General features: G+C 54.4%; 3 protein-coding genes and 1 long non-coding RNA gene across 21 annotated transcripts; 1 reads left to right on the top strand and 3 right to left on the bottom strand.

Annotated features, from left to right (window-relative positions):
• Nucleotides 1–12508: 12508 nt before the first annotated feature.
• Nucleotides 12509–21048, bottom strand: C9H3orf18 (chromosome 9 C3orf18 homolog). Of its 2 annotated transcripts, none has more exons than XM_025987257.2 (5): nt 20744–21048; nt 18839–19227; nt 15954–15979; nt 15266–15413; nt 12509–14044 (listed from the first exon to the last, which is right to left on the bottom strand). In XM_025987257.2, the coding sequence occupies exons 2-5, from the start codon at nt 19070–19072 to the stop codon at nt 13964–13966; spliced, it is 489 nt and encodes a 162-aa protein (XP_025843042.1). In that variant the 5' UTR covers nt 19073–19227; nt 20744–21048; the 3' UTR covers nt 12509–13963. The 2 variants fall into 2 exon arrangements, with proteins under 2 accessions (XP_025843042.1, XP_025843046.1); XM_025987261.2 differs by having other exon boundaries at nt 20851–21030.
• A 1132-nt stretch (nt 21049–22180) lies between these two features.
• Nucleotides 22181–32876, top strand: HEMK1 (HemK methyltransferase 1, mitochondrial release factors N(5)-glutamine). 17 transcript variants are annotated; one of them, XM_072720934.1, is made up of 12 exons: nt 22537–22578; nt 23527–23675; nt 23800–24151; nt 24447–24538; nt 24847–24940; nt 29039–29173; nt 29442–29506; nt 29780–29829; nt 30782–30890; nt 31756–31851; nt 32004–32117; nt 32465–32876. In XM_072720934.1, the coding sequence occupies exons 3-12, from the start codon at nt 23924–23926 to the stop codon at nt 32556–32558; spliced, it is 1077 nt and encodes a 358-aa protein (XP_072577035.1). In that variant the 5' UTR covers nt 22537–22578; nt 23527–23675; nt 23800–23923; the 3' UTR covers nt 32559–32876. The 17 variants fall into 17 exon arrangements, with proteins under 17 accessions (XP_025843031.1, XP_072577041.1, XP_025842995.1 ...); XM_025987246.2 differs by lacking the exon at nt 23527–23675 and having other exon boundaries at nt 22181–22578; nt 23805–24113; XM_072720940.1 differs by lacking the exon at nt 23527–23675 and having other exon boundaries at nt 22184–22578; nt 23800–24113.
• Nucleotides 32877–45423: 12547 nt separating this feature from the next.
• Nucleotides 45424–49992, bottom strand: LOC140593937 (uncharacterized). The gene is made up of 2 exons (XR_011994393.1): nt 49824–49992; nt 45424–45658 (listed from the first exon to the last, which is right to left on the bottom strand). It is a non-coding gene; the product is annotated as an uncharacterized lncRNA (long non-coding RNA).
• Nucleotides 49993–55127: 5135 nt separating this feature from the next.
• On the bottom strand, nt 55128–60686 carry CISH (cytokine inducible SH2 containing protein). The gene is made up of 3 exons (XM_025987193.2): nt 60358–60686; nt 56988–57208; nt 55128–56735 (listed from the first exon to the last, which is right to left on the bottom strand). The coding sequence occupies exons 1-3, from the start codon at nt 60375–60377 to the stop codon at nt 56203–56205; spliced, it is 774 nt and encodes a 257-aa protein (XP_025842978.1). The 5' UTR covers nt 60378–60686; the 3' UTR covers nt 55128–56202.
• Nucleotides 60687–60948: the final 262 nt, after the last annotated feature.

Raw genomic sequence — 60948 nt, 5'->3', positions numbered from 1 at the left:
ACATGTGGAGATTGGCACCAAGTCTGGGCACCTCCTCATCCAACATGATGGAGATAAACGAGAGGCGTCTGGAGCTGGAGCGGATGACAAGGAGGCTGGTGCAGCCTGAGTGATGCAGGGCTTGGTGAGGGAGACAAGGCAGTGGGGGATGAGATGCTGGGAGAATTCATAAACCCTCTAGGACACCGTCCCTCATCTCTCTGTGGAGAGAAGGAAGATATGCTGCGGTTGGGAGGGGTGGGCCAAGTTCAGTCTCAGCCCACGGATAGGTAATGTTAGAGCCTTCAGTGCCACCCTAGTGCTGAATTTGGGATGGGGGACCAAGCAGGGGGCAGTGGGATCTTGTCCAACAGTTCTGGCTTCCCTCTCACCCTCTTCCTCCTCCTTCATCTTTCCAGGGTCCTCAGATGCCAGGAAGGATCCTCAGACGCCAGGAAGGATCCTCTCTGGTTACCGACTGGGAGGCAGTGGGCATGGTCAGGGTAGCCAGGCTCCTGAGACCCAACTCAGGAGCAGCCCCCAGTCTCTGTTCCTCCTACCCAGCTACTGCCCCAGGAGCCTCTACAGAAGTGGTGCTGAGAGAGGAGTGAGGGCCACGGCCCCTCATCCCTCTGAGATGGAAGGAGATCCTGTGCCTTAGAGGAGATGTGGCCCCTTCTTGCCTAAGCTTCTTGGAGGTCCAGGACCAGCAGATAACCTCAGGGTCTCCTTGGAGGTCAAGTCTACAGCTCCACTGAGAAAGGACAGAACAAGGCACACTAAGGCTTCCACTGCTGCCACCAAGTGGCTGAAAGAGGTAACAAATCTGCTATTCCAATTTCCAGAAGGAGGTGGAGGGAGGGACATCCTTAGGGTTGGGGGCAGAGGCCCAGAGGAGGTGGGGGTGTGTGTGTACTATATTCACTCCTCCACCACCACCCCCGCTAGCTTCCTCGCACAGAACCCGGGCCCTCACTTGCCTTGGCCCAGAGCAACTCCAGGTGCCATCAGACACACATCAGAACTTCCCACAATGCCTTCAAAGCAGGTCTGGCATTAGAGATTGCCCATCTGACCTCCACTGTATTAAGGGAGGACCAGGGGCCAGAATGACATCCGAGATCACAGCTAATGGGTCTTGGTGGCAGAGAAAAGGGGAAGGAATAGGAGCCTGGAGGGAGCAGAGAAAAAGAGGAGCAGAGAGAAGGGGGACTGGGGAGGCGGGTGCAGCCCAGCTGAGCCCTGCCTCACACATCATAATAGTTCTCCCTACACCAGAACTGGGGAGGCTAGGCCTTGGCCAACTGACCCCTCAAATGGTTCTCAGGAACAGATTTCCCTTCCTGCTATCTTTTAATTCCCCACCACTCTGCCTGCATCAAGGTTATACCAAGGTCACAAAATTGACTGAAGGAACTTTGGTGTGACAGGCAAAGTTAAAATTGAGTACCTAAAATGACCATTTCTGGAGTCCAAGCAAAAAATCAAATGCAGCCCTTAATGTGGGCTTCTCTTTCCCTTTTCTTAACCTCCAAGGGCTATATCCACTTTGCCACCCTGTCCTACTGGTGCTGATCTCCTGACGCTGTTTGCCCCTGACCACCCACTAGTAGGACACCAAGCCACAGGACATGCTATTCCTCCTGTGGCATATTTCCCAAGTCTCAGTGACTCATCAAGAATGCCTTCCAAGAGGGACACCTGGGTGGCTCAGTGGTTGAGCATTTGCCTTCAGCTCAGGGCCTGATCCCAGGGTCCTGGGATTGAGTCCTACATTGAGCAGGACTCTCTCTCTCTGCCTCTCTCTGTGTGTCTCTCATGAGTAAATAAATAAAATCTTTAATAATAGAAAGAGAATAACCTCTAAGAAAAGATGATGCTAAAATCACTAGGCAATAATTTGAGGGGAAAATTAACTTGGATCCCTACCTCACACCTTAAAACAAACACCAATTCTAGTTGGATCAAAGCTAGAGGAACCAAAAATGAAGAACACATTTCCACAAGAAAAGAAAGAAATTTTTGCAGAGTTTTAATTTGATAGGACTTTTTCTAAGTATAACAACAGCAGCAATAAAACCCAGAAAAGTCACAAGAAGAAACAGAAACAAACCAGATACATTTGACTACATAAACATCAAACATTTCCACATGAAAAAAAAGTTTAGGGACGCCTGGATGGCTCAGCGGGTTGAGCGGCTGCCTTCAGCTTAGGGCATGGTCCTGGGTCCGGAGATCGGTCCCACGTCGGGCTTCCTGTGAGGAGCCTGCTTATTTCTCTATCTATGTCTCTGTCTCTGTGTCTCTCATGAATAAATAAATAAAATCTTAAAAAAAAAAAAGAAAAAAAGTTTAAAGACAAACAATAAACTAAGGAAAAAGTCGCAAACTTCTATAACATAAGAAAGGCTCCTATAATCTGAAAGGAAAAGACCAGCAATCCCACTGAAAAATGGGTAAAGGAGATGAACATAGAGTTCACACAAAAGGGAATCCAAAGGACTCAACCACTGAAACCAGGCTCAACCTCATTCCTCTGAGAGAAATGCAAATTAAATAGGCAAAGCTGTGAAAGGTCACTGAGCATTTCGAGCATTTCGCATTCAGCATTGCACATTCCACATTTCGCATTTCATTTCTGGAGAACATGGGGGAGGCATGCTCTCCCCCATGAAAGCAACTCCTAGCTGCTTCCTAGAGTGGAAATTGTAGGACCTCCATGAAAGCAACTTGGCAATATCTATCAAAATTAAAAATGCACAGGTCCTTTGACCTAGCACTGCCCACTTCTAGGAATTTATCCTACAGATACATTCATATGCATGTGAAATTATACCCCAGGATGTTCACTGTGTGGTGTTTCTAAGAGTAATCGGTTGGAAACACCCCGCCCAGGAGCCTGGCTGAATGACTATGGAGCATCCTCCTTGTACAGACTACACAACTATTAGAACAGATGAGGGTGGGGCGGCGCTCCATGTAGGGAGGTAAGAACAAGGTGCAGTGTATGCACAGGATGTTAATCTCAAGGTTTTTATAAAGAAGGGTAAGTGTTCTGGAACACTGAGGTGCCCTCCAGACCTCTCAGCCCCTGTCTTCCTTACCCTGTCCCAGGAAATTGAGCCTTGGGTGTCCTCTATCTGACTCCGCCTTCTCTCTGGTGCTTATTCCTTTGGTCCCTCCCAGTCCATCCTCCTTTTGAGTTTTCTAAATGGAAATCAGGTCACATTCCTCCCTGTTCACACTCCGTGGCTTCCCATCCCTCTCTGAGTAGAAGTCAATCCCCACCTCTGATCATGAGGCCCCACCATGGCTTTTGAGGGTCTGTTCCGGCCGTCTCCCTGTCTTCTGTACCTCCAAATCTCTCCCAGGCTCCTGGTCTTTTTTTTTTTTAATTTTTTTATATTTATTTATGATAGTCACAGAGAGAGAGAGAGAGAGAGAGAGGCAGAGACACAGGCAGAGGGAGAAGAAGACTCCATGCACCGGGAGCCCAATGTGGGATTCGATCCCGGGTCTCCAGGATCGCGCCCTGGGCCAAAGGCAGGCGCTAAACCACTGCGCCACCCAGGGATCCCCCAGGCTCCTGGTCTTAACCATAGCTCCCTCTGCCTGCGATGTGCTCCTATCTGAGGGGACAGCCTCCCAGGCCAAACTTGTCCTCTCCTGGCTGCTGTGCTCCTGCCCTCATAGTGTCAGCCCTCACTGTAGTGCCTGCTGCTAGGCTGGGCTCTGCCAGGAGGCTGAAAGCAGGGGTGCTCTTTCCTGAGCCCCACCAGTGCTCCTGGAATGCAGAGTTTGGCCAAATGGACAGTAGTTCTGCAAGGTTCTTGGCCTCTGAAAAACCTTCCGAGTCGGAGTTCTGTTGTGGGGCCCAGCTCTGGTTCTCCCAGACTTTGGAAAGAAGGTGCCCTACTGGACTCACCTACGGGAGGCTGGATCAAAAGAGTCCAGGGAGGACCCAGGGGACTGGAGACCAAGACTCAGGGGAGAGCCCTAGTAGGACAGGCTGTCTGTCAAGACAGGGTAGGAAGAGGGCTGTGTGCAACCAGAAGTCACGTTTTTAAAAATAACTCTGCTGTCAGCAGTGGTGAAACAATATAATAAATATGAGAAATAAATCTCGTTAACATGTAATGAGTTGCCTTATTAATGTGTTAAACTTGTAAGAAATGCTTAAGTGTTTAATTGGCACCTAATGAGGGTGCCAATTAGGAATCATTATACATTTCTTTAAAAAATCCTAATTGGCAGGAGGCCATTTCAATCAATGCCACAGGGCTGGCTCCATAGGGACCCTATCCTGGTGGTGCATCTGGTAGCGCTACCTGCAGGGCCACACATCTGGTGACTAGCCCCACTGGAGCCCATGGCAAGGTCAGGGCCACCTTGGTTGGACTTGGCCCAAACCCCACCAAGCACAGAACTCAGTTTCTCCTGGGCCACCAAATACTACTGCTGATTAAAGCCCACCTGAAACAGTGTCTCTGTCAGGAGGCCATCTTATTCCTCCAGCCAGATGGGGGAGTTGGTCTGTCTGGAGGCTTCAAGAAACTGGGAGCTCACGACCGGGAGAACCAGGACTATGGCTCTCCACCAGTGCTCAGCTCACAGAATCTCTGTATCACTTGCTCAGCTCCCCTAGAAGCCAAAAGGGGGGGCTGCCACTGGGGTAGTGTGCTCCCGTGACAGGAAAGAATCAGGCTGAGAAGCAGTGCTAAAGAGCATCCTAGGGCACCCCCAGGGCCTCCCCAGAGGCAGAGAATTTCTCTCTCTCAGCTAATTCTCATCATGGCCACCTTTACAAGCAGCCCCTGTGTGCCTGGCAGGCAATGGACACAGAGTGGATGCCAACCCTCCTGTCTTCAGGGCTCAGCCCCCCTTCCCAGGAAAGTAAAGCCCAGCAGATCTATATTCTAGGCCAGGCCAGCAGAAGAGAAGCATCTTGAGCAGCCAGAGCATGATTAATTACCAAATTAATTACCAAATTAATCACTCGGGTAATTGCCAGAGAGCTGGGAGGAGGGCAGGGAGGGTGGATACGGCCCACTAGGGGCAAGAGCCAGCCAGGGGCAGCGCAGGGCATGACCCCAGCCCAGACATGGGGCTAGAGGGCAGGGGGCTGGCAATGATCTGAGCACATGGCTTGGGCAGAGAAGGCAGCAGGTTGATGGCCTTGGGAACCAGACTAGAGAGCTCCAGAGTTCAGTGGAAGCCTTGCTGGCCCGTGAGTGGATGGAAGGGCCATGGGGGTGATGTGGCAATAGGGATGGCTGGGAGCCCAGTTGGGGTGGCTGGGAGGCCCAGGGAAGATGACCCGGTGCTCTGTGTGGGTATACTCGTAAGACTTGGTTGGGGGCAACTGGGTGGCTCAGTGGATGAGCGTCTGCCTTTGGCTCAGGTCATGATCCTGGGGTTCCAGGATCAAGTCCTGCATCGGGCTCCCCACAGGGAGCCTGCTTCTCCCTCTGCCTATGTCACTACCTCTGTCTCTGTGTCTCTCATGAATAAATAAATAAAATCTTAAAAAAAAAACTTGGTAGGGGGAGGGAGGTACTTGGTCTTGAGGGCTGCACAATGGGAGAAGGCCCCAGTTTCTGGCCTGGGGACTGGGAAAGCAATTGGCATTCCCCAGTTAGACAGAGGAAGTGATGGGACAAGGGGCCAGCCCCTCCCCTGCAGCTTGTGGACCCCAGGCCTCCTGGCTCTGAGCACATCTGTGGCTCTTGCATTAGGAGTGACTGGGGAGTGGCCAAGCAGCCTCTGTCATCCTCTGGTTTTCAGAAACTGTCAGGAACCGGAGGGAATCCTATCTGTCCCAGAGGAAAAATACTCAAGGAGGTGGCTCCGAGCCAAGTCAGAGGGCTATCTGGCTCTGCCCTGTCCTTCTTGCCTTCCCTAGCTGCTACCACTTGTCCCTCCCAGGCCACATCCCAGAGTCTGAGCTGCGTTCCCAGAAGGCCCCAAGTCAGGTCAGGTTTGGACAAGGAGGGCTGAGTGGGGCCATATGCACCGTGGGCAGAGGCAGCTGTAGAACTTGGGCGACTCAGGGTTTAGAGGGCAAGACCTCAGGAGGTGTGACTTGGACCAGGTGGACCTGCAGCCCCTGTGGACGCCAGGGCTGCTGGAAGCCTGAGCCTATATGTGCCTCCTCCCTCTCTTGCGAAGGTCCTCTACTCTCCAGGCCACCATTTAGATCTTCAGTGTGCTGTTTATTTACCTAGTGTTTCCTATGTGTCAGGCACTGTTCAGGGCCCTCCACAAATATGAATTCTTCATTTTATGAAGAAGGGAGGACCAGCCCCACTTTACAGATGAGGAAACTGAGGCAAGAGCTTCAGAGACTTGTCTGGAGCTGCATAGTGGTTGAGCTGGGATCCAGACCAGCTCGTTCATGCAGTAGGGGGCATTGCATTCAAGTGAGTCCAGTTGTCCCGGAGTCCCTGGGCAGGGGTCTCTGGGACCCCTGGCACCAGTGCCCATGGTGGAAGGCAGAGCTGACTTGCCATGAGCCATACCTCCTCTTGGCAGCTGGAAGAGGATCCAGGGCCAGTTGTACCACCACTTCGTCCTTGGAGTCATTCTGCCTGCTGCACTTGACCGCCGGTAATCACATTGCAGGAGCCGCTTGTTTCCTGCTATCTCTGCCTTGTTGGAGATGATGTATGGGAAGGAGATGGTGCAGCTCCTGCCCTCCCCAGACACACAGCTTGGCTGCTGCAGGCAGCAAACGCCCCATCTCGCGTGTTCACTCATGAGGATACCACAGCTGAATGGAAAGGGCCTCTCGGTGTGTACCCAGGAACTGGCCTCAGCCCAGGACCAGACCAGAAACTGCCACAAGGAATGTAGGAATAAACCAGATCCGTTCAGAGGATGGCCACAGAGCTGCGTTCAAACCCTGTGCGACCTAAGACAAGTCACTCAACCTTGCTGAAACTCGGGTTCAGGTGGAATAGCTGACCGATCTCATGAGAGTTCAGGGGGGAGAAAAGCCTCCATGGTTGGGGGAAGGGAGAGACAGTTATCATCTTTCTGCCTGATGCCCTGGTGGGCACAGTAAGGAGCTGGGATTTGAGGTGCAGGACTGGCATTTACAGTGGAGGTCAGGAGAGGCACAGGTGGTAGTGAGAAAGTTCCAGGAGGGGGTGATTTGCTGATCTGTATGCCTGGGTCATGGCCACCAAAGGTCAAGTTCCCCAGCTTCACCCCTGCCCGAGCTCCAGCCACCTGACCCTGCCAGCGGGCCAGCGCGCCAGGACAGAGAATCTGGCTCTCTATCCTTCTATGGAACACTTCTGGTGGAAGTGAGGGAGCCCAAACCCCCTGCCAACCTCAGTGCTGGGCACAGATCCCTGCTGTCCCCAAATATCCACAGGACTGCTGCATTGAATGGTGAGGCCTTTGGCGTTCAGTTCTTATCCCCTCCTGGGCAAAGCTGACCAGATCCTGGGGTGGGGCCCATAGTCCAGACCCCTAAGCCCAAGATGGGTAGGGCCTCTAGGGCCTGTGCTCTGGGAAGAACCATCTTTCATAATAAAAGTACAAATAACTACATACATTTATTGAAGACTCTCCATGTGCTTTTTATATATTAACTCATTTAATTCCTCATGAGGCAAGAACCACCTATCAATCCTCCATTCATTAAATAACCCTGAGCACCTACCATGCACAGGGCTCCTTTCTGGAGGCTCAGGCCACAGTCAAGAACAGTTTCCTTGACTGTCCCCAGTCCAGACCTGTTCCTGGCAGGAAGCAAGCAGTTTCAGTGCACCAGCCATTCAGAGTCCTGAAAAAAAGTCTCAAGGCCAAATTTCACTCAGAGCACATCACCCTCCACCTCCCAGCGCCCACCTCCCCGTGCCAACACCCCCCGCCCCCAAATCTGGGCCTGTACTGCCACCTGGTGGTCATATTGGGAAAGGGCTCCGAATTGAGTGCCCTTGTCTCCAGCAGGAAAATCAGGCCTGGGAAGGTCACGGCTTGGAGGTGGGGCCAGGCCCCCTGAGGCCTTCTGGAGGGAGTGGAGATGGGTATGGTCTGTCTGGGGGAGCCATTAATCAGCAATACCACTGTCCTGGTTTTTGCAGAGCAGGTTCTGATGGATCCACTCTCCTACCAGCACCAGTGTCCCAGCCGGCACAGCGCGAGCCCTCCATGAGTGTGGGGTCACCTGGGGAGATCCCCATCCCTCACGCCCTGGATGTGAGGAAGCCCATGGTTCCTTACACCTTGCCTAGCCTGAAACATCCCCCACCACCTGTGTCCAAACCCGGTGCAAGATCCAGGTCGGTGAAAGCCTTGCCTTGGCTCCAGCCAGAAGTGATGGCCTCTTTCGAATTCTCCTGTCACCTGACTGCATCTTTGTCACTTCCTGAGGAGGGTTTGTTGTTGCTCTCCCTGTCACTGCTCTGGCTTGCATACCAGGTGGGAGTTTCCCATGGCCAGCCCCTCCTGGATGCCTCTCAGCTCCAGAGCCCAGCAGAGGCCCTAGTATGGGAGTTGGGAGGCTTTTGAATAGAATGAATGAGGGGCAAGAGGAGGTGGCTTCTCTGTCTTCAGAGAACCTCCTTTCCTTCTTCGGGAGTGTTGGGTGTAAGTTCTGGGGCTGGCCATCTGGGGTCAAAGTTCCCTTTGGAACCTGCCTCATGCTGAGCAAACTCAGTTTCCCTATCTGTGATATGAGGGCACAAATGATGCCCCTGCTCTGGGGCTGCTAGGGGGTTATATGGGTTCTGATTCTGCCCATGAGTGTCCCAGGAGGTTCACACACATAGACTCTGGGTCTGATCTGCCCACAGGGACTTATAGCAGGAGTCCTGGCCTCCTCCCTCGCCCAAGGCTTCACCTTATTGACCTGTTATTGAATTGCTGCTAAGCCCCTTAAATCTCCCATAATCTGGTGTTCTCAGCCTCCTCCCGGTGAAGAGCATGTCTGTGAGCTCCAGCAGGGCAGGGGCCCTCACTTTCCCTGCCCAGATTCCTGGGGCCTCCAGCCTGCTGGCATGGGAGGGGGGTGGGGTGGGTAGGGATGAGCATCTGCCTGCTGGACCCTGACCAGGCAGTGGCACCAGGACTAGGACGAGCCGAGTGAGGCATCTGGGGCACAAATTTAAGGAGGTGCTCACATTCAGGCTGGTCCATGTGCCTTTTCAGCCCCTGAGTGAGTGGCTCTTAGATTTGGAATCCGGGGCCCCCATTCACCTCACCATCATCCTGGCCCTGCCAGGTGAACCCCTGACGTGGGGCTTGCAGCGTGAGGGCTGCTCTCCACACCAAGTGGGGGAGAGGCTGAGTGCAGGCTTGAGATTCAAGGATGGGGCCTGAGGAGAAGTGGGGTAGGGGTGCTGGTGGTGGTGGCTGGGATCCAGACTGCTACAAAGTCTCAGAAGGGATCCAGTCCTAGCCTTTGCCTAAGAAAGCTGGGCTGAATCTATGACCGTCTCCTCTGAGATGCCTGTGTGTAAGAGGTCTGGGACATGCCCAGCCTCCCGCCAGGCTACGGACCAGGAGGGCAGGGGCTCTGGGCACCTTGGGCCACCCTAGTGGCTGTAGGCAGTGTTGTTAGTACTGAAAGGCTCCACGTTGAGACCTGCCTGGGCTACATGAGTTGCTGTGCCCAGGCTGTACCAAGCCCCGATGTGCCCTTCACCGGCTGTACCCAGAGCCCTGGGCTGCTTTCCCCTCGCTGCTCAGTTGCAAAGTCCTCACTCATGAAGCGGGAGTGAGACAGGCCACCTTCCCAAGCCATTGTGGGCATCAGACATGATGCATGTTGGTCCCTAGCGAGATACTTGGGGACTTCCTCCCTCCCCGGCCCACACAGGAATCCCAGGAGGCCTATACATTCACGGATTCATCCAGGCACCCAGAGAGTTACCTTTCAAGCTGAACCCTGAGAAAGAAAGGGACCCTCCAAAGCTGAGGGGAAATCCTGTCCCAGATGGCTGGTCTCCAAGCCAGATGGCATTCCTCCGACCGGGGACTGGAAAAAGGAACCCCCCTTCCCAGATGGATCTCAGTCCCACCAACCCCTCGGCTCCTCACACAGACACCCTCCTGGGCTGAGCAATTCTCTAGACCTCAGGGATTCTTAAGACCTTCATGTTCCTCCCCAGGCATGCTTACTGACCTTCCTCAGCAGACTCCCGCAGGCATGTGCAGATGATCCTCCCTGGGGAGAACAGACACCTGCCCTGAGCTTCCACTTGCAGAATCCAAGCAACCAGGATGACGAATGGGGGTGAGGATCACTGCCGAGGGGCTTTGAGGTGGGAGTTAGAGAAGTGCTGAGGGCAGACCCAGGTGCAGGTGGGATGGCATCCCAGCCTCATCCCTCTCAGCCTCACCTGAGGGTCTTTACACCCTCCCCTTTCCCTCCTCCTTTCTCTGCACCTTCTGCTCACATCCTTCTTGTTCATTTCTCAGCATGGCTGGCCTTTCAAGAGTGGCCTCTGTGCAGCCATAGATAATCCTGTCTGCAGTTGGCCCCTGTCCTCAGCCCACAGACGTCAGGCAGGATGGGGATGCCAGACCAGCAGCTCCTGGGGGTCCCTCGGGTATCCTCAGTCAACACCCTCCATACTGAGGACTGGTGAGGGGTGCTACTGGACAGGATAGGGTGGGATGATCTGCCCTTGACCTCTGGCTGCCCCCCCCCCCCAGGTACTCCTGTCTTCTTTTACATATAGATGTAAACATGTAGACAAGTAGTTGTGTACATATACACATCACACATGCACACATTCATCCTTTCTTCCTATTTGACATCTGCTTCCTCCCATCTCAAATGGAGATGCAGGCACCAACCAATGGAGCTGGTTCACTGACAGGACCACAGCACTGGGCTCAGCAACATTTCTGGAAGGAATCCATAGTAGTTGGTCAGATGGCTCTACTGGAGTTTTGGGGCTCGCGTCCACAAAAACTTTCCTTTACATTCTGTAGGTGTCCCGGCATCTGCCTGCAGCGAGGCAACGGGATTATTGTATTCACTGTATTGTGTTGACACTTCACTCCGTTAAACAAGACGGCTTCCTCGGAAGGCGCCCACTCGCGTCCGCCCTGATGGCACCCACTGCAAGCTGCTCTAGCTTCTGCCCTGAAGCCCTGGTTGCTACTCATGAATAGGGGTTTCGCCGGTCAATGTATGTGTGTCCTGCAGGGGCGTTTCCCAAGGGGTTCCTTTAGCAGACAATTTCGGGAGCAATGAAGGCAGGCAGCTGATTGTCCTACTCTGCCTGGCGAGGGCAGTGAGGGGAGTTCTAGTCAGCCTGCCAGGCCCATGGTCACCAAGACATGCCAACTGGATCCTTTCACCCCAATATTTATTGACCCCATGCCCTGTGGAAGACCTGGGAACTTGTGGGGAGTTCGGTTCTCCTCCAGGACTCGGAGAGAGAGCCAGCAAACAGAAGGTGGGGAGAAGAAAGAGGAGGTGTTTGAGGGGACAGGGATGAGGCAGTGGCCCCATCACCCATGAAAAGCTGCCCTGTCCACCACTTAGTTAGGCCCATCTGTGGGAAAGGGGGCTGAGGCAGGCCAGGGGTCCACCTGGAGTCCCCACCTCGGCCCTAGATCCTACGTGCTAGCCTTACTCTGTAGGCCCGGTTTTTTCAGGGTCCCTCAGACATTGGGTCTTTTATAGCTCCCACATTCTTGGATTGAGGGGTTACCCAGCAGGATGGGGGCACAGAGCCCACCCCCACTTCTCTCACCCTATGGCCCTTAGGAATCCTTCTGTTAACTGCTGGGGGAAGGAGATCCCCTCTGTAAGACCACAGTCATCATTGTCAAGGCCAGCTGTCTGACTCCAATGTGGATGGCCCATGGGGTCCTGGGGCCTCCCCGTTACCCAAGACCCTGCCCCTCAACCCTTCCACCCAGTCCTCCACCACAGAACTGGGGTGCTCACCCCATCTTTGTTTCCTATTCTGGCCCAAAGGTTCAGCTCTTTAGGGGAGGATCTGGGTGTCACATAGAGTCTTGGTTTGTGGGATTTTCAATGCTGTAAATTGGGCCATCCTGAGAGAACCAGGACAGTTGGTCACCCTAGTGTCATTCTCCCCAAACCCTTCTGAACCCTGTAGGTGGTTTCCATGCAGATAACCTTAATGATTCCCAGCCCTACCCATTCCCTGAACCCTTGTGCTCTGGAAAGACCACATTCTTTTGTTTCCTTTTGTTTCAGACCCAGCTCCTATGGATCCTGAGACATCACACCTACCCCTGCACCTTGGAGCCCAAGCCCCCTCCTTCCTCAGGGCCCCACAAGGTTCTGCCCACTTGGCCTTGCCACCCAAGGGGATGGCAGGCATTGTGACTCCTTTCCACAGCTGAGGCACAAGGTCCCAGAGCAGCCTGAACTCAGGGCCAGAGGCATTTCATCAGACAGATCAAGGAAAACCAGCTGGGCTGCCAGCTCATAGCTGGGATCCAAGTGACTATTCCCAGGCCCCCCACGGCCCCTAACTCATCCTGTCCCTCCTGGGGTTTCACACCCCAAGTGTCACAGGCTCACACTCTCTTTGTGTAAACATCTTAATTACATCTTTAATGCTCTCACATGGAGGTGCTGAGTTCCATTACAGCGTCTGTGCATATCCTAAATTACCCACAGCCCTCCAGTTGGTTCAAGTGCTAATGTATTTATAACCTCCAGAGGAGGGAATACATCCCAAATCTTCCACACACTGGTCTCCCTGGCCCTCCCCTCCTGACGCGTGCTATATGCCCGACAGAAGAGCTGTGCTGCCGCCCCCGCGTCCCCTTCCAAGCAGCGGAGGGCAGCAATGGTGGAGAGGCTGGGCACAAAGCATGCTTCTGGGCATCCTCGCCCAGAGTAGAAAGTCACTCAGCTCTTGGGGTCCGGCTTGGTCCCATGCCTTGCCCAGATGCCCCAGACTGGTAGAATTCCTGAGGGATGTGGGTTGGGTGGATGACAGGTAGGTGGGCTGTGCTATCCAAAAATAGGTCTGTTTCTCATAGGGCTACCCCCACCCCGTTTCAGGCTTTCAGAATGTCCCCAGATAGCCCACAGCCTGGGACCACTGCCCTCTAACCGGTAGTCTCTCCCACAACCCTAGATTCCCAGTATACACCAGGATGGGGAACTGTTTTCAGAAGCAGGTTACCTGGCTTGTAGAGCCCAGTGAAGTGATGTGGTGGGCAGCAGGGCCTTCACCTTGGCTTCCCTCTCCTTTCAGTCCCTGACCACTGAGGCAGAGTAAGCGGCCTATCCTGGTGCTCCCCCACACATCATGGGGTAGGGTGGACTTGGAGGGTGGAGCCCATGTAGAGCATGTCCCTCCTACCCTGTGCTGGGACAGGCACATGCCTGCACACAAGCACATGCCTGGGGCCCTCTACACCTATTCCCCTGCCTTCTTTCCCCTTACGAAGCCAATGGCTGGCTGCCAGGGGGGAGGCGGCAAGCACTGGAAGGCCTTGGGGACCCTCCAAGATACAATTGGGCCTTGGGTAGGAGCAGCCCTCTTCCTGGCATCCTTGCCCACCAGGCAGTTCTAGTTCCATCCCTGGGCTTCTGCCGGGGTGCTACCAAACCCTGTCCCCAAGACCCGGTTGATTGCCCCTCCTTGCTCCAGAGGAGGCCCCAGATTCCAAAGACAGGTCTCTCCCTGACAAAGGAGAACCCCTCCCCACTCACCTACCATTCCCCCTCCCATCCCATCTCTCCCTCCACTTCCTCCACATTAGAGGAGCAGACCCCGATGTGAGGGGTGTGGGCAGGACACAAGGAAGCCAGTAGTGGCTCTTCCTAATCAGGAGACCTTAGTAGCCAGATGTGCAGCCTGGCCAGGCCCTCTCTTAGAGCCTAGAGAGTCAGCAGGTGGGTCCTTGGAACAGCTGGGCCTCAGCAGTGTGGGTCCTGAGAGTGGGTCTGAACAATCACGGAGTGGGCAGCTCAAGGGGCACCATGACAGATGTCTTCACCAGAGGTCCAGGTCTGTGCTCGGGCCAATCATGCACGGATGGCGTTGGCTACGTCAGTGAACACCAGCCGGCTGGGCCTCTGCAGTGGGCCCTGAGAGGGGAGACTGGTCTGTGGAGAGATGTCAAGGGCATTAGGGACCTTGGCCAAAGCCATGTACTCTCTGGCCCAGTCACTTCCATCCTTGCTTCCTGGTTTGCCTGTTTGTGCTTGGCACCAGCTATGCCTTCTGCTTGGAATGCCCTCCTTGCAAGTCAGCCTGGAAATACCATCTGGCTCTGAGGACTCCTCCCCCCACAGCCATCACCAGCTTGCCTGCGAGCCCTTCCCGGTGGGCCTAGAGGCTGTATTAATTACCTATGCACTACTCTCTCCCAGCAGAAGGGGGCTCGCCTCCGCATCCCCTAGCTATGGCACAAGGACTGGACAGAGGAAGGCACACAGGAAACAATGGTCAAATTGTCAGTAGTCCCACGGGTGGGGTGGACCAAGGTTTTCAGCCTGATTTCCTGAATATCCCAAGTGGGGAATATGTCCTGATCAGTTGCCACAGTACAGGTGGCAAAACCAGGGGTTCTCCGGACTCCCAATCTGGACTCTTCCTGAGTCCAGTCTCCTAATTCTACCTCTGGCAAGGCCAGATGCCCCCAGCAACCTGTGAGGTCAAGGCAAGGAGAAATGCAAAGGGGTTTCATGGGTCAGGGAAAGACCAGGCCTCCTCATGGTGCTCTGGCCCTTGGGGGCTTGGGGGACTGGTGGGTGGGTGGGCTGGCCACGTGACCACATGGGTATCCAACCCTTTGGACTTAGGAGGCAAGTTTGGCTGGGGTCACCACCTGCCCAAGGTCTGTCAGTTACTAGCACCCACTAGTCTACTCAGAGGGGCCATTGCTCCAGAATCTGACCCCATCCATTCAGGAAACATGGGCCCTCAGGGCGCCAAAGGCTCTTAGCTCTCCACAATCTCTCCCATCAGTCCTCTCCTGCTTTCCTTGCCAAGACATGGGGACACAGGGCAAGAATTAGGATTTTCAGTCACAGATGAGAAAGCAGAGGCTCGGAGAGACCAAGGGAGCTGCCAAGATCATTAGGCTAGCCAGGGAAGAGCCGGGCTGGATCCCAGGGCTCCCTGGCCTTGTGCAGTCAGTTTGTAGGTGGCCTTGGAGAAATTCTACCAGTTGCTAAACAAACCTGACAAACCTTATATAACTAATAGGCACCACCTGACCACATGGCAGGTGCTGGAAAGCTGCAGGAGAAAGGAGGGAGGGTGGCAGTGGAAGGGTCATGAGCAGGCTGCAGGCTGGGTAGGGGAGCCCGGTCGGTGCCCACCTTGCCCTGCATGGCCTGCACAGAGGCAGCAGCCTGCATGGAAGCAGCATCCCGCCCGTGCTCCAGCAGCTCCTGTTCCAGTTCATCTTGTTCCTCCGTAGGGTCGAAGTTGTACATGGGCATGAGCTGGTGGCGGAGCTTCTCCAGCCTGGGGGTGGGGGCAGAGGCTGCTGGGGGCATGGCAGGCCCTTCCTCCTCTTACCAGGCCTGCCCACTGTCCCCCTGAGCCATAGCACACAACTATGTTTTGGCAGAGAGGATGGGAAGGAAGCTCAGATTTCCCTTGGGATTAAAGGAAAGATGTTCTTGTATTTGCAGTACCCCCTCCCCCCTCAGATGGATAGCTACCCCCTCTTGAGACCAGATGGGACCAAAGCCCAGAGAGGCATCATCTGTGGGTCTACAGGGACCGCCTAGGCCAGGGCCTTGTGTGATCTGCAGCCTGCGGGGTCCAGGCAGGGGAAGGGAGTCAGTGACCTGTAGCTCGGGGCAGTGGGGCAAGGGTGGCTCAGCACTCCCTGAGGGAAAGTAGTCATCCCAGCCATCAGCGGGCAGAAGAGGACCTGGCTCCCTAACAAGGGAGCAGGGCCCCGATGCTGGTGGGCTTCTCTTTTCCCACCCCCGTCCCCTGGAGTCCAGCTCCACATTGCCAACAGGATGGAGTTTTGGATGGCAACTGGGGAGTTACCTCTTCTTCTTTCTGATGTACAAAACCTGCAAAAGAAGGAACAGCGTCAAATGGCTAAGACGTCCCTGATTAACCAGCAGATCCTTGGGAGAAGGGACAGCCTGAGGCTGATGAATAGGAGAGCAGTGGGTCCCCATGTCCTCAGGGATTCCCTCCCAGGGACACACACGTCCTGCATTCGTGCCTCTTTTTGATGTTTATCAGATGCTGACAGTGTCTGGGCTTCCAAGGGGGAGCAGGCCTGTGCTAGGGGAGCCCAGCCTGGGAAGAACACACAGTCAGGCCTGGCCCGGAAGCAGGAGGGCCCTCTCTCTGCCAATACACACCCCAGCTCCAGCCACTCAGCACCTGCCTGGGACTTTTCCCAGCTGAAAAGGGAGGGGAAGATTTTAGTACATCCCCTCCTCTCAACTCCCTTAAGGGCCAGAGCCAATATGGGAAAAAAGAACAGGGGACCAGTAGTGGCCAGACTCTGCGGGGCAGTGCTTGAGGCAAGACTCAGGGCTGGGCTTCCGGGGTTTCCATGGGAGGCTGATGTCCAGCAGCCCAGACTAAATGCCAGAACCCAGATGCTGGAGGAAGGTAAGAAGGCCCCTGGACCCTAACCCCCATTGTAGACCTAAGCTAGGCAGCCTGAAAAAACATACAAGACCCAAGAGCTCCAGGCTGGAGCAGGACATCCCTGTATATAACAGAGAGGGGAGAAAGGGCTGACCACTGGGGCAGGGACTCCAGGGACCTCCCCCACCATCAGGCTGTTCCCTAAACTGGTAGTTTCTGACCACCAGGAGCACAACCACTTCTGCCTGGGGGACAGCCATGTCCCTAGACTCTGTCTCAAACCCTCTATGGCTCTCATACCCTTTGTGCCTCATTCACAGCTTTAATCTGGTTTGGTTTCTAGCCTGGCCCAGAGTTCCTCCTGTTGCTTGTTTCCTGGGAAACCCCAAAGTCCCGAAAAGAAACTGAAGTGTCCCTTGCTCCCCATTCCCTCCAGGGGATGCTCTCCTGTGGGTAGGACACTGTAGGAGCTCCAGGTCTCAGGCCTAGCCCCTGCCTGCTCTGAACCAGTGGCACTAGCCCAGCACCCAGACTCCCTGTTCTCCCTCCACTCTGGCCCAGCCCCAAATTCTCCTCCCTGCCCCAAGGCCCTGTTCTCCAGAGGGATCTTCACAAGAGGCCAGAGATTTATCCAATCTCCAGCCTTGCCCCTGCTGCTCCCTCTGCCCCAACTGCTGACATACTCCCACATACCTTCCTTTCCAAATTTTCCCCACCCCTCACCATCCAGCTACGGTCCTATCTTCTCTGAGAAGCTCACCAATATTGCTCTGTGTGCGTGAGGCACACAGCCTGGCAGTCATTTGCTCCTCCTTGTCTCCAGCATGGCCCTACTTGGGGACTGGCATGAGGTGAGAGGCAGAAGCACTCGGGAGCATCTTTGGACCTGTCCGCTAAAGCCCAGGAGCTGTTTCCTGCCCTCCACTGCTTTGGTCCCATAATCTTCCCACATCTGGTTTGGGCAAGAAGGCCCTCTACTCTGGTGCTCTGAAAATTCCTCCAGAACAAAGCATAAGGGAGTCCTCCCAAGTTCCCAGACACAATCTTTTGCCTACAGTTACAAGGGCAGATTCCAGACCCCACTTTTCCCCCCCGAAGTAAGGTTGTTTCGGTTTGCTTAATGGCCACACGGGGGCTGTGGGGAAACACTGGCGCTCTGCCTCACTCTCGCCCCAGGAGGCCACTCGCTCTGCGTGTGGCATCCTGGCCCTGCTCACTGGCCAGCAGTTGTCCCCTGGCAGCAATCCGGAGCTGACAGGGCCCATATGGCAACCCTGGTTTAACAGCAGCTCCAGCCAGGTTACGGATGGACCATCCGCAGCCCTATTTGCCAGAGCAACATGGTCCTGAGCCTGAGGCCAGCCATCAGAGCCCTGGAGGAGCAGTGGACAGGATGCAACCATTGTCAGCCCACTGGGGGACCTCAGGCGCACATCCTCCCCTTCCTGGTCTCAGCCAGCACAATCCCCAGCAGGCCCTCAGCGACATTCTGAGCATCCATGTGGCAGATTAGGGGGAGCACCCATATCTGCAAGGACAAGCACCAGATCTGGAAAGATTATATCCATCATCAAGTCCTCACCCCAGCTCCCCTCCATCCTGAGGTCTGCCCAGTTCTGCTCCTTCCTGTGGTCCTGGGGCCAGGCCTCCACTTTGGGTTGGTTCAGCTCTAACATTGCTTCTTTAGTTTGTCCCTTACGGCCCAGCCTGGAAAGCCCTCCTGCTCAATTCCCCAACCCAGTCCCTCTGGGCTTCCCTTGGCAGCCTTGGTTTTATCTGTCTCCTATTTTCCAGAAGAACCACTGGGCAGGACTTGGTCTCCCTAGTCCCTAGGGAGCTGAAGGCTCAGTCGAGGGCAGCCTAGGAAATCCCTGCCAAGTGAATGAACGCCGCCAGCAGCCTGCCATGCCCAGGCACACTCCAGGGCCCATGACCTATTCCCATCGCCTTCCGGCCTCTACTCCTATCACACCCCTTCCCCCCCTTGCCTCACTGTCCTGCTTGCTGCTCACAGAACCTCCTGCCTGCCTCCAAACTTTTGCCCATCAGGACCCTCACCCAGAACACCCTCCTCCTCAACTCCTACATGGCCCTCATGGCCCAGCTCAAGTTGCCATGTATCCTCAGAACCCTCTCTCGTTCTTCCAATTGGAGGTAGCCCCTCTGGTCTCTGGATCCCCAGTGGACAAATCCCTGGAGAAGGGGAAGCCTGTGCTATCATTCACCGACGATTGTCTTTTGATTAGAGTATCTAAAATCAAAACACCAGCCATGCTCCTCCAACTGGCAGCCACCTGGGTCAGCCCCAGCCTCCCAGCTCTTACCACGGCCACAGCCAGTCCAATGACGGTGATGATCCCAAAGGACAGAAGCATTGTGCCCACGCCAGCTGTGCCACCAGCCACATCAGGGATTCTGGTGTCATTAAAGCTGGTAGCTTCTGTGCTGAGGGTGGTGGTCTCGGGGGCTGGCCCCTCTGTGGCAGGCTCCAGGTCAGGCTCAGACGTGGGTGGGCGGCTGCTGAACCAGCCCCGGGCAGGGGGGATCCTGGAGTTCATGCTGATACTGACAGAGCCCTGGCTGAGCGACTGCCTGTGGTCAGTCAACCTGCCAACTCCCTTCTGACATCAGCGGTGTCCCAGCCCGTGGCCCCTTCCTATACTTGCAGGTTGCCACCTCCTGGGAGAAAAGGAGCTCCCTGGCCCCCTGGGTGCTGGAAAAGAATGAAAAACATGAGGCTTAGGACAGGACTCAAGTGGTGACATCAAGTACCCCCAAGTTCTGGAGATACTGGGGTAATAAAAGTTTGAGGGCAAAGGCAGGTTCAGGGGACATCAGGACATATGCTTTATTTAAGTATAGCTCCCTTGTGGATTTAGGAAGGTGAAAATGAAGCCCTGCCCCTTCTTTGAGGGTATGATAACCATAGTGATCATACTTAGAAGATATGAGAAGTAGTCGGGAGATTTGAAAGAAAGTCTCTCCCTTGCAAAATACCCACTTCTCCACCCCTCTACTCCCCACATTTCCCACCTCCTCACTCCCTGCCCGCCCATATCCTTTACCTCCTTCTTGGAGGAAAAAAAAATACTGCAGCTTTTTCCTTTCCAGGAGGGAAACATTTGCCCAAGAGTCAGATGACCCTAGGCTTGTCACTCCACCTCTTGGGTCTCAGATCTCCTGGGTCTTACGTAGACATTAACAACAAACAAACAAACAATACCCCACCTCCCTCACAGCCTCACAGGTCATAAGGTCATTGAAATGTCAGAATGAACTGGTCCCTAGCAAAGACTTAGCTCAGCGTAACCCCTGCCCACAGTAAGTACCCAGTATATAGACATCCCCGCCCCCCCCCCCAACTGCTTCTTGGAGCTTGGGAAGAGGAGCCACAGGAGCTCCCCACCTAGCCCACTGTGTAATCCAAGCTGTGTTTGTGGAACAGGGGTGAGGGGGGTGGATGGTAAGCATGGAGAGACCAGAAGGCAGGAAGGTGAGACAGCTAAAGTCAGGTCCTCTGGCAGGGCTTCCCTGCAGGCTCTTAGGGTCACTGGACCTCCATGGGGAGCTAGGGGCTGCCAGGGACAAGGGAGACAAGGGGAGCAGGGAGCATATATTCACATGCAGGGATGGGGCTCCCACTCTGAGGTGCTTCTCCTCCCTCTCCCTCCTCCATTGGGAACAGACGGTGAGAGGTGAGCGATGGGCCCAGACCAGGGTGTGGCTTACATCTTCCCAGGCCAGAAGGCCTCCCGGTAAGGCAAGGTGGGACAGGATCCCAGCCAAGGTGCAGAAGGGCGGGGCCTAGGGAGAGGGGGTATACACTGCTCCTGGCTGTACACATGCATCCCTGCACTAGCTCATGGGTGTTTGTGGGGTGCCTCCCTGTGCAGGTGCATGGGTGTGTGTGAGGCACGTACACACTAATGATTGCTCCTCAGGAAGGGGCAAGGTGGGCAGGGAGATGTGGGGGTTCATCCTTCTCTGCCCTCTCTCTCTGGCTAGGCTGAACGCGACAGCAGTCCCAGGTTCTTTCTTGGCTCTGCCTCTGACCCCAAACCGTGACCTTGGGCCTGACCCTTAACTCTTGCTCTGGGCTGTTTATTCCTGGGTCCACAGCAGAGAAAAGGCCCTGCTCTTCACTGTCTGGGACTGCCTGGGGGTCCAAAGGGCAAGAGAAGGAAACGGGTGAAATGGGTTGGCACCGCGACCTTCGAGAACCCGCATACCGTTGTCCGCCAGGTTCCTCAGTCCTCCCTGCTCCAATCCCCATCCCCGCCTCTGCGACTCGGTGATTCCTCCATTCCTGCACAGAAGCTGCGGCTTCAGCACTTACTTAATCCTCTCTGGGGCGCCGAGCTCAGCCGGAAAGGCTAGGGGTGCCGGCGATCGGCGGGAGGCCGGGGCTCCCGGTGAGCTCCGCGCCGCGGGTTGGGCCCGCTGCAGCGCACGGCCGGCAGCCGCGAGCGCCGGCTCAGCCGGCGGGGCGCGGGCAGGCAGGGCCTGGACCCACCGCGGGGGCGGGGCCGAGGCCGGGAGCCCCGCGGGTCCCCCGCGCTCCGGCGCCTCGCCTCCCCGCCGGCTCCGCGCCCCCGGCTCCCGATTGGCTGCCAGGCCCACAGCCTGCCGGGCACTGGCCCTCTCGCCCGTCGCTGGAGCTGGCTCCGCCCCCAGTAGGAGCCGGACACCAGGTCTCGGGTCTTGGAGACCACCCGTCACCACCCGTGGGCTACGCCGAGGTCGGGTGGGGGTCCGTGGGGGTGGCCAAGCCCTTCCTGCCCCAGAACTCGCGCGGAGCTCCACCTCCGCCGATGGCTTCGTGCTCCCAGGACGCGGGCGGATGCTGGAGGCTCGGGGAGAGCACTGTCCTGGGAGTCCTCGGATCTGTATTGACCTCTGGCTCCCCCCTCTGTTGCTTTGTTACCTTGACCGAGAAGCTTCCCCTCCCCTCCCGGGGGCTCTACTGAGAGGGCTCTTGGTAAACGACACCCACTTCGGGCTAAAAATAGGGCAGCTTAGTCCAGAAAAGTTGGGAGCCTTTGGTATTATTATTATTATTATTATTATTATTATTATTAGTCGGCCGGACACAAGCCAGACTACATAAACCCCTAACAACAGCCCCCATCTATGGCGCGATATCTCAGGGGAGGGACCCTCAGATACCTTCTAATCCTCGGGTTTTCAAAGGAGTTTATGGGGATCACCGGAGAAGCTTCTGTTACCAAGGAGATCCCGGAGCCCCCCTCCCCCCGTCCCCTCCGGTCTGGGACCCAGTCCAGGAAACTGCATGTTTAACATCGGTTAACAGTGATCTCCTTAACAATAGATTCTGGTGGGGTAGGGCGTCGGCAGGCCACACTCGGTGGGACACTGTCATGAAGTCTGTAAAAGGAACAACTGAGGCCCACAGAGTGAGCTGCCAACGGCCGGGATTCGAACTCAGGTCTCCGGCGTTCGGTTTTGAACCTTCCTGCCCCAAACCCTGGAACCCGGGAGCAAGAGGCTCAAGAGCGGTCCTGGGGTCTAGTGGCCACCCGGCCCCCAGCGCGGCTCCGGCAGCTTCCTCGGCCGAGTCGTGGACACGGGGTCCCGCCCCCAACCCTGGAATCCGTCCACGTGCTGCCGGGCCGGCCGGAGGCTACGCTAGACCACGCCCCTGGACCGACCCGGCGCCCCGGTTCTCGAACCCGAGCTGGCTGGTGACACGCCGCCGCGGCCGGGTGCGCAAACGCCAGCTCGGAGCAGTCCCCTCGGGCTGCGACCGCGTCCCTTCCGTGACCTTCAGGAAGAATCGCCGGTCGCGGCCCGCAGGGAGCCAGCTCCCGCACATCCACGCGCTCCCCCGGCCCGCGGGGCTGCGGGCGTGACTCGCGCGGCTGCTGCAGCGTCCCCAGGGCTCCCCCGGCGGAACCCAGGAGCGCTAGGAACCCTGGAGCTGAGCCGCCGGGTCCGCCCGACCCTTTTCTCCGACGCTCGGCGCAGCGCGGGTCCGGCATATCCGGGAGCTGAGCCCCGGCCTCTGCGCAGCCTGGCGGGCCGGCGGGGGGAAGCCTCCAGGCAGGTACGCGCTAGGAATGGGAACCGGGCCGGGCCCCCGGACTGCCACACCCTTGAGTCCCTCCCCCCGCGTTATACAGATGCTGAAACGGGCTTGGGGAGAGGCGACGTCGCCTGGGTCATTAATAATGCCTTGCAGAGCTGAGAGGGAAGCAGCTGCGTCCCTGACCTCGGACCTCGGGCGCCTCCTGGGGCAACGCTTAGTGGGCGGAGCCGCCTATGAAGTCCGGGGGACCTGGGTTTGTGTCCTGCGTGGGACACGTCTAGCGAGGTGATGGTAGGCCAGTGGCTTTCCTCTTGTAGCCTCCTTTCTGTTTCAGGTTCTCTTTGGAGATGTGACACCCAGCAGGGGCTCAATACATGCTAGTTTGGACCTTGGTCTGTGCCAAGGGAAAGGGAAACACTAATTTGATTTTTTTAAATTATTTTTTATAAATTTATTTTTTATTGGTGTGCAATTTGCCAACATATAGAATAACACCCAGTGCTCATCCCGTCAAGTGCCCACATCAGTGCCCGGCACCCAGTCACCCCTACCCCCCACCCACCTCCCCTTCCACCACCCCTAGTTCGTTTCCCAGGGGAACCACTAATTTTAACCCTTCTGTTAGACTTTGTGACAAGTTAGCAAAAGTGATCAGTTTTTTTTTTTTTTAAGGTGGCAGTTTATGCTGATGTTTAGGATTATGGGTGAGATGGGGTTGCGGGGGGGCTTAGCATACAGGTCAGTCACAGTACAAGAAAATGTCAAAAGCAAAGCTCCTAAGCAAAGGCAGTCTTCTCTTTCTTGTAAGTAGTTAAGGGCACGCAACAGAGTGCCTTCTGTGTGTTGAACTGGTTCCTGGCCCTTGACGTTCATTGTATAATATACTGCTTGCTATGGAGTTGGTGTTATTGTCCCCCCATTTCATAGAGGAGGACACTGGAACTTAGAAGTAATGACTTTCCCAAGGTCACACACATTAGGTGGAACAGATCTGTTCAACCCTCAAGCCTGGGCCACGATGCATTGCCAGGGACTGAGCTCCGGATTCAGCCCACTTCAGCTAAAAACATGAAGAAGACATAACTGGTCACAGAGGAGAAGAATGAAATAGATGGGTGAGGGTCTAAAATGGAATTGAGGTTAGCAAAGCAAGGGCATGCTCTGTCTCAGGCAGCAGGTCAGAGGGGAGTGGGTCACACAAGGCTCAGCTGCTCTCCTGGTTCTCCTTCCTTCTCCCAGAGCAGCAGTCACATCTGGAGCAGAACCACCTTGAGGAACCAGTGTCCATGACCATCTTTGGCGACTGACATCACAAGGAAGACTTACGGATTTGGGAGTGCTCAGGAGAATCATTCCCCAAGATATGGAGCTTGGGGGCCGAATGCTCTGGGCCCTCCTGTCTGGCCCTGGGAGGAGGGGAGGGACCAGGGGCTGGGCCTTCAGCTCATGGCAACCCCATCTGCCTCTGGCTGGGTTGTTGAATGCCAAAGAACTGGTCAGCCACTGGACTGCAGTCTTTGAGAAGAGGGGGATCCCTGAGGCCCAGGCATCCAGTGAGTACATCGTGGCTCATGTCCTTGGAGCCAAAACAGTTAAGTGCAGTATTGTCAAGAGGGCAGAAGAGGAGGGAGGGAGAGACCTAGGGAAGAAGATCCAGGCATTTCTGCCCCATTGAGAATGCTGAGTTGAGAGTGATGGGTTTTTCTGGAGGAATGTTTTTAGTAGATACTTATTTATTCATCCAATGAACTATTACAGTGTGTGTCAGGCAGTAGGGGTCTAGGGATGACAAAGGTGGTCAGTGTTGGGCCCACAGGCATTGTTCACATAAACCTGGGTCAGGCCCTCGACTGGGGAGTCAGCCACTCACATTCTCTGTGGGGCAGTTTCAGAGCCTGAGGCCAGAACTTTGGACACAGCCCCTGACCCCTTGGCAGTTGCAGTGCATCCAGGAGCTGAGTAGCCGCCGATTGCAAAGGTGAGCACCGATGGGCCAGACCTGAGGACTCTGTCAGGAACAGGTGTCTGGTTTCCACCAGGCCAACTCATGCACGGTCAGGAGGAAGAAAGTATCCAAGGAATAGGGAGGTGTTGGTATAAGGTATGGATGAGAGGGGGATCAAGCAAGTAGAAGGGAAGGAAGGAATGCCTTGCCTCAGAGTCCTGGGGTACAGGAGGCATGACCCTGACATTTTTGGTATCCCACAAGGGGTATCTCTCAACCCAGTCGTGGTCCTGTTGGTCCAGGCTCTGGCACTGATGATCACCCAGCTGCCCCCTCTGCAGGATGCCTGTGCAGTACATCCTGGGTGAATGGGACTTTCAAGGGCTCAGTCTGAAGATGGCCCCCCCAGTGTTCATTCCTCGCCCGGAAACTGAGGTAGGTGTGCTACCAGGGCAGGGCAGCATGGATAAGAACAGTGGGGTTTTGAGCACCTTTCTTGCCCCATATTTCCTCCAGGGGGCGCTAGGACCCCATGATTTTTGTCCTCAGAGGCCTTCTCTTGCTACTGGTGTCTCCTGGTTGGCTGAGTAGGAGGGGCCAAGAGTACAGAGGTCTCCTGCTGGCTTCCCTGACTGTCCTCATGTCCCAGGCCTGACCTACCCAATCCATGGTGGGGGGAAAAAATGCCCTCTTCCTTCTCAGGAAGCATGGGTGAAGTGGATAGGGTTCCAGCAGGACACCCAGAGGCCTGGTACAGCTGTGTGACCTAAGGGCCTCTAGCCTAGGGAGGGAATCTGTGACTTGGTCCTCTTAGATCTACTGTCTGGTCAGGTAATCACCTGTGTCCCTCATGTTACTATTAATAGGGATTGTATGGCCCCAGTGTGCTATTCCTTGGTGATACACCCTTATTCTGGGAGAGATGCTCTCTGTGGCCCTTCTTGGGTTTCCCCCTAACCTTGTAGGGAGCCAGAGAGAGCAGAGCAGATGGATAGGGCTGATGGGCAAGAGGGCACCAGGTTCCGAGCAGGGGTGTCTCTTGAAACGTACCCAGGCATACAACCATTCCTGGGAAAGATCAGGCTTCATTCACCAGCCCAAAAAGGGACCCAGAGCCCCTCCTCACTTTCCTAGCCTCTCCCCCCGAGCCAAGAAACTCTCTCACCCCATTCGCTTCCATATCATGTGGTTGAGAAGCCAGGTCCTCACTTTACGGCCCAGTGTTGGGAGGGACAGTAGGGAATATGAGAACTTCCTGAAGTCACAGGGCTGCCAAGGGGAGGAGCATAGGGGCAGCATTTAGACTTCCTGACTCAGTCGGGGCCCCATCCTTCCCATGGGGCTACTCTATCTGAGATTGGATGAGTTGGGATGGGGTGCAGAGATCCAGAGCAGGATGTGACCTGCCACCTGTAGCCTCTTGGGAGGGTACCCTGTGTCTTTCCCAGGCATGTGAACTTTGGCTGGGAGGTCACTCAGAGTCTTCTGAGGCTACTAAGGGTCAGGGCAGGGGAGGGAAACTACAGTGATGACTTTTGAGTCCTCCTCAGGGCTGATCTGGCACCAGCCATGTGCTCCAGGGTTCTGAATATCGGATGTGGACTTCCAGCTCTCATCGGTCCCCGTGCCCCCATTCCTCTGTGGGTCTGAGCCAAGAGAGCAGCTCTGCTGCAAGGGGGAGGGGAAAGGGAAGACAGAGAGGGAGGCTGTGGTTGGGAGGCCAGGTCCTCACCTCACTGTACAGACGTTTCTGAGAACTTGCCAGGTTTGCCCCATTGTGAAGCCACATTGGGGGTGCTTTACCAAGAACTTGAAAGGACGTGGCCTGTGGCAGGGAGTAGGGAGAATGAGTTGCAGGGGAGAGATCATGGTGCCTATGTTCTTTCCATCCACTGAAAGGCAGTTTTTGATGATGGGGGCAGAAGTCAGAAATGTGAAGGTGTAGGTGGCATGTGGCTCAACGAGTTGGGCTTTCCCTGGGGGTGGTAGGGTGGCTTAGTCTTCGGCCTGCCAGTGCGTGCAGTGGGAAACCCAAGGCTGGGAGTGTGAGCCATCCCTATCCAACCTGGAGAGGTGAGGCTCTGTGGGGTGTAGGAGGCTCAAAGCCTTGTCTGTGATTGGCTTGTGGGAGACAGTGCCACCCTCCTGGGGCTGCCCACCAAGAGGATCCTAATGGAGGGTACTCAGAGCACTCAGTTCCTGCTGAGGCCTTGGCCGACCTCTTGAGGGGTCCTGGGGTCCTGTTGAGATAGTGACTCCAACAGAGCCAAAAAGCTGCCTATTTCCCACATTTCCCCATCCCCCATCCCAGGTCCTGCTGAGGCCTTGGCTGATCTCTTGAGGGGGTCTGGGGTCTTGTTGAGACAGTGGCTCCAGTAGAGCCAAAAAGCTGCCTGTTCCCCCACATTCTCCCATCCCCCATCCCATCATGGTTTTGGATTCTTATTTACCTGGAGGAGGTGCCCTGGGTCTGTGACCATTTGGCTTTCAGCCTCCCCTAAAGAGCCACCAATTTCATGCTGATGGAGGCTGGAGGCTCTTCACTTGGTGAGGAGGAAAGTTTCTGGACTTTTTGCGGGTGGTCTCCACCCCTAGCGCCCAGGTGGTCCCATAGCTAAGATAATGCTCGAGTGGTCTGGAGTATAACAGAGGGATTAGAGGGCACTGGGGGCAGTGGGGGCCCAGTCTTACAGCTTCACATGCTGTCTGGGGTGGCTGTTCATATATGTGTTATGCGTCTCTGAGGTCAGGGGTGTCTCTGTGAGGAGGCTGGTCAAGAGGTCATTCTCCAACCAGAGTAGGTCTGTCAGTGGCCAGGAAACCAAAAGAAGTTCACACCACTGACAAGTCTCAGCTATTCTATCAGCCGCTCAGTACGTGGCCTCAGCGGTGACACCACAGTCTCCACTGTAGCCCTAGATTGCTTGCGCTATGTCAGTCCCAACACTGTGGGGCCAGATTGCTGCAAGCACCCTTCCAGTCTCCAGGAGTGCCTGCTACAGCGCTGGCGGGAGCAAGTGAGGGGAATAGAAAGGGTTGGACCCACTGACCAAGTTCTACTTGTCTTGGACTTGCTACCTAGGGACAGGTGAGCTCTCTGCTCCTGGTATTGGGGGGCCTGTAAGAGTGAAATGCCTTTTGGGACTCAGCACTTGAGGAGCTTATATGGAAAACGGATCTGAGCGACCTGGAGCCACTGAGCCTGACTGTTGACATTGGAGGTTTGGGGGGACCTGGTGAGGGAGTCTGAAACTCAGAGGGTAACTTCCCACAATCACTGAGAAAGAGCTTTCCAAAGCCCTTGTAAAGTAGTCAAGAGGCCTCCCTGAGGGTCAGGCCTTGCCTGTGGGACACGCTGTGATGGGTTAGATCCCTGGTCTTCCCATCATGGAGCCTTCAGTCTGGTGGGAGAGGCAAACCGCATCCTAGACTTGAGACTCATGGTGAGGAAAACCATGAGAGAGACCCTGCCAGGGGGTGAGGAAGCCTTTCTGGAGGAGATGGACTTCTTTATACATGATGGAACCACCCACTTGCTGACCCTTCTGCCCATTTCCTGAGCCAGCCCTGCCTGGGATCCCAGGAGTCCCAAGTAAGACAATCACTCCTCAGGGCTGCCTTTGAGAAGGAGGGACACTGCCCTTTTCCAGCCCCATGCCAGCTACTTGGGGCCTCACTCCACTACTCATTAGAAACGATTGGCTTCTGGGCAGTAGCAGCCCCCTCTAGCCCTCACCTCTTCCCTCTATTGGCTTCCATGCACAGTCCCCCGTAGGTGGCAGATGGTGGACAAGACCATTGTTTCCAAAGTGACAGTGTCTAGAAGTGTCCCCCAGCCTCCAAGACAGGTATGGTGCAGTCAGGCACCTCCCATCACTCCATGCCCACTTATCCCATGCCCTGTGTGGATGGGGCTCAGGCAGGACTCTGTTGTCTCTACTATGCCCCATCCCCATGAAGGGAATTCCCTGTCCTTTTGGCCCGGGAACCTCCCTGGGAGCGTCCTAAGTTCAGCTCTAGGAAGAAGCTGGGGAAACTTTGGCTCCTGATAATTGGCCACTATGAGCTGTAAGCTGGGCTCCAGGAGGGGCCTTGACCCCTGGGCCTTGGCTTCCTCATGAGCTGGTTGTGAGGATCCAACAGATTAAAGGAAGGAAAGCTCTGGAAGCAGGGCCAGTCACAGAAGAAGTGGCCAGGTGTGGTTCTTAGCATTGCCATGAGCACGAGACAGAAAACTGTCTATAAAGGACCTAGCTGGGGTTATTGGACACTTAACACGTACTGGGAATAGGATCTGTGTTTCATGAATGTGGTTCTGTTTAGTCCCTCAGACACTCCGATGAAGTTGGTTATCCTCAATGGCTCAGTTTTACAGATGGGGAATCTGAGGTGTAGAGAGGGAGATGAAGCTGTCTGGCTTTAGTCACCCCCTCTGCATTCACACAAGAGCTAACCATGCTTGGGCCTCTCTGCAAAGACCCCCAAGGAGGCCAGGTTGACGCTAACTCTGATTCAGATCCCTCTGCCTCACAGGAGTTGGTTGAGTGGGTGCTAGAGGAGGTAGCCCAGAGTCCCTGTGCAATGGGAACCCAAGATGGCCCCCTCATCCTGGAGGTGGGCTGTGGATCGGGAGCGATCTCCCTCAGTCTACTGAGTCAGCTTCCCCAGGTGAGCCCCCTCTGCATCCCTGTGCCCCACCCTGAGTAGACTGGGACTGCCACTCACTGGTCCTCTCCCCACCCATCTCTGCTAGAAGCACTTGAAGGGAGGTGGCCACACATGAGAGGAGAGGGCTGCCTCCAGCCCATCATGGTTACAGCCTCTAACTCCCATCTTCTTCTGTCTGGCCAGACCCTGGCTACAAAGAGGGGACAGCTGTTGAGTATTTCTCCAGGCACCCTGCCTCCTATGTACCCTTTGATTATTTTTGGTGCAGAGCCGAGTCATTGCTGTGGATAAAGGAGAAGCTGCCATCTGTCTTACCGAGGAGAATGCTCAGAGGTAGGTGGGCAGCGGGGACAGAAGGTCAGAATTGGGGAAATCCAACTTTGGGCCCTGATCTCAGTCCCTATTCAGATGTTAAACTTATTGACGTTTGCTTTCCACTCCTAAGAAAAGGGAGACGGGGAAGGATGGCCTAGCCTGGATCCCACAGGATTATGAGGGATGGTGGGCACCAGAGATCTGGCAGTCCAAGAAGAGTTTATTCTCACAGTCCTGGTAGCCATGAGTAGGAGTCTCCCCCGTGCTCACCCTCACTTCCCATTTCCCCAGGCTTCGGTTGCTGGACAGAATTCGGATTGTCCCCCTCGATGTGACCTTAGGTACTTTCTCTACTGACCTTCCCTGGGGTGGGGATCCTGGGTATGGGTACTGCTTTGTGGGTGGGGATTCTGCAGAGATGAAAGGAGAGCTTCCCCAACGTTCATTCATACGTGTGCTCGCACATGCACACGCAAACATAGGGGTATCTCAGACCGATCCCTGCTGAGGACACACAAGGCCCTGTTGCATCATAGGCTGATCTGACCCATGCAGGGATTGGCCACAGGACCTTTCTTACTTTCTGAACCCCTCATAACTAATGAGTATAACTAGGGCTTGCTTGTTGTTAAGAGATGAACAGAAGCTCAAGAGAAAGCCTTTAGGACCAAAATACTTTAATACTTTAGTGCCTGCCTGCCCTGTCCATATCTGGCCCAGACGTTGTACGGCTCAGCCACACCTTTGCAGAGTGTCCTTGCGTTCTGGCTCCAGTTCTGGCTTCATTACGCATCTGTAGGATCTTTGAGCCTTGTGTGCGCCGTCTAGAGTGTGATACACTGGGTATAGCACATGGCTCCTGGACAGACCCAGTAAACAGTTGCCAGGAATTGACTAACTGAGACCAGGCATGCCGTCCATACACTCAGCCCACGTTGGTTATGAGGCAGTGTATGGCAGGGCCAGTGGAGCTGCAGAGGACACAGGCTCTTGCTTTGACCAAGCAATCAGAGAGGGCTTCCTGAAGGTAGCACCTGAACTGAATTTTGCTTATTGGGGAAATTTTTGACGGGAAGAAAAGAGGGCAGGATATTCTAGGGAAGAGCTGTCATCTCAGAGTATACCCACTCCTGACCCATCTGTTGACGGGGACCCTGGGCACTAATCTGCAAGTCTGGGTTATCAGGGCCAGAGACAGGCCTAAGGTATGGCTTGGGGAGAGGGACACCCAAGGGACATGGTGGGAAGTAGAGTTGTCACCCTTTCTCTGCTGTATGTTCCCTTTGACCATAGAAGGGAGCTGGGCGCACCTCCTGCCCTGGGGCCCCGTGGACCTGGTTGTCAGCAACCCTCCCTACGTCTTCCACCAGGACATGGAGCAGCTGGCCCCTGAGATCCGCAGGTGCAGGGTGTAGTGGGAGGGAGGCTGGGCCTGAGAGGGTCTAGTGGGCTGTGTCTACCCTGGGGGACTGTACCACTGGGAGGCACAGGGAGGGAGAAGGGGCTGAAAGGCGCAGCGATGTTCCAAGGGAGGCTCACTCTGGAGCCCACAAATCTGCTTGGTTTGGCTTCTGCTTTCCCGTTTAAGACCACTGGATAATCACTGAACCTCTCTGAGCCTCATTTCTGGCTTTTGAAAGGCGAGTGTTAGAGCTTCGTAGGGCCATGGGGAAGACCTAGCAATGACTGACATAACAGATGTGGTATAGGATACATAGAAGGTGCTCAGATGGGTATGTCATTTTATGGAAGATTGAGGCCCAGAGAAGAAAGATGCCTGGTCCAGGGCCATGTGGGGGCGGAGCAGGAAAGCTGGGACTAAGACCCTACTCCAAGCTTTGCTCTGAGCCATCCTGTTCTCAAACAGGGACTGAGAACCAAGGGTAGCTCAGGAGTCCTTGGACAGGGCAGCGGTACTGTAGATCAGGGTGCTGGCTCCCCTTTTCTGGGTTCTCAGGAGTGGTCTGGGCCAGCTCCAGACCTCTCCAGACCAAGCATGGGAACAACCTTGTTGTGGGTAGATCTTCATGCCCTGCTCTCAGTGGGATTCACTGAGAACACCCAGCATTGCCTGGTGGGGTGCTGCCTGTGAGAGGTAGGAGAATCAGAGCTGCCATTTGGGGGCCCCCTCTTCTGGCTCCTCAGATTTTCTGAGGCAGAGAGTGTAAGTTCCATAGGGCCCCTTTGTGGAGGGCCCTGGTTAGCTCTTCCACACTTTTTACATACCCCGTGTTCTAGGCTCTCACCTCCCTCTGTTTCCCCTTCAGCTATGAAGACCCACTAGCCTTGGACGGTGGGGAGGAGGGCATGGACATCATTATCCACATCTTGGCCCTGGCACGTTGGCTCCTGAAGGACTCTGGGTATGGATAGGGCAGGTCTCCTGGATCTGTCCCAGTGTGTACTGGGCCTGTCCTAACAGTCATTCTTATCCCAGTCCTCCCTGCCCAAGCAATGCAGAAGTGCAGGTCCTAGCTCTAGCCTGGTTGAGCTGACCCATTTCTCCCCCATGTAGGAGCATCTTCTTAGAAGTGGACCCAAGACACCCAGAGCTTGTTGGCAACTGGCTTCAGAGCCAGCCTGACTTGTCCCTTGATCTCGTGGCTATGCGCAGAGACTTCTGTGGGAGGTGAGCTCTACCCACCCCACCTCCACCCCCACACTTGTCTTTCTTTTATTTATTTATGTATTTTTTAAAAAAGATTTATTTATTTATTCATTCAGAGAGAACGAAGAGAGAGGCAGAGACACAGGCAGAGGGAGAAGCAGGCTCCCTGCAGGAAGCCCGATATGGGACTCGATCCTGGGTCTCCAGGATCACACCCCGGGCTGCAGGCGGCGCTAAACCGCTGCGCCACCAGGGCTGCCCCACACTTGTCTTTCTACAGCTCTGGCTATAGGGAGAGTGTGCTGTTTCCACTCTGCTCATCCCCTGGGACCTAGGCAGTAATTGGTCTCTTATTCCTATCTCCTTAGGCCCCGGTTCCTGCATATCCAGAAGTCTGGGCCACAGCGTGGCTGCCCTGCAGATGTCTGGCCAGGGCCCCAGCCTGCCAGAGTGCCTGGCTGATAGTTCTTCCTGGAATGCTACTCAGAGGGAGGTGATGGTACCTTCCAGAACCCAGGTGCATTTGACATTTCACATGGTTCTGTGATTCTACATTTCTGTATGTTCTATATATCCTAGGAGACTTGAGGGTAGAAGCAAGGGTGGAGTGGCAAAGAACAAGGGCTTCTATAGTTTGGCTCAGAGCTGAGCAGGCCCAGGATCCCAGTCTGGCTCCATCACATCAGTGTGGCCAAGGGCAGGTTGCTCAATGTCTCTGTGGGTGGAATTGCCTTGGGGAAGTTGGGAGGTTGGCCAATAAAGTGTTGAGAGACCAACAAATAGTGATCTAATGTTTTGTTACTGTGATTTGTGGGTCCCCTGACCCCCTTGTCCCCAGTGCTTGGGGTAAAAGCTTCCTCCTCAATCCATCAGTCTCCCAGCTAGTGGGGGTTTGGGAGCACAGTGTGGAGAATGGCACATGGGTGCTCTTGGATCTCAGGGTGCACGGCTCTGAGCAGCTCACTCCTGGGGTTGACTTAGCCCTCCACTGCCCCAGATGTGCTCCCACACACTTCCCTGACTGCGTCTAGGTTCTGAGCACAGGAATATCATCTGAGCTTCAGTTCAGAGACAGCTGCCTGCTTTGCTGGAGGGGAGTGGGCTGAGGGACTTTTTTGCACTATTCTCTTATCACATATCTGCATTTATTTAATGGGAGGCTTGTGTCAGGAGTGAGCAGGGTTTATGTTTACTTTTTTTTTTTTTTTTTTTATGATAGTCACAGAGAGAGAGAGAGAGAGAGAGAGAGAGAGAGAGAGAGGCAGAGACACAGGCAGAGGGAGAAGCAGGCTCCATGCACCGGGAGCCCGATGTGGGATTCGATCCCGGGTCTCCAGGATCGCGCCCTGGGCCAAAGACAGGTGCCAAACCGCTGCGCCACCCAGGGATCCCTATGTTTACTTTTTATTCTCTCTCTCTCTCTTTTTTATTTTTTTTTATTTTTTATTTTTTTTTATAATTTTTATTTATTTATGATAGTCACAGAGAGAGAGGGAGAGTGAGAGAGGCAGAGACACAGGCAGAGGGAGAGGCAGGCTCCATGCACCGGGAGCCCGACGTGGGATTCGATCCCGGCTTCCCAAGATCGCGCCCTGGGCCAAAGGCAGGCGCCAAACCGCTGCGCCACCCAGGGATCCGTCTCTCTCTCTTTTTTAAAGATTTTATTTATTTATTCATGAGAGACACAGAGAGAGGCAGAGACACAGGCAGAGGGAGAAGCAGGCTCCATGCAGATAGCCCGATGTGGGACTCGATCCCGGGACCCCAGGATCACGCCCTGGGCTGAAGGCAGGCACTAAACTGCTGAGCCACCCAGGCGTCCCTTTACTTTTTATTCTCATACTTTTGGTTAAAACATTCCTTCCAGGTTGACTTTGGAGTTTCAGATAACCCATCTGTCCCTGGTTGGGGTTGGGGAGAGTGAGAGGTCCAGAAAAGCAGGCACCCGGTTGTGACCCCAGCTATGGTCTGTGCAGATGTGTGAGGCCTAAAAGCCCAGCCCTTCTGTCCATAGCAGCAGGAGGCCTAAAAGCCCAGCCCTTCTGTCCATAGCGGCAGAAACCTCCAAGTTGGCAGGTGCTGGTATGAACCTGCATCAGGTTGGGTCCTGAGGAATGTGGTAGACCAGACTGGCTCACCCCACTGGCATTTTCAAGGTCCTGACCTCATGGTGCGGTGGCCAGAGGCAGTGTGGTCTAGTGAGCAGCATCCTCTGCTGGAGCCAGGATGCTGGGTTCCAGGGCTGTGTCTTGCACCAGGACCTCAGGCAGTTCCTTTTCCTTCAAGAAGCTGGCTCTTACTGGTTCCAAGCCCAGTGCAAGGTAGCAGCCTCATTTTACTTTCTGTAAGCCAAGTGTATGTAGTTGGCATCTGAATTCTCACTCTCCTGACAGGGACTCCCCAAGAGATATGGCCTGCTTGACATCCCATTGGGAGGTAGCCAAGTGGAGATGGGAAGTGAGATCCCTGCCTTTGGGATCTATATTTCTGGGATCCTACCTGGCCTGAATGACCCCCCCTCCCACCACACACACACTGTGGCTTAGCAGGGACCACACTGCAGCTCCCAGGGCTCCAATATCATGCCCTTTGCCCAGCCCCAGCTTCAGGGACTCCTCAGAGGAGGAGCAGGGACTCCCTGTCACAGCTGTCTGGAAGGAACCTGGGAGGGTGCCGTGTAGAGCACAGCCAGAGTAGGCTTTTGGCTTTCAGAGCCCCTTCTGCTCTCGGACCTTTGCCTGTGTAGGTCCTTACTGGTGTTGCCCTTCCCCTCCTGCTGTGCCCTTCGACTCGTGCTGTCTTCAGCAGCATCTCAGGGCCACTGTCCTGACCTAGCCATCAGTTAACCCCTGGTCTCACAGCCTGGGCCACACTTCTGCCAGTGCTGGCTTCCCTGATGGTCTCACCTTCCTGGCCTCAGACCCATCACTGAGGAAAGGTCTTGGCAAGCATGTGGATATGGCAACTTAAAAGGACATAATGAAGAGAGTGACAGTGTAGGGACAGTTGGGGTCACTGAAGCAGGAGCCACTTTTGGGGACAACCCTTCCCAGAAAACCTTGAGGCTTGATTCCTTTGGTAAAGAGGTTCAGGCCAAGTGGACTGACAGGCAGGGCCTCAAGCCTATAGCCACTGGCTTGATTGGGCCTTAATGCTGAGCTCTGATGTCGGAGCCACAACAACCTGTGCAGATCCTGGCATTTGCCCTTTGCCGAGATGTGACCCTGGGCAGGTGACTTCACTTCCCTAAGCTTGGCTTCCATACCTAATAAATGGGACCACATGCTTTATCTCATAGGATGGTTCTGAGGAGTCACTGGGATGCACCTTCCATGGGGCACTGTGAGTGTTTTCATTGCTGCTTCAGAGAGCAGATGTGGGGAGATGGAGGGCCTGTGTACCCTCATGGGTCTGTCAGGTGCTTGTCACCAATGCAAAGCAGGCAGAGTCATGGCAGTCTGGAAAAGAGGGAAGGCTGGGATTTTACTCTTGGGCTCTTGACTTCTACCTGCCCTCTAGAGATGGAGCCCCTGAGAGGTTGGTAGCCTGGTTGCCCAGATTTCCCTCAGCCCCTCCTGTCCCTCCTCACAGGGCTTGAATGTCCTGAGGTCCAGGCCACAACGGCCGGTGGCTCTGCCTGGAGAAAGCCAGGCTCACCTGCCCTGTCCTCCTGCTTTCCTGGGGCCAGAGCAAGAGATGAGTTGTCCCCTCTGGCATGTGTCATGAAACTGATAGTTCAGTCCATCTTCAGGTTCCTGAGGTCTTGAGGGATGTGCCTGTTGCCTGTCCAGCCTCCTTCAGCCAAGCCCTAAGCATGGGCACCGAGTGAAGGAGTCCTTGACTGATGTACTCGGAAAGCAACTCCATCCCCTCTGCTGACAGTTGAGGAAACCGAGACTTTGCCTCACAGTTGGATGCTTGTCCTAGCTGTCCATGGGTTTCTCCATGAGGGCTCATCTAGCTGCTCTACTGAAGTGTGCCCCCCAAACCCTTTTCTGCCCCTCGCCTCTATCTGAACCCTGAGCCATTAACTGCTGCCAATCCCTGCCTCAAACCCATGGCTGTCTCATCATAACTCGAGTGTGTTTGCTGTGGCTTACAGAGTCCAGGTCTGAAGAGGTACGGCAGGATGGCTCCAGGAAAGGCCCTGTGGAACCCTTTTAGGGCCCCATCAGTGCTCTGAGTAAGCACTCCTGTCCATCAAAACAATGGGTTCTACTGCTCAACAGTTTTGAGAACTGCTTTAACCTTTTCAGACCAGCATGTCCTTCCCTGTCCACAGCCCTGGACTGCAGCCTCCTTGCAGAACTTTCCATTCCCTAAACGCAACTCCTTCCCTTCTTCTAGGTGTGCCTCCCATCAGGAGTGACTTGCCCACCACTGCCAGTCCTAACGATCCCTTCCTTCAAGCTCCAACACAAATGCTGCCTCCTCCAGAACACCTGCCTTTCCTGACTTCTCTTTCTCCCCGCCAGTCCCTAGTTGAAACTTCTGCCAATACCAGTGACATTCTGCCCCATTTGGTAGAATTTGGTAACCTTCTGGTCTCCCTCATCTCTCCAGGGCCCTGTGTGGGTCTGGTACACCCCAAGGTCAGTCATATCCACTAATAAACCAACAATATATGTGTTTTTTAGAATGAAGCTGGAACTTCCTGTGTGGCTCACATCTGCTCTGATAGCAGCTTTTGCATATTCTAACCAGTAGGGAGAAGAAGTCATGAGGGCCCAACCTCCCATCCGAGCTAGGCAGCTATTCAAGTTGAGCCATGGCTACTAATGGGCTCAAGTGCACCTGATCTGTGCACAGTGGCTGCGCCAGGAGTACAGGCTGTCCTTGGCGGCAGCAGGGGCAGGCGCCAGGTTTCCTGGAGCTCTGGGCTCCAGCCAGCCCCCAGCCAGAGTCTTGGCCAGAATAGCAGCCTGATCCCCCCATCATGACTCCTCAGTCCTAGATCAGCCCCCTGGATGGGGTGTGGGAGTGGCAAAGCTACCGTGCCCCTCCTGTGGCAGATAGGAAAATGGCTCCAAAGATGCTCGTGTCCTAAATCCCCCAAACCTGTGAATTTGGCAAAAGGAACTTTGTTGGTGTGATCAAGTTAAGGGTCTTGAAATGGAAAGATTATTCTGGATTATTCAGATGGGCTCAGTGTAATCGACACGTGTCCTTAGAAGAGGAGGGCTGGGCTATCAGAAGAGATATGAGGGAAGCAGAGGTCACAGTGAGGCAGCCGAAGCAAAGGGCCGTGAGCCAAGGAATGCAGACAGCCGCTAGACACTGGCAAGGGCAAGGAAATGGATTCTCCCCTAGAGCCTCAAGAAAGAGTAGAATCCTGCCAACACCTAAATTTTCACCTAGTAAAACTAATTTTGGATTTTCGACCTCCAGAACTGTAAGATGATTAAATTTGTGTCGCTTTAAGCTGCTGGATTTGTGGTAATATGTTATAGCACCAATAGGAAACTAAAACAGATTGTGGTACTTGAAGTGCTGCTGTAACAAATACCTAAAAATGGAAGTGGCTTTGGCAATGGGCAGGGGCCGGAGGAATTTTGAGGTGATGATAGATTGCCTCTGCTCTGAGAGGTGGGGTGGCTGGGGTGGGGAACCCTTCTCCATCTGGAGACCTGAGCTGCCCCGGCCCCCCATCTACAGGTCTCACATGTGGTAGAGCTGGCCCTTACAGCAAAAAGACTAGAAGAGTGCTCAGGGTGGGCCCTGGAGAAGCTAACCTGGCACCTGGGGCAGCTGGGGAATGGGACTATGATCCTGGGAGAGGAAGCAAGGCTGGTTTCCATGGCCCATCTCTGGTGGCATGGGGTCCACCCAGGCCTTCAGAGAGGATCTCAGAGACTGGATCTGTGTGTGGTTCTGGCCCCCATGGAGTCATGTGGCTGGCCCAGCACCTCTTGAGTATTGAGGATGAGTAGGGGCCCTATACTCTCTGGGATGCAGGTATCTGTGAGATACCTGTGAAATCTGTGAAATCGGCACCATAGTCCCTGACTTCAAGCTGATAACCCCGACCCCTCTCTGTAAGCTTTGGATGATTCAGCTTTAGCCACCAGCCAGTGCCCAGCTCCTGCTACAGGCCTGGACTGGCCTACGTGGCTCAGATAGAATTAAATCATTCCTAGGATTTTCAGCCCTGTGGTTCCTAAAGCTAAAGTGGCCAATTAGAGTCCTTGACCCTGTGTCTGTCCAGGCTGGGACCAAGACTCCAGATGAAGGGAACTCAGAGATATGGAGGCACCATCCCACCTGGCCAAGGCCTGAGGCTTCTGAAGCCACAGTCCCAACTCAGGAGCCGCAGGGAGAGCCACTAGGAGGCCAGACATGGGCTGGTGTGCTCATGGCATGTCTGGGACTGTGGATTCTCCTGATACGTTTTGTATGAAGCCGAGAGGGCCTGATTGTATTAGATGGGGTAGATTGTAGCAAGATTCATGTCCACTCCCTGATCTTCCCTTTTTCTAAACAGAAGGAAGGGGGTTACTCAGGGTCGCATAACACTTGCCTCCTGACTCAGCCTCCATTGCTGCCAAGGGCCTGAGGTCATTTACTTGGATGGTGTGGCTCTTTCATATAGCTCTTCATGTGGCTCCTAAGCAAAACCGACTTAACCATTGCTGAGGAGTTGGATGGAGGAGTGGGTGGCCAGGACCAGAGTGGGGCCCTTGACTCTGACTGGAACCTGGGGTTCCCGGGGCCACCATAAATTCGGGAGTGGGGTAGTAGGGATAGTCAGCTTGAGAGTGTAGGATGCCATCAGGACATCTCAGAGGCAGTGTCAGACAATGGGCCGGTGTCGGGAGATCCAGAGGCCACCAGTGAGGGCAGAGGTCAAATTGGGAAGGTGAGGTGAAATTGGGAAGACTCTTCCCAGGCCTGAACATGGCCAGCAACTAACAGGGCATCTCCAGGAGCCAGCTGGTGCCAGGTGCTGCCCACACTGGCAGAAATCCCATCCATACATCAGGGATGGCTTTCTTGGCTGCTAGATGGGTGAAGAGACTAGAGCTTAAGTTGCCCAACGTCACACAACCAGGAAGTGGCCATGGTCCTCTGATGTCCCAGCTGGAGGCCAGGGTGGGGGGAGTGAGGAGGGGGAAGAGGGGAAGCAGGCCTGGGAGGCTGACTGTAGCCCAGGGCCTCAGTTCCCAGGAGGGTCCCCACCTACCTGTGGGTAGGGGGCGGGCAGCAGGGCTGACCAGGTCTTCTAGGTAGAGGGGAACGTGCTGAATCATCCAGAAGCATCAAGTGTAGAGCAAGCATCCTTCCCTTCCAGGTATGCAGTTTTCACGCTCAGCATGGGAGGAACCAGGCAAAGGGCCCTGCATGCAGGGCAGAGCATGGCCACTACTGAAAGGAGACATGTCCTCTGGCCATGGGGTGGGACTGAGACCTCAGACTCTGCTTCTCCATTGATAGGCAGGTACAGAAAGTCCCATCTCAGCATGAGGGGGATCAAGCCAGCTGTGGCAGTCAAGGAGTTTTAGGTCCCCAAACCTGGGGGGTTCTGGAAGGAGGCGCCCAGTGGATGTGCCTGCAACCCTTCTCGAAGGCATTCCACAGGTCTCCCTCTTTGCCTGCTCACAAGTCCACCATCGATTCCTCATTCTGCCCAGCCCCTTAGAGCCATGGGGTTTGTTCTTTCAAACTAAGTTTCAGGTGGAATTCAAATATGTATTTTTACAAAGATAAAAACAATATCTTAAGCATAAATTTATTTTTAAGGTTCACATACTCAACATCTTAGCGTTAAGTCCATCAAAAACAGCAGTGAACACGTTTGTACTGAGGGCTGAGATAGAAGCCACAGTCTTGTGTCAGCCTCGGAGATCAGTTTCTTTCCATGTTTGATTTCAGTGACACAGGACCAGGTGACGCCCGACTCTCACAGATATGTGGTTACAAGTGGTGGTGGTGGTTCTGAAGGCCATCTCACAGTCTCACTCATTCACAGGGACAGCAGGAGAAGCCTTGTTTCAACCGGGCACAAACCCGGTTCCCTGGACACATGTCATAATTTGATAGTGTGCCTGTTTGAGTCTGTGTGTGGATTTTTAAATTGGGCTCTTTTTTCCCACGGATTTTATTTATTAGAGAGCACAAGAAAGGGGGGGTAGGCAGAGGGAGGGAGAGAAGCAGGCTCCCCTTTGAGCAGGGAGCCCGATGTGGAGCTCAATCCCAGGACCCTGGGTCATGACCTGAGTCAAAGGCAGACACTTAATCAACTGAACCACCCAGGTACCCCAAATTGGGCTCTTAACAATAACTAAAAATATGAAAAGAACAGAGAGGGAAAGCAAGAGGAAGGAAAGGAGGAAGGGAAGAGAAGGGAATGAGGAAGGAGAAGCCAAGGGTGAGGAAGCTTATGTGGGGCTCCTTTGGGTTCTTGGTGTTGGCAGCCTCCATTTCTGCCTCTCCCAGGAAGCCTGCCCTGACTGCTCTACCCCTTCATATCCTGGGGATTCCCAGAGCCTCTTTTCACCTAGCATCTGTCTCAGCAAATGAATCTGGGTCACAGATTCACTGAAAAGTCTCAGGAATCCACAATCTCCTCTTGGCTCCAGTGTGGACCTTCCAGGTACTCAATCCCTTGTTCTGTGGCAGGGAAGAAGGTGCCAAGCAGGGGCCAGAGACTAGGGGCTTCCCTGGGTCCTCTGGTGGTATCTCCAGGGGTGAGAGGACTGGGGAACCCAGTGCCCCTGAAAGCCTGGGGTTTCTATAGTTCTGGGTACCTTCATTTCTGGGAACTTGCTATGCTTTGGAAAGAAAGAAATGAGAAGCAAAACCCTAGTGCCCAGCAGCTCCCCCCCCCCCTTCCTGCCTTCCTTCCGCTGAGTCACAGCCCAGAGCCTAGTAGCTCAGCCTCCTCTTGGGGCCACTTGGGTGGGGTGGGATTCAGGGTCATGTGAGGATGCAGCATCTGGGACAGTCCTTTTTTCCTGCCAACATCCTCTGTGAGGTTACTGAGGGCTGAGGCTAACCTCCCAAGCTTGGGGGAACTGAGGTATTTAGCTATTGTGTCTCCCCTCCCATTGCCAGGCCCATTGTTCACCCACAAGCACTGAGCACCAACTATAAACCAATCCATGGGGTGGGGTGTTTCAGGTGGGCCCTGGTCATTGAGGAACTCGTGGACTTGGTACAGGGACTCCCTCTGACAGGCCCCCAATGTATGGCTGGGTCCTTAGGTTTGCTTTGGTCAGCAATGGGGAGCCATGGGAAGCTTTAGGCTCTGGAGGAACAAGGCCACATTACACACGCCCATTATAGGGACCTGTACACTCCTACACAGGGACCTGTGTGTATATGCATGTGCATAGGTGCATATGTGTGGGACTTGAGCACTTGGGTCTATGTCCATGATCACAGGTATCCATGCAGGGCCTCCCATGGTTGGTGGAGTTCTAGACTCTGGGAGCCAGGTCAAGGCCTTGTGTGTGTGTGGGGGGGGGATTAGGGGGGTCTCACCCTGTCTCGGAGGCCTAACCACTGTCTCTTGAGTCATGGGAACCCATGGGAGCTTGAGTGCTGTGACCCTATTTCTTGGAAAAGAAAGCTGAAGTTCAGAGAGGGCTCATGCCTCAGCCAGGATCACACAGTAAGTTAGGGTAGATCTGAGCGGTGAGTGAACCAGACCTGGGTGCCTTGCCTACATTCCTGACCTCTTTGACCTGGAACTTGGGGTTTGAAACTCCCTGATGACCACACTGCATTAAACTCTGGGAGATGAGATTGGTGATTCTCCCAGCAAACTCACCTGAGGACCAACCACGGGGTCTTCCCAAGCTTTATGGACCATTGCCAGGGATTTTCCACACACCACATCTTTGGTTGGTTTGTCCTAGATTCTTGGAATGCTCTCTTTCTTTCTCTCCTCTCTTTCCACCCTCCCTCCCTATTACTTGAATGAAATCCAGACTTCTATATTCTATTTAAATGCTTCCTCTACCTTCTGTGACCCCATGTAAGTTTTCCCTCTTTCTGGAGTCTGCTAAGCATCTCTCCCTCTTACTTTCACCTACTGTTCACCCACTAATAAATATAAAATTGGTCTCTACAGGCCTCGGCTGGCAGTGGAGGGTCCTTGAGGCAGTGATGGTGAACCCAGGCATCCCAGCCCTTCAGACTTCGCCAGTCACTGGAATGGGCCTGGAGCTAGGACAGGAAACTGCCTCTCCTAGGCATCACCACCTGCCCCCAACTGTGCTGCTTCTCTGAAGGCACAGCAAAGCCCTGTCCTCTGAGGGTGGAGGAGACTGTGCTCTAGGCAAGATGGGCTCCCCATGATTTGCCATTCCAGGTTGTGTTTATCCCTCCTCGCCCTGAACACCCCTCAGCTGTGTGCTAGGCATGTGCCCGTGTCTGGCCAGGTGAAGGATGGGGGCTGGACAAAGTGTACAGAACCCCGGGTTTCATGGGTGCTCCTCTTTCATTAAATGGCCCCGGACTGAGTTCTCTGCTCCTTTGCAGAGCTCTTTAGTTCCACTTGGTCTCAGGAAGGGGGCAGAGGGACTGCCTTTGCCCCATGAGGCTCTAAGCCCCATTGCTACCTGGCCATGCCTTCACTCCTCCCCACCCCAAAGAGCTAAGAACTCTGTCCAGGCCTACAGCTGCTAGCTTTGCTGTGTCTCAGGGAATGGACCCAGCCCACCCAGCCCCTGGAATGGCCAGCTTGTGTCCAGCCTCTAGTGCAGAGGGGCCATGCAGGGGAGCATATCAGGATCTCGCCTGTGCACTTGGCTTGGGGCCCCAGAGAAGGTTCAGTGGGTTATGGGGGGTAGGGGGGTAAAAGTTACAGTCAAGAGGAAAGCGGTTTTCAGTTTCTCACGCCTCATTTCCTCCCCTGGCTCTTTCAGGTCCATGCCCCTCATGAAAATTTAGCTTTGCTACTTATCTGTTATACAGTCATACAGTATTTGTTGTTATTTATTATACAGGGGGATGGCCTAACTGGTTCTTGCTGATGCATGGGAAAGCTATTAATTTATGTGGTTTATCTTATAATTGACCACTTCTTGGTTTCTCTTAGCTCCATTGTTCGTTGCTTCTCTTAGATTTTTTTTAATTTTAATTTTTTTTTGTTTAAAAAAATTTTTTTAATTTAAATTTTAGTTAAACATACAGTGCGATATTGGTTTCTGGAGTAGAATCCAGTGATTCACCATTTACATAAAACCCCCAGTGCTCATCCCAACAAATGCCCTCCTGAATGCCCATCCTCCATCTAGCCCATTCAGCCCCCCACCCCAGCAGCCCTCAGTCTGTTCTCTGTCATAAAAAGTCTCTTATGGTTGTTTCCCTCTCTCCCTTTTTTCTTTTCCTTCCTTCCCATATATTCATCTGTTTTCTTTCTTAAATTCTACGTGAGTGAGATCATAGGGTACCTTCTCTACATTGATATTTTACCGCTGAAAATAATGACACATTTGTCTTTTCCTTTCTAATATTTATAGCTCTTATTTATTTTCATTGTCTTTTGGCTTGGCTAAGACCTTCAATATAATATTGTAAAATAGTGATGGCTAGAGCACTTGTACCTTGTTTCCCATATGTGTAGGGAAACTTGTGCCTCCCTATTAAGTGCACTTGCTTTGATTTTGGAGACAGCCTTTCTCTAGTTAAGGATGGCTCCATTCTAGTCCTAGCTGACTCCATTTTGTTTGTTTATTTTAGAAGCTTCTTTATTTGCATCATTTGTGTGACAAACCTTCAGTGAGTGCTGATGTCAGGCCTACCCTTGGTACCAGAGTATGAAGGAAAACTTGACACAGATGCTGCCCCTAAGGAGCGCACTGCCCAGTGGAGGCTAGAGGCAAGTGAACAGGTCCTTGTCTTTCAGCCACATGGCATGCAATTGGCAGCTGTCTGCTCAGCACCATGCAGGGCACTGGGGTGGCCATGTTCACATAAAGCCCTGCTGCCTTAAAGCCCCGGGGTGGGGGGGCCTCATATCCTCTCCCACTGAAGTTCCCACACAGCAGTTGCAGTGCTCAGCCTGAGGCCTTCTCTGATACACAGGCCAGCTTGGTAAGTGGGCTCCAAGCCTATGCCCTGGAGCAGGCCCAAGCCAGGGAAGGTGGGAGTTGGCTACACACCCCCACTTCCTCACTCCTTGGGTGGGACAACCATGAGGTATGTTCTGATCTATCTCTCAGCTGAGGAATGAGCCCCAGTTGCCCACAGAGGGAACCCATTCACTACCATACCTAGCTAAGTTTCCTTCCCTGCCTTGCTTCCTCTCTCCTCTATGTCAGTAACTGGGAAGGCTATATGATTTTGCCTGACTCACAGGCTAACAAGTTAGCCCATTATACTCTCAAAGCTGCTGCCAGAAGGCACAAGACTTATGGTTCAGAAGTAAGGATTGGTTTGTTACAGTAACAGCAGGGGACAGAGGATCAACATTTTCTTGCACCACTTCCCTGAACCCCAGTTCCCAAAGGTGACCCAGGAAGCACCAGATGGGGCCTGCACATACAGTGGGTTTGTATTACAGGAGAGGAGCCCTGGGGCTGGGGGCCTGAATGTTTTGTAATAGGCTGCCAGCAAACTTGCCAACCTTGGCCTCAGAGGGAGCTACTGTCTTTGCTGTGCTGGAGAAGAAATAAATCTGCCTTTTTCCCTGGAGAGAGATATTGTCTCTGTTTTCTAAGGCTGCTCAGTTTAATAATCACTCTTGAAAGGATTGTTTGGAACAAGGGAGTCATTGCCTCTATAGGTAAGGATACGGAAATGGGAGAGAACCATGGAGAATTGTCTCCCAAGACCCTAATGGTGAGTCTTTTTTTTTTTTTTTTCCGATGTAGGTTCCACACTCAGCATGGAGTCCAACGCAGGGTTTGAAATCATGACCCTGTGATCTAGACCTAAGCTAAGATGGAGTCAGATGCTGAACTGACTGAACCACCCAGGCGCACCCCTACTGGTGATTATTGGCATCACCTCCCAAATAAGCTACTTGCATTTGGATCATTGTCTTAGGGCCTACTTCTGGGGAAGTCCTCCCCAACCTCCCAGACAGGGAGATGACACTAAAAGGGCATTAATGGATTTCTGATGTGACTCTCCTTTCCGCAGACTGTCATGCCCTGCAAATAATTCAGGGGAGCACATGAAAGAAGAAGCTTCCTCACCCAGAATCAATACTGTTGTGACCCTGAGGGAGGTGCTCTAAAGGGCTCTTAGGGTTTCCTTTATCATGTTTAAATATTTAACATTTATGGTGGTTGCCTGTGTCATGTAGACATTGGACTTTGTTTTTTTTTTTTTCCAAAGCATTCCAATACCATTTATTAGAAATTGTGTCTGGTCTCTCTTTTTTTTTTTTTTTTTTAATTTTTATTTATGATAGTCACACACAGAGAGAGAGAGAGAGAGGCAGAGACACAGGCAGAGGGAGAAGCAGGCTCCATGCACCGGGAGCCCGATGTGGGATTCAATCCCGGGTCTCCAGGATCGCGCTCTGGGCCAAAGGCAGGTGCTAAACCGCTGCGCCACCCAGGGATCCCTGTGTCTGGTCTCTTACTGCTCTTTTCTCATCTGACTGATGCCTGTCATTTAGAACATATCACAAACAACAAATGATCAATTCACAATAAATGGGCTAAAGAATATGTGGGCATCACGATCATTGGGGATTTGACCTTCAGTGCTGGCACAGGGTGGGACAGACCCAAATACCTACTCGTGATGATACCATTCAGGCCCTGGGGAAATGCAGAGAGATTATGACCTTGCCTCAGAGTTCACAGAGGATTTGAATGTGAATTGGGAAGGTTTATTTCTATAAAAATAATTAACAGTGAATAAAAATTTCAAAAAGTTATAGTTTTACATCTTTTTAATTTAAATGTTATCAATTCATTGTAACATATTTTGCCTTTTAATTGTACTAATTTTGATTATTGTTATAATAGCTTTTTGAGTATATTTTAAATAGTTTTTCATTTTTGTTTATTAAAATTTTCAGGGGGGAGCAGAGGGAGAGAGAGAATCTTAAGTAAGCTCCACGCCCAGTGTGGAGCCTGATGCAGGCTGGATCTCACGACCCTGAGATCACGACATGAGTCAAAATCAAGAGTCAGACACTTTACCAACTGAGCCACTCATGCTCCTCAATACTTTTCAGTTTTTAAATATATTTAATTTATATTTTGTTTTTGTGCTCTTTGAATGTAATATTTCACTTTACTCTTTTAAATCATTACTGCCAATAGGATAGTAATTATATGAAAAATCTTGATTATAATTAAGATAACCAATAGGTTTAACTGGAATAAAACAAGAACAGTGAATGTTACAGAATTAATATATAATACTTTATGAGTTAGGCATGTCTTTATTTTCTAGATGTTACTCATCTAACACCACTGAACACCTGTACGTGAGCAATAATCATGAAACTTAATCATCTTTGATATCTGACTTCCTGATATCTTTATGTGACTTCCAGACATAGAAAAACCACAGATACACAGATTTTGTTTTGTTATGAAATTTTCTTTCTTGAATAGGAGGATAGAACATATTTTACTAGCACTTTATAGCTTGATTTATGATGTTTAAATATGTAGATTCTGTAATATGGCCCTGCATGTGTCCTTTTGCCCAGAGCACTAAAGAGTCAGGGCCGGTGCTCTGGTGGGAAGAGCAGACATGTCCATGGGTACTTCTTGCCCCAACAATGGCCAGAGAAAGTGCTGCTGGGGTTCACATCTACGTGGGTTCACATGTTAACGGGGAGTGGGGGGTGTGGTAAGACTAAGGAGGAAACCCCAAGGAGAAAGGAAATCACTTAATCTACACATTTGCTCCTTACTGTGATAAAGGTAAGTGATAACATCATCCCCATGTTTTTTGTTTTTTTTTTTTTTCCATCATCCCCATGTTACAGAGGGTGGCTCAGAGAGGATTCGTGAATGGCTCAAGTCACGCAGGTTGCCTAGCTCTGAAACCACCTACAGCAGGGCAGCAGTATCCCCCTGCAAACCTAGTAGATGCCACCCAGCAGCTCTGTTACTCAGGTTCTTTCCAGCCAGCTTGACCTGGGTGCAGGTGCAGGGCCTCTAGGTGGTGGAGAATGCAGCATTTCCCCCACTGCCAGCTGCCTCAGGTAGCCTCAGAGCACCAGCATGCCCAGACACAAGCACATTGATGACCTGTGTCCCTAGGCTGTCCCACCATTCTCCTGTAGGGGTCAAAGGACCTCGCTGTCACAGGTCTGACTCACAGCCCCACCCGGGAACTGAACCTCAGGACTTCTCAATGCCAGGACTGGCCCTGGAGGATGTGTTGGGGGTGGGTGGTAGCAGGCTTGGGGCTGTGCTCAGTGAGAGGCAAAGAGTGACCTCAGGGCATGAGGGGAGGGATAAGTCCCTGCCTCTTGTCCAGCCTAGGCTAGAGAGGGTTCTCCAATCTTCTGAAGGCAAACCTTTCCTGAGAGGTTAGAAGGCTGCCCTGAGGCCACCCAGCCAGAGAGGGAGGCCCTTACTTGCTCTCTGTGCTGATCCTGACCTGTCCTCAATCCCCTCAGCCAGCCTTTCAGGCTCCTACTCTGATGGTGACCACCCTGGGACCTGGTAAGGGGAATACTGAGCCATACTCACAAAACGTAGCTGAACCCCAGCCCTGTCCCAGACCTGGGTCATAGCCCCCAGGGCTTTCCTAGGGGCCCTGTAGCATATCATCTTCATTAGCCAGGCAGGGAAACTGAGGCTCCAATTGGCTGGTTGTGTGCTGAAGGCTGCCCAGCTGAGCATTGGGTTGGGACTGCTCTACATGGCCTGACGCTAAGGTTGAGGCCTGTACCCCAACTGTGGGACGGGGATCTGAGGGAAAGGCCACAAAGGAAAAGACTGCCTGTAGGAATGACAGGAGTTCTGACCAGGGGTTGTCTGTCCATCAGGAAGGGGAATTCTGTGAGCCAGGCCTGGCACCACTGGCCCTGCTCTCCCTCCTGCTCTCCTTAGCCCTTCGCATACTACTGCTCACTGGTCTGAACAATACAGTTGTGCCCAACATCCCACCTATACCTGTGTGCTCACACCCGCATGCTGACCCAATCCCCAGACACACATGCACACACCCCCCTTCCCTACTGTTTCTGGTTGTCCACTCTGTGCCCATTTCTGGGCTGGAAGCTGAGTACTGCAGAGGCTGTGCCAGAACTAGGCCTCTTCTGGGGCCCAGCAGACTTAATGCTGAGATGGTGGAGTCTCAGGAGGCAGCTGTAGTCAGGTAGGGCTTCCTGGAGGTGAGGACCGAAAATGAGGCCTCAGCACCCCTACCCCCCTCACTGAGGTCACTGTCTGTCCTCTGAGCCTCTCTCCCTGGAGTGGCCAGCAGGTTCCAGGAAGTGTCCCTTCACCCTGCAGTGCTGATTCCAAGAACTGTAGCTCCTGGCAGGGCTTGCTCAGGATCCTTTCCTAGAACACAGGCCTTGCCCCGCCCAGGCTGCTGGAGCCTATTGGGCAGCTGGTGGAGGTAGTGGAGGAGGGGGTACCCTGGGAGGAGCTTCTGGAGGAACCAGACACTGGGAGGGGGGCCCAGGCTGTCTGCCTGGAGGGGATGGAGGCCAGAAAGTCAGTGAGTGTGAGGGTGCTTTGACCCCTTGTTGCTGCGGGGGGGCCGTCCAGTGAGTTCAGCTCAGAGCCTCGCTGCACACACAGGAGGCTTGTTCCTTGGGCCCAGGAATTTAGTAGGCTGCTGCAATTCCACCCAACATCTCACTCTGCCCCTGCTAGCCTGGCACCCTGGGGTCCCATCCCGTGGACGAAAGGCACAGGCCTTACTCTGGCCCCATGAAGTGAGGCCTTCATCAGACAACCTCCAGAGGGAGAGGCCAGGGGACAGGAGTGGCAGGTTCAGAGCTGCGAGAGGGGAATGGGACTGTCAGTCTTGGAGCTCTTGGAAGGATGTGACATCTGCATTATTAATACTCTTAAAATTTCACCTAGCCTGGTTAGGACAGAGGAAGTCATCCCACCGCATAGCTCAGCAAGTCAGGTCAGGTAGAGGGGAGTCCGGGGGACAGGATCAGGTTCATGGACAAGGACAGGCCCCAACCTCCCTCAAGGTCACGGGCCAGTCCTCCACCCCCACCACCGCTGAGCTGGCAGCCCTGCCCAGCCCGCCTGGGACCTGCCAGATCACGTTGAGCAACCAGTTCCTGAGAAGCGTTGAAGGCTGTTTGGTTTAAAATTAACTCCCCCACTCCTCCCTCCCCTGCCTGTGGGCCTCCTCTGAGTTCTTGGAAGAGGCGCTCTGCTCTTTCTTCCTGGGAAGAGGCCTCCAGCCGCAGCTGCTCCGATTCTAGTGAAAACACCTCACCCCAGCGGGGGGAGGGGGGGGTGCGACACCACGCCTTCTCCGCCCTCTGAAAGGCCCAGGGATCCTCCTGGAGCCTAGCATGCCCTGGTTTGCCCAGTGAGACCCAGAGGAGAAAGGGAGTGATTGTTAAGGTACTGACAGGGGTGCTACTGCCCCAATCGGGGGCCCGCTGGCTCTGAGCCAAGAGGTAGAGGGCTACAGAGACCCAGCCTGGGCCCTGGGGTAGAGAGATCACGTGCGGACGGCAAACTCAGGACTTCGGCTTCTTTGAGACCCATGTGGCTCAGAGAGATAAAGCTAGCTGTGCGGGGTCACCCAGCTTTGCTGGCCAGGCTGACAACACTGACCTGGCAGTGATGCCCCAGGGCAGCCCCCGAAGTCACTTACCTTGGAGCCGGAGCCCGGAGCCAGAGTGCTGTCTGTGAGGAGGTCCTTGTCTCTTACCCACACTCCTCTAATTGCCCTGGGAACTCACTTTCTTTTCAATAGGCCTTAATCATCTAGTGTCTCCCTGGACTCCATGTCTCTGGGGCTTTGGAGAAAAGGTTTCCTGAGAACCTGCTCTCCTTATGGCTCCTCCTACTATGGCCATCTATCCAAAAGAGCTGAGAAAAACAAAGGAATGTTGGCCAAGTGGAAAGGTCAACACACACACACACACACACACACACACACACACACACACACACTCAGTGATGTTCAGGGGTGGGACTAATGGGGGTAGAGAGCAGTGAAATGCTCTTTGTGAAGAGGCTGAGGGCCTGGAGGGCCCTTTCCAGATCAAAGTTTTGGCCCAACCCAGACTAAGTAAAATTCTCCCCTCTGATGGAGGAGGACCCCGGCTCTGCTGAGGAAGAGCCCAGTCTGGCTCACTGATGCTGTGTGAGAGTCCTCGGAATAGGGCTCTACCTGGGGAGTATTGCTGGGCACCATCTCAGTGTGAGTCTCACTAGGGAGGACTGTCTGGAGGAGTCATGGCAGTCCCAAGTTTCCTCGGCCCTCGCAGACCACTGCTGGCACTCTGAGCCCTGCCTGCCTCAGCCAGGCCAAGGTCATAGGAGCAACTATCTTTCCATTCAGCATAAAGCTTTGGGTGCACCAAAAAGGCTCCTCTTGCTCTGGGCCTACCTCATCTCCTGGGTTTCACAGGTGAGCATCACTCCACTCACTCCGCAAGCCAGACCCAGCCATTTTCCAATCACCCTGGGGCATGGGCCTGACCACTAACTATTTCTGTTAGACGGATAAGGACACTAAGGCTCCAGGAAGAAGAATCCAGCTTTAGACACGGGGAGTCTGAGGGGCCATGAGCCAGGCTCGTCAAGTTGCAGCCAGCAGGCAGCTGACTCCAGTGCAAGAGTTCGAGGGGGAGAGGGACAAGCCTTGGGGTGGGACTCAGAGCCCTGGCTCTAACCCCACATGTGCACTTCCTCCTGGAGACTATGGACAAGCTACTTTGCCTCTGTAGGTTTCCGGCTTGCATCTTTGAAATGGAGGCAGACCCAGAGGCCCCTGCCCAGCTCACCTCTGTCACCTGTAGTTCACCTCTGAGGGCGCAGAATACCGATGGCCAGACAAGGAACAAACCTTGAGGGAGGCCATCCTCTGGGTCTGGGGCAGGGTAGCAAATGGCCTAATCTTTACTATTACTATGAGAGAAGTTGCTAGAAGGTTGGGCTGGCCTCACTTCCATCCCAGCCCACGCAGAAACCAGACCAAAGGGTCTATTCACCAGGACCGGAACCCAAGGTCCCTGGCAACTGACTCCTGAGGGTGGAGGGCTGGGCGTAGAGGGCAGAGCTAGTCAGGAGACGGCCAGCTTATGGCTCCAGGCGGTTCTAGCCCAGCTCCCCTACAGCCCCGATGGGGACCTCAGCAGACATCAACACCTGCCCAGCCCTCCTCTCAAAAAAGATGAGAATGTTGGACTGGGGAGAGTTGCAATGACAGCCACAGCAGCTCTCCTCAGCATCACCTCATAAATCCTCCTGTGCTCCCCATGTCCGCCCTGAGGGAGGCGCTGTCATTCTCCTCACTTCACAGCCAGGAATCTCTCCTGGGTCAGTGAGGTTGAGAGAGACCCCCCAGAGCCGAGCGAGGGCACGGCACACAATCCAGACTGGAGGGGAATGGGGGTAAAACCAGGGTGGGGTTGTGTTAGCCAGGGTTAAATCTCCAGGGCCTCCTCTTCTGGAATCTCAGATCCGTGAGGCTCAGCCTGCTGCCCAAGGGGCTAGCTGCATGGCTGGCCTAAACTGGGGAGGAAGGCCCATGCCATGCAGTCCGGGGGGGCGAGGACTCACTCACCATCAGAGGTTGTTGAGTTTCTGGCAAAGCTTGAACCTGCTTTATATTAAAACTGGTCTAACAGGTTGGTGTGAAGGGACTGCCTAGGCCTGCAGAGGCTCCACTTCTGGAAGAAGAGGACTTTTGTGAGGTCCTCAGAATCCTCCTGCTTTCTTGGTCAGGACTTATTTCAAGTGCCCGCCTGCACCTCACCGTGAGCAGCTGTGCAGGGTGAGAGGGCTCCCAGCTGAGAGTGCGAGCTGCCCAGCTCTGCCCCCAGCCCTCTTCAGAATTGTGTTTGGCCTTGGCCCAGCGACGTTTGCTCAGTTGGCAGATTAAAAGCTGAGTCTGGGTACAGGGGCACCGATGATCCAGGGGGTGTTAGGACACTTGGTGATCATGGAAGAAACATCCCAGCAAGACCCTACTGACGAGAGAAATCTGGATGGCCCAGTCGTATCTCTGTCCCAGTCGTTCCAGAAGGCTCCTGCGAGTCTAGGAAGGGGACACCGTGAAGGATCATTCTCCAAACCCATCAGCCCCTCCCAGAAGCAGGTGGATTCTGGAGACCTCACAAAGGTCCTCCTCTGCCAGGAGAAGTGGAGCCTCTGCAGGCCTGGGCTCCCCACTGTCTCCTCCAGAAAGTGCTCCGGAACCCCCAACCCCTTTCTGTGTGCCTTCAGCACCCTGTGGCACCCATAGCATTTCCTTGTGGAACTTGACCTCCTCAGCCCTCCTGGGCAGCCATTCTGGACCTCTTACTCCTGATCACAGCAGGTTGTTCCTGCCTCAGGGCCCTGGCATTGACAGTTCCTCCTCCCTGGATGTCCTTCATCTATGTTTTCTGCACAGCCAGTTCTTGCTCTTTGCTCGAGTGTCCAGGCTCAGTGCCCCCAGAGCTCTCCCTGATCGTCCAATTGGTGGTAGTGCCCCCCATCCAAAGCCACCCTCTGTCCTGCCCCCAGCTTTGCCTTCTTTACACTCTTAAAACTTGCTCTGAGTGCCCATTTGTTCACTTCTCATCTCTTGCTCAGCAGCCAGGAGCCCCACGAAGATGGGGACCACATCCCTCTTGTCCCCTGCTGTGTCCCCAGGGCCCAGATGGAGTTGGGCCCAGCTGATGTCTGAGGAGTGTGTGTGCTAATAAAGGACTTAACTGAAGGCTCCCCCATTTGTCCCCAGCCAGTGCTGGCAGGGCACCCCCCTTTTACTAGCCCAGAACCACCAGGCAGTGACTGCACCGCCGAGAGGATTTTCAGCATCTGTTAGGCTGGGTCTCTGACTTGGGTTTGGGCCTGACAACATGCCCTCTATTGTCTCTCTTCTGGGCAGGCATCATTCACTCCCCTCAGAGGGAAATGCGAAAAGATTGAAGCAGAGAAATATCAGGTGTCTGAGGTAGTCGGCAGCCCCTCCTCAGCCAAGAGCTGGACGCTGGCTTGTACTGAGGCGAAGGTGAGTGGGGGCAGGATCCTGTTGACCAGACCAATGTCCGGCCCAGAGACCTTAGCAGGAAGGGACATAGGGGGACAAAACCAGCATCTAACTTCATCTTGCCTGAAAGCTGCCAGCCCCCGCGGCCAGCTCTTGCCAGCTCATGTAGTAGCCTGGGGGCAGATAGGTCGTTGGGACACCCCCAAGGCAAGCTCGCTCTGTGCCTCATGCCCTCAGCCAGTGTCTTGCCCCCCTCTGGGCCTCAGTTTCCTCATCTGTGGGGTATGGGTAATACTTAGATCTACTTCCACAGGTTTTTTTTTTTTAAATTTTTATTTATTTATGATAGTCACACACAGAGAGAGAGGCAGAGACACAGGCAGAGGGAGAAGCAGGCCCCATGCACCAGGAGCCGGACGTGGGATTCGATCCCGGGTCTCCAGGATTGCGCCCTGGGCCAAAGGCAGGCGCTAAACCGCTGCGCCACCCAGGGATCCCTACTTCCACAGTTCTGGTGAACACTGCATGGGGTGCAAAGCCCTCGTCTATTGCCAGCAGCTGGCAGGCACCCTGAGATGCCTCCCCCTCTGCAGACAATGAAGAGTTTGTGGGCTTCCTCTTGCAGCTTTTGGGCCCAGCCATGTCGCGAAGTGGAGAACACCCTGCCTCTGCCCCATTGTGTCCACTACTCACCCATCAGGTGACTCAGATCTGGGGTTAAAACAGATAGAATGGTCACCTCAAGCACTCTGGGAGTCACAAAGGGGCTGAGATCCAGGCTGAGTCAATGAGGAACAGCGAGCATCCCTGGCAGGGCCATGATGACCTGGAGGAGGCGTGCCGTCGGGCCCTGCAGCCAGCAACAGAGAAGGTGCCAGGCTGGGCACCCATCCCAGTGAAGTCAGTCTTCACTCACCTCTTGTTTACTCTCATCCAGTATTAGTTCTTTTCTTTTCTCTAACTATCTCCATGCCCACACATTTCTGGGCCTTCACAATTCTGGCTTTTTATCCTTTCCTGCTTCCTCCTTGCCATCAATATACCACTCCTTATACCTTTCTGCTCTCAATCTGCCAGAATTTGTCTCTTCTAATCACCTAAGGCCCAAGAAAACAGGAAGGTTAGGACTATTTCTAAAATAAGGGTTAGAGGGCTATAAATGAGTTTCAGAGGAGCTTTCCTGTGAGTTATTCAAGTAAAAGTGCAGAAAATTTCAGGATACAGCAGACTTTCAGGTACTGAAGTGTTACGTTACAAAGTCAGACCATCAGATGACAGAGTGTTTTCGTTTTTATTGCTCTCCCATCTGCTTCTGGCGTATAGGGCCCTGAGAGGAGAGGGGTCCCCCAACTCCAGCTAGCCTGTGCCAGAACCCTTCTGGGTCCCCCGGGGCCCTGCCAGCTTATTGACCTCTCTTCTCTCCCCAACTCCACTGTCCTGCCCCACCACAGAATGAGCCTTCCCTACACCTCCTTATGGTTGGGAATGAGCTTCCCAGTCGTGCCCTGGTGCCTTTGCAGTCCCTGTACCTTCTCCTGGAAAGACCGGCCCTGACTTCTCTATTAACCTCCTCATCTCAAAAGACACTATCCCCAGGAGTGGACGCCCCCACAGCACCCATCCCCCAGCATTCTCCACTTTCAATCTTTCATTGACATCTGTTTACACATCTCTTGGGTCTGGTGCTCTTCCGCCACCACCCCCTACTTGGCAGTGGCCTGGTCAGTGACCCTGCGGGCAGTCCAGCTGGCCTTCACCTCCTGCCTCCCAACCTCCAAGGGAATAAGAGGTAGTGAGAGAGAAAGGCTGCCCCCTGGTCACATCCACTCTTTAGTGAGTCCCCTAGCAGGCCCTGCTCAGCGACATATGGTCACTGGGCCCCAGCTGACCCAGACATAGAGTAGGGGATAATAATAATATCAAAAGGGACGAATAGTGTAAGAACTCAAAAGAGGACCCACTGGGGGCTCCTTAAATGAAAAGTACAATTTTATTGTCAATACAGAAAAATCAGTAGAAGAAAAAGACTACCAAACTGGGTTTTGCTTGTTATAATAATTCTTTCATAAAGTCTTATCAGATATGTATTTCTTTCCCTTTCATGTGCAGGCACCTTCCTGGGCAGAAAGCAGGCCCAGCAGACCTGGAGCGGTGGCCCTCGAGCCAGACACCGCTTCCTGACACAGCACACAGTCTTCTGCAGGCCTGCAGCCCAGCCAGATCAGCTCTGTGCAGATAGGGCTCTGCCCTGCGAGGGGCGAGCGGCCGGCTCTGCTGGGCACTGACGCTTTGGCTCCAATCTCTTGTCTATTTACCCACCCTCCCAAAGCAGGGCTGGGGGCAGAAGACCGGGGACACATTCACAGGTTGGGTGGGTCAGCGCCAGGAGAGCCAGAACTGCCTTGGGTCTAGCAACATGTCTCAGGATGGGGCTCTCCACAAGGAGGAACCAGAGAAGCTGGGGCAGAGCTGGGGTCTCCAGAGCTCAGGGCTCAGGGCAGAGAAGTGGGGTTGGCTCACCTCGAGGCCACCCCAAGGAGAATAAATAAATAAATACAGGTTAACTTTGCAGTCCCCCAGCCTGGCCTGTTACCCCATAAGGGGACTGTCACTGTCAACCTCAGTTCCTCTGGCTGCCATCCTCCCTGAGACAGGGTGGCAGGAAGGAGGGGGCCCGCCCCACCCTGTGGACTGAAAAACCGGGGCCAGCAAAGTCTACACATTTCAGGAGGCCAGAGCAGATGAGTGGGGGCCTGGGCCGAGCCCACAGGGTGAGACAAGGTCCTGCTTGTCTCCCTCTTTTCTGACACATGGCTCACCACAACGGAGCCACAAGGATGCTGGGGGTATTGACCTCCAAGCTGTGTGATGCTTTTCTCTACCCCTCACCCCCTGCCTTGTTCCTGCAGACTCTTCCTGGTCCAGCTGTCAGGTGCATGCAATCACCAGGATGACTGGAGGAGGGGTGCCGGGGGCCCGAGTCCAGCTGGGGCCGCTGTCCCCTCCAGGGTACGGTTGGGGGAGGCTAGGCAGATGCTCAGCCGGATCAGAGCTGGAAGGGGTACTGCCGGAGGTAGTCGGCCATGCGCCGGGGCAGTGGCAGGCAGTCTACGTCGGGCACCAGACGGTTGATGACAAGGCGGCACAGGTGCTGCAGGCTGCGGGCGCTGCTTCTGCGCACAAAGGGCTGTACCAGCCTTAGGTGTACAGCGGTGACTGCGGGGGCAGGCGGCGCTGTGTCCCCGGGCACGTCTTCCTTAGGCGTAGGCAGGGCCGGGGTGGGTGCGGGGTCAGGGCTGTCACCTCGGGTGTCAGCGGCACAGGAGGCCACGTAGTGCTGCACAAGGCTGACCACGTCGGGGAAGGCCAGGATGCGCGGCCTGGACAGGCAGTTGGAGTCCAGGCGGAAGCTGGAGTCGGCATACTCGATGCGCACGTTGGTGGGGCCTCGGGTGGTTTTGACCGATAGTGTGAATAGGTAGCTGGGGTGGGTGCTGTCACGTACTAGGAATGTGCCCTCTGGCATCTTCTGCAGGTGTTGCCGGGCCTCACTGGCCGTAATGGAACCCCAATACCAGCCTAGGCAAGTGGAGAGGGGGCCAAGAGACTGGTCACGGGGGAATTTAGCTGGGGGCACCAATGCGGGGCAGGGCAGGGCAGGGCAGGGGAGGACGCTGCCTCCCCATTTATGCTTCCTGGGGAGGGGTGCACCTCCCCCATCAGACTCTCCTGGGCGGGGCCATGTCTCTCAAATCAGACTCAGCAGACAGAGCTAAGCTTTCCCCAGTGGACTTCCCAGAACATCCAGTCTGCTTCCCTCTTCAAACTCACCAGATTCCCGAAGGTAAGAGAAGGTCTTGGCTATGCATAGCAGATCCTCCTCAGGGTCCAGCACCTTGGGCTCACTTTCTGGCTCGGCTGGGGTCTCCTCTGTCACCTCCTCCAGAAAGGCCCCGGCAGGCAAGGGCTGCATAGCTGGTTCGGGCAGCTCCAGGGACTGGGCCCACAGGGCCCGCTGCCCGATCCGCTCCACAGCCAGCAAAGAACAAGGTCTAGAAGGGGTTGGATGGTCAGTGAGTAGCAGCTCTGTGCGCTCCCTATTTCCAGAGATCCACTGCACCCCGGACAGCTACATGACCTCTGGCTAGTCCATTTCCCACCTCAGTTTCCCCTCTGCCCACTCATGGGCTCAATGAGGTCAGCACACCACACCTCCCAGTTATCACAAAAGCCTCCTTGATGCCTTCCCCCACATGTTGATTCTCTTTTGAAACAGACTTCTCCACCTTCCTGTATTTATTGAACAGTAATTAGTCTCTCTATTTTGCACCAACTGGAAACACAGATCATTCCCTATAGGCATTTCCAGCTCAGAATGGGCAACTGGTGTCTCTGCCACTGGTAAGATCCAGTGCAAAGAAGCCTCACGTTTGTGCCCTGTAAGCTGAGGTGGGCTGATCAGAAAGCACTGGTCCTGCTTGTGCCGTGGCTGGGGCCTTCATGGAGTGCTTCAGAGAGGCCCCCAAATTATGGGAGGATGCCTGAGGTTACATGCTATCTCCAATGGACAGGAGTATTTGTCGGAGGGACGAAGGTCCACACTGGCTAGGGCTGAGAGTCTGGAACAATCTCCCCAAACAGGTCAGACTCCTATCCTGTCTCTTCCTCCTCCTAGCTAAGGGTCTAGGGTGGACAGTGGCCTCTGAAGGCACTGAAACATCCCACCTCCCATGAACATGAGCTCCCAGCAAAGGGCAGGGTACCCATTCCACATTCCAGATCTCACCCTGGCAAGCCAGCCCTACTAGGCTTTATGATCTTATGTAAACCTTGCTATTCACTAGGGCTATTCAGCTTCTCCATCCCCTAACAAGGGATGTGACCAGTCCAGATCCTGAGAGGTTTGGCTATACCATATTCCCAGGTGGCTAGAGTTGGGTTGCTGAGCCAGCCTCACTCTGAGCAGTAGACTTTCTCTAGGGAAAGGTCACCCAGTTTGGTAATCCTGGGGCTTTCTGAGAGTGAGGGGTGTAGGCCCTGGCTCCCAAGGAAGAGACCACTGGTCCTAACTCAGTCCTCAGGAAATAATATCCTCAGGCCCCAGTTCTCGGTCCGGTCCCCTCCTGGGCCTCAGGACACCAAGATAACAAAACCATGGGCCTTGCATTCCAGGAGAATTTATAATCCAAAGTCATAAAAGCAAAGGGTGTCGTGGGGGAGTCAAGGTCTGCCTGTTGCTGAGGTGAGTCTGTCAGGCCAAAGGAAGGAGCATGGCGGAAGGCACTCCAGGCAGAGATGACAGTATGGCTGAACAGTGCCAGGTTTCTTACGTGGCAGAGAGAGGTGGACAGAAGCCTTAGCAGGATGCAGGCAGAAGAGCCAGATCTCACAGTGTAGGTTATAGGTGAGCGTTAGAAGATTTTGACAAATAAGGAGAAGGGGCTGTAGGACCATGGCTCACCACAGCCTGCCTAATACTTTCCCACAGCCACTCTGGGTGCATTATAGGAGCTCTGGCCATCTCCAGACAGCTTAGCAGGGCACTTGTAGGTGTGGGCACCTCTAGAGTCAATGTGGTGTCTGGGTGTGTGAACGGTTGTATTGGGGACGCCTGGGTGGTTTAGTGGTTGAGCATCTGCCTTTGGCTCAGGTCGTAATCCCAGGGTTCTGGAATCAAGTCCCACATCAGGCTCACTATAAGGAGCCTGCTTCTCCCTCTGCCTGTGTCTCTGCCCCTCTCTCTGTGTGTCTCATGAACAAATCAATAAATAAATATCTTAAAAAAAAAAAAGTAAAAAACCCAGCTATATTGGTCTCCACAACCTCCTGAGGACTGTGTATCTGAGGAAGGGTGTGTCCACAACTGTCATCGTGATGGTGGTGGTGATGGCTGGTGTGTTCCAGGTGTGGGTGGCCTGTACGTGTGTGTGCCTGTTGCAGAGCGCAACCTGTGAGTCCTGACTGGGGACACATGCCAGTGGAGCCTACTCCGCCCTAAGGGTGGACCCCTCACACAAAGCCGGCAGCCCAAACCTACATTCGGGAGTCTCTGTCCCCTACCCCAGGAGGGCACCAGCTGGTTTGTGGCTGTGCATGTGGAGGTCTTAAAAATCTTGCTCCCTGACTGTGAACACTGGCCCTGAGGTTCCAAAGTGCTTCATCTGGAACAAAGTAAAAAGAGAATGTAGGACCCCAGAATTGGGGGAAGGGTCCTGAGGACAAGGGTGTGGGGGTGTTTAGGAGTCCCAAAATTCAGAGGAGGAGATACTGGAGACAATTAGGGGGAAAAGTATAGTAGTGTAGTCTTCCTAGCACCTCCAGCCCTCCTCCCTGGCAACTGCTCAGAGCAAGGGACACTTCAGCCTGGCCCCACCTTCCACCCTTCTTCACTTGGTACTATGCCAGTTCTGATAACAACAGCCACTGGGCCTCCCAGCTCTCCCTGGGTGGGGAACACACTCATCTCTCCTTTCTAACTCCCTGGAGCTTTCTGAGTTCCTGTCAGATCAGTCCGGAGAGCATCAGACCTATTGGTTGAAAGGGATGCTGAGGCGGAAGGAATGTACCAAGAATGCTCAACTGAGGCCAAGACTCTGTCTCTTATCAGTCCCCACCCTACCCCAGTCTTTGGGGGGAAAGTTGGAGAAGGGAGGCAGGCGCCAAGTCCTCACATTGGGATCCCAGACTGGGCCGAAAGGAGGGGTGAGGCAATGATGGGGCCCCACAGGCAAAATTAGGCCCAGATCAGACTCTCCAAGAGCTGCTGGTCAGCAGGGGCCAACCTGGGGGGAGGCGAGGATCTCAGGCCGGCTTCCCAAGAAGAGCCTAATTGCTGGCCCACGGCAGAACGGCGGGTGGGGCGGAGGCGGCAGGGGCTAGCCCAAGGTCACCAGGAGGCCCCGGGCCTGCGGGCGAGCGTAGAGAGCTCGGGGCAGGGGAGCCAGCGCCTGGAGGACGAGCTTCGCCGGCTGGCCGTCAACTGCTCCAGCCCGCACCCAGGGTTGGCCCCCCCCCCGCCGCCAGCCGACCTCCCGTCTCGGCCCCCCCGCTCCCGCTGGTCACCCCGAGGTCCCCCTGCACCCGCTCATCTCCGACCCGTCAGGCCCTCCCGACGGCCGGCAGCGAGCACGAGGCGCTCGGCACTCTCCGCACAGGCCGCGGGGCGCCGGGGCCGGGGGAGCGGGGCGGCGAGCGCGCTTACCCCTGGACGCAGAGGACCATGTCCCGGCAGCGGCGGCGGCAGCTCCGGAGCTGGGGCTCGGCCGGGACGGCGGCGGCTGGAGGGACCCGTGGGCGCAGCTCTCGCTCGCGGGCAGGCTCCCCGGGCGCACCGGCGGCGGCTGGGACTGAGAGGCGGCGGCGCGGGCGGCGGGCCGGGAGGGCGCGGGGGGCGGGCCGGGAGGCGGGGCGGGGCGGCCGCCTAATCTTTTGTCCTCCGTGTCCCGGCCCTTCCCGGAAACGACGTCTTCCTAGAACCGCAGGCCGTGCAGCCCGGCCGGGGAGCCGCGGGGCGGGGGCGCAGCGGCTGCCTAGTGCGGCGCTGGGGGCCGCTGAAGGAAACACCTTTGACAGATTTCCAAGAACTTTCCAGGAAAATGGGGCGGGGTCCCGCTCGCCGGCCAATCGCAGCTCGGGGGGCGGAGCCGAGTGGCCGGCGCGGGCCAATTGCAGCCTTGGGATAGGAGGCTGAGGAAAGAGCCGGGTTGAACGTGACCTCGACGCCAGTAGGGAAAGACCCGGTTGGAGAAGGCCGGGGAGGCGTAGGGGTTGTACCTGCCCGAGCCCAGACTTC

This window comes from Vulpes vulpes, chromosome 9 (assembly GCF_048418805.1).
Source record: "Vulpes vulpes isolate BD-2025 chromosome 9, VulVul3, whole genome shotgun sequence".
Lineage (NCBI taxonomy): Eukaryota > Metazoa > Chordata > Mammalia > Carnivora > Canidae > Vulpes > Vulpes vulpes.
Note: the sequence above shows the minus strand (reverse complement) of the source record. Positions and strands in the feature narration are given on the sequence as shown.

Bases quoted from the DNA above. Each gene is read 5' to 3' on its own strand.
- C9H3orf18 (XM_025987257.2), bottom strand. From the start codon at position 19,072: ATGAACTCCAGGATCCCCCCTGCCCGGGGCTGGTTCAGCAGCCGCCCA. The intron at 15,980-18,838 runs GTAAGAGCTGGG...CTTCTTTTGCAG, and splicing joins TTGGACTGGCTGTGGCCGTG to GTTTTGTACATCAGAAAGAA. The intron at 14,045-15,265 runs GTGGGCACCGAC...ATCTCTCCACAG, and splicing joins TGCAGGCCATGCAGGGCAAG to ACCAGTCTCCCCTCTCAGGG.
- HEMK1 (XM_025987210.2), top strand. From the start codon at position 23,924: ATGGAGCTTGGGGGCCGAATGCTCTGGGCCCTCCTGTCTGGCCCTGGG. The intron at 29,507-29,779 runs GTAGGTGGGCAG...CCATTTCCCCAG, and splicing joins ACCGAGGAGAATGCTCAGAG to GCTTCGGTTGCTGGACAGAA. The intron at 29,830-30,781 runs GTACTTTCTCTA...CTTTGACCATAG, and splicing joins CCCCCTCGATGTGACCTTAG to AAGGGAGCTGGGCGCACCTC.
- CISH (XM_025987193.2), bottom strand. From the start codon at position 60,377: ATGGTCCTCTGCGTCCAGGG. The intron at 57,209-60,357 runs GTAAGCGCGCTC...AACCCCTTCTAG, and splicing joins ATGGTCCTCTGCGTCCAGGG to ACCTTGTTCTTTGCTGGCTG. The intron at 56,736-56,987 runs GTGAGTTTGAAG...CCACTTGCCTAG, and splicing joins CTCTTACCTTCGGGAATCTG to GCTGGTATTGGGGTTCCATT.